Raw genomic sequence first — 72089 nt, forward strand, 5'->3', positions numbered from 1 at the left:
TACATACATACATACATACATACATCCATACATATGAATTTCTCCTTGTTGGCATTCGAAAAGCCACAGCATGGCAGCTTAAGCCACAGGTGAAGCTATTGCTATAAATCGTAAATACAGTTGTGCATACTTAGTTTTACTAACACTTATTCAGTTTACGAGTGTCCTGCCATATGTGAAGCTGCCTATTGTGAATAAATATATGGCAGTGCTTGCGCAAAGGGCGGTGCAGAAACAATCTTCTCTTCCAAGTTTTCTTAAATATTTCATGGCTAATTTTATAACAAGAAGGACCCTTTTGACTCCCTACGCAACAAAATTGTATTACTGGCTCAATAGGCTTCTTAACAGCGCGTGGTCTCAACCCATTTTTTCGAAAATCTTATTAGGTATTATAATTCTGGCCCTATATCTCGAAGAGCACAGAAAATATGTCCAGAATTGTTTCTGTTTTTCAAGCATATAGATCGATATAGACTTTAATATACAGTCTTAATTATCCACGAGAACGGAATGGGATTTGGATTCAGTAGTGAAAGAAAATACAACTGCACTTTACACTGACGGATCCAAGATGGATTGTGGCGTCGGTGACGGTGGTTATTCGAAGGAACTTGAAACTTCCAAGTCATTTTGCCTAGGTAATTGGAATATCATCTTTCAAGCAGAAAATCTTTTCTTGGACCTTTCTCTGCCCGATAGTTAAGAATAAATGAAATTTCGCCCAATAATCTCAGTCTCTTTAAAAGCTGCTGCGCTTATATTAAAAATAGGTAAAGGTTACATGTGAGAACGGAGACAAACGACACAGTTCAACCACAATTCGACCTTCGAGTTTTACAGGCCTATATGGCGTATATGGCTTTACTTAGAGTATCTGCTATGAACTCGCGTATGGGCAAGACGCCAATTATTTGACCCTATAGCAGCATCCAAGCACTGTGGCCCAAGAATGACGTTACAGAAGTTATAGTGGGTGATTTTTGGAAAGCTGTACTAAGTAAGAGCTCAGAACTGATTCAAATTCAATGTTTCAAAACGAAACTTCATTAGAACCACCCTGTATATATATATATATATTTACTTGCAAATGAGTTTATACGCAAATCTGTAAATACACTCAACATTCAACGATAACTTTAAATTCCATTCTTTACTTTATTTACATGTCTATATATTTCATTTGTCCATACGGACATCTCCATCTTCTGAATTCAATTTTAACAGCAAGCAGAAAAAGCTTCATAAGTTATTTACTTTGTCGGTTAAAAGATGCTTATTAGTACATTGAGGAGAGAAAAATAAATATCATAGATAGGATAAGAATAGCCAATTATGGCTGGCCACACAAATTTGTAATAAATATTTGAGTTGAGGTAGAGAAATATGAGTATTTGAGTGTGGGGAGCTCAAAGCCACCTGAACTGAACTACTCAGTCAGAATTTTTTTAATCTAATTGCCAGCTATTTTAAACTATGCAAAAGTGTTTAAAAGCTTTCAATTAAAGTCTTTGTGAACACATTTGAGGGTGATCAAAGCACGGACTAAATGCTAAGCCTACTAAGTGGATGAACCTACTAACTACTATAAATAGTAGTCCTACTAATTTGACATAGTTAGTATAAACTCTCCACAGACTGGACGAAGTTATTTTTTTTTTCGCCCCCTTGCTTACTCCTCTCCGGAGCATAGGGCCTCGACAACACATTTGCTTTGCGTTGGTTACGTTAATCTATTTGATTTCTGACTGGGTAGGTGATTAGCCTGCTGCTACCAGTCCTAAGTAGTGGGAATGCCCACCTGTTGTTGCTTAGCAAGAACGCCTTCTTACTGCTTGTAGCGCCATCTGTGTTTCACATTTCTCTGCCAGCAGGATCGTACAGATGGCTGACATAGTTAGTATAAACTCTCCACAGACTGGACGAAGTAGCCGAACTTTTATTTCCAGATTTGATTTAAACCTATTTTTACTCAATAACACTACGAATTTTATTAAAATTCTATTATTACAAATATTCTTTTAAACGAGCAAAATAAATGTGCCAGACGAACTGTCAAATGAACGATAGTGCGAAAAGAATAAAGAGATATCGATAAAACCCAGTCAACCAACAATGAGGTTCGATAGAACTTTTGTAGTTTTTAAAAGATTTAAATTAATCTTTGGACGTCGATACATAAATTTTCGATCTTCAAAAATAGTGAATCGCGAAAAAAGTAATATTTTCAAAAAAAAGTGAAAATTAGGTTAAAAAATCGCGATAAAATAATATTTTCATAAAAAGTGAAAATTTCGAAGAGAAAGTCGGGCGATGAATCAATAAAAATTAGTATTTTTATAAAAAGTGGAAATTTGGACTAAAAAATTGCAATAAAATAATATTTTCATAAAAAGTGAAAATTTTGACTAAAAAATCGCGATAAAATAATATTTTCATAAAAAGTGCAAATTTCGCAGAAAAAATCGCGCGATGAATCGATAAATCATTATTTTTATAAAAAGTGAAAATGTGCACTAAAAAATTGCAATCAAATAATATTTTCATAAAAAGTGAAAATTTTGACTAAAATATCGCGATAAAATAATATTTTTATAAAAAGTAAAAATTTCGAAGAAAAAATCGCGCGATGAATCGATAAATCATTATTTTTATTAAAGTGAAAATTTGAACTAAAAAATTGCAAAAAATAAATATTTTCATAAAAAGTGAAAATTTTAGTAAAAAATCGCGATAAAATAATATTTTCATAAAAAGTGAAAATTTCGAAGAAAAAATCGCGCGATGAATCGATGAATCATTATTTTTATAAAAAGTGAAATTTGGACTAAAAAATCACGATGAAACAATATTTTCATTAAATGTGAAAATTTTTAATAAAAAATCGCGTGATTTTAAGTACAAAGTTTCGCCGGCGGCCTTTTTTTGTTTTAAAATACAATACATATATATGTACATGTTACAAAAAAAAAAAAAGAGTTTATAAAAATAATAAATTTTTCGCCACTTATAAATTTAACGATAATACAACCTTTTCATATATAGTATGTATTATAAAACCTAAGCTAAATGCTTGCTGGGTTAAAAGTTTCTCCATACATTTCTCTTCGACGATATTTCAGTGAAAGATGCAAATACGAGCGTAAAATACCTAATTTTTAAGCTTCTCCTGGTGGTTCTATAGGGACCCTGTAAAGTTGAGACTTTCATCGCTATAATGGTGTGATCTTGCTCTTTCTATTAAGAGTGATGGGTCTTAAGTTATGGTGCGTCAAAGATGGAGTCCACCAAGCAAGAAACTCGTCATATTTTACGTTTTTACTACCTTAAAGGAAAAAATGCAACGAAGGTGGCGGCAAAAATTTGTGAAGTTTATGGGCCTGATACTGTAACGATTTGCACAGCACAGCGTTGGTTCGATCGATTTCGTTGTGGTGTAGTAGATGTCGAAGATGCACCCCGTACTGGTAGGCCAATCGTCATAGAGACTGATAAAATCGTTGAAATTATCAAAAGACACCGGCATGTGAGCATTCGCTCGATTAGTCAGGAACTAGGTGTAGACCAGAAAACCATTTGGAACCATTTGTAGAAGATTGAATTCCAAAAAAAGCTGGATGTTTGAGGGTCACACGTGTTGACGCAAAAAAATCTCTTGGACCGAATCAACGCTTGCGATTCTCTGCTAAAACGGAACGAACTTGACCCATTTTTGAAGCGGATGGTGACTGACGATGAAAAGTAGATCACGTACGACAACGCCAAGCGAAAAGATCGTGGTCGAGAAGCGGCGAGCCGGCCCAAACCATCGCCAAGCCCGGATTGACCGCTAGGAAGGTTTTGCTGTGTGTTTGGTGGGATTGGAAGGGAATTATGCATTATGAGCTGCTCAACTATGGCCAGACCCTTAATTCGGTCCTCTACTGTGAGCAACTTGACCGTTTGAAGCAGGCGATTGACCAGAAGCGGCCAGAATTGGACAATAGGAATGGTGTTGGACAACGCTCGTCCTCACACATCTTTGATGACCCGCCGAAAGCTACGAAAGCTCGGAAGGGATGTCCTATTACATCCACCATATAGTCCGGACTAGGCACTAAGTGATTATCATCTCTTCCGGTCCATACAAAACGCTCTTGGTGGTACCAAGTTGGCCTCAAGAGGCTTGCGAAAACTGGTTGGTTGTTGTTTTCGCAAATAAGGAGGGGGGGTTTTATAAAGGGCGGATAATGAAGTTGCCTTCTAAATGGCAACAAGTTTGCGAACAAAACGGGGCATATTTGACTTGAATCGGATAATTCTAAGTACGTTAAATAAAGCGTCAAATTTCGATAACAAATACGACATTTCTTTTTCCCCAACCTATTTATTTTAGAAGCTTACAAAAAATTTCATGTCACTTCACCCATCTGTTTGGGCGCTACAGAAAGTTGCTTGTAAGCAAATTTCAGTGCACCTTGCAATACATTACAATTACAAGGGTGGCTAGACGGAAATTCATAACCTTCTACCATATAAGTAGATCTGATTTCATGCCTGTCATTTGCACCACACTGAGTGCACTGGAAAAGGTGTTAATTTATATTTAGTATAGACACTTCGAAAACGACATCATCACGCCACACCGCATTCATGTCTTATCTGCTATACGTTACTTAAATGCTTTGGCGGACTACATATTTACATACACACTTCTATATACATATATACATACTTGTGCTGGTGCAGTGCTAGAAACTAATTAATGGTGCGCTTTTCTTCCTATTTCAGTCTGACAAGTCGCCTACTAAAATTTTTCCGGGAATATTTTTGTGAAACATTATCACCCTCCATCGACCCTACAAATTTTATATTTTTCAGATTTTTAAAAATGAGGGTGAAAATGACCAACAAGGGTACGTAAAATTAGAAATGTTCTAATTACAAAAATTTGCGCTATTGAATTTTACTATAGAGCCTTAAAAATAATATTAATGGTAAATATATTTTTATACGTTTTTTTTTTCAAATGATTTATATCAATTTGAGCAAAAATTAGGAAAACTTCAGTGATCTCTAAAATAAATTACGAAGTTTGGGCGTAAAACGCAAGTGGTCCAACAGTCTGCAGCTCTGCTCTCTTTTATAAATGCTATGACTGATTCTTGTCTCTCATTTTGAGGCATAGAGTAATGTACTCGTTTACAACTATGCCCCGAATGGTAAAAACAAAACTATTGTTATTCTGCTCGCATTACAACAATAACAGTAAAAACAAGCCTGTTTAAGTTCTGCTGCATCTCAATTATTGAGGCTTCGAGTTGTAACTACCGAACTATCAACTCGAATGGTGTGCACGTTGATTCACTAACACAGCGGCAGATCAGAGTAAAAGCAGAATTGTTTTTGGAGAACGAAAAAAAAGCAAATAATAAATAACATAAATATTTCACAATTTTTGACGTCATTGTCATTCACCTTCCAATGACAACGATTGCTAATCACAGAATGTGTTGGAATAACTACCAAATAACATAGAGGTTATGATGACACAGCGTTTTTGTTGTTAGATCTATCCCTTATTAAAATCTTAATTGCTTATGTTGGTATCGCAAAATCAAACAAAATCGCTCTCCAATCGATGCTCACACTCAACGCACCTGTACTCGTAAATTAGCACGAGTTCAAAAGTGTGTTTCCTTTCAAGTGTGTGTTTGCTTATCTGCCACTACAATTAACTACTCCCGAATTAAAATTTACTATTTCGGCGAAGTGAGAGTGAGAGAACGGGAGAGTGTGGGTGTCAAATTGTTTGAGGTAGATAACAATATTCTGTTATCGAGTCGCCACGGTACGAGTATAAGTCGACTTATGTAGTATATCACCAAATTCGAATATTTGCGGTATTAAATTGTTGTTTTATTGCTAATTAAGCAATTATATTTTTGCAGTTTATGTATGTACTATAAACAATTTATCTCTCCCATGGAATATTATACGTTATAAATAAGATGGCGTAAATAGGGAGCCATAAACCTGGGGGCATAAGCAATTAACACCTGGAGAGATTTTAAAAATAACTGAGATATACAGGGTGACGGCAAAATCATGCTAAATAATCAAATGAAATTTGAAAAATAAATTTAAAAATTTAAAATTAAAATTTTAAAAATTTAAAAATAAATGTAAAAACTTAATATATTAATAAATAATAAATAAATAAATTTTTAAAATTTGATTTGAAAATTAGTATCTCTTTTTAGCTATCCGAAAAGGTAAACGAATTTTAAAAATAATTTAATTCGATAAACTAAACAGGTAGTCCCACATAACGAAATATGTTTTAAGAAATTGGAAAAAAATGGAAAGAAAATTTACGGGAAAAAATGAGAATTTATATCAAGAATAGGGACGGTCGAGAACAAGTTATAATGAATAAAAGGTGCCGCCATTGAGATGCCGTTGAGCCGGCATTTTCCTTCGGGTTACCTCTTTAATTCTCGTATTATAACTTTTTGGATAACCAGAAAGATATAAATACTAGTTTTCAAAATAACTTGCAGATCAGTTTCCATATAAAAAAAAATTTCTTTTATGATGAGAAATAGGAAGCACTTAGTGAAAAGCCGTGAATTCAAAACTTTATCAGGCAGCCATTTTTAACTGCCACGGCTTTGTTCTAATTTCATTGATGAATTTTATTAACTGGCGTTCGCTTAAGCTAAAAAGAGAAAAAAATCAGAGCCTTAGGTAACATTAAAAAAGTGAATGCACAGCAAAAAAAAATTCTTTTATAAATAATATTTTTTATAAATATAAAATAATTTTTTATGAATAAAAATAAATAAATATAAAATATTTATTATAAATATTTATAAAATTATCACTTTAGAAAAGTGAACAGCAAAAAATTATAAATATTTTTTTAAAACACTTTTTATAAATATTTTTTTTTAACAACCGTTTTTTAATAATCATGGCCTTTTTCAAATTTTATTTATTAATTATTGATATTAATTCACACTCGTTTTAACTAATAACAGTAAAAAATCAGAGCCTTTAACTAACATTAAAAAAAAATGCACAGCAAAAATTTGTTTATTTTACAAAAATTTTTTATAAATATTTTTTTATTATTTGAAAATATTTTTATTATTTTTAATCTTTTTTTATATCTCCAAATTAAACAGAAGTTGCCAAAATATTAGTTTGTGGAAAAGGAAATCCCACTCATTTTAACTAAAAACAGACAAAAATTGGGTTCCTTTAACTAACGTTAAAAAAGTGGACACACAAACTTTTTTTTATAAATAGTTTTTTATTAGTTTAAAATACAATATTTTGAATATATTTAATCTTGTACCAGAAATTGGCAAAATATTAGTTTTAGGAAAAAGAAATCCCACTCGCTTTATATAAAAATAGAAAAAAACGGAGCCCTTAATAATGTTAAAAAGTAAACGCACGCCCAGTAAAAAAAAAATTTTATGAATAATATTTGCTTTAAATATAAAATGTTTTTTATAAATAGAAATGCATAAATGACACATTTTTTTATAAATGTTTAAAAATGAATATTTTTGTTTTTAATATTTTTTTAAATATTTTTTTAGTATTCTTTAAAATATAATATATATATATATATTTTTAAAACCTTTTTTGTAACTATTTCTTAAAAATATGTTTTTCTAAAAGCCAGTTTTTAATATTCATTGTTTTTTCCAAATTCTGTTAACGATATTTATTCATTCGCACTTGCTGTAACTAACAGAAAAAAATCAGAGCTTTTAACTGAAATTAAAAAAAGTGAACGCATAGCAAAAAATATTGTTAAATATAAATACTTTTTTATAAATAAAAATAAACAAAAAAAAATGTTTATAAAAAAATATTATATTATTCAAAAATATTTTATATACTTTTGCCCTGAAAAACCTTTCGTTTGATACCCATGCTGTAATATTTCAGTTACGAGAGCTTCCTTTTATATTTTTGTGAAATAATAATGAAAATGGCTTTATAGTTTTTAAAAATATTCTATTTGGATGCCAATGAAAGTCTGCATTTCAAAGCTCTTTTCCCACTCAGATGCGGATACCGTCAGAACGAGCTGTTTAAAAGCTTCAACACCTCCGTCATGCATCGACCGTCCCTATTCTTGATATAAATTCTCATTTTTTCCCTTAAATTTTCTTTCCATTTTTTTTCGATTTCTTAAACCATATTTCGTTATGAGGGACTACCTGTGGAGTTTAGCCAATTAAATTATTTTTAAAATTCTTTTACCTTTTTGGATAGCTAAAAAGACATACTAGTTCTTAAATTAAAGTTTAAAAATTTATTTTTTAGTTTTTAAATTTATTTTTAAATATTTAAAATTTTATTTCTAAGCTTCTAAATTTATTTTTAAAATTTAATTTGATTATTTAGCATAACTTTGCCGTAACCCTGTACATCTCAGTTATTTTTAAAATCTCCGCAGGTGGTTATTGCTTATGCCCCCAGGTTTATGGCTCCCTATTTACACCATCTTATTTAAAACGCAAATACTTCATTGAAAAAGATAAGTTGTTTATACTACACACATAAACTGCAAAAATACAAACTTAACTACATTTGGCATTAATTGCTTAATTAGCAATAAAACAACAATTTAATACCGCAAATATTCGAATTTGGTGATATACTAAGTCGACTTATACTCGTACCGCGGTGACTCGATAACAGAATATTGTTATCTACCTCAAACAATTTCACACCCACAGTCTCTCGTTCTCTCGCTGTCACTTCGCCGAAATAGTAAATTATAAATTTGGGAGTAGTTAATTGTAGTGGCAAATAAGCAAACAGATGATGGAAAGAATAATGAGGTGGCGCCTATCGTGGTCCCGTTACTTTGCGCTCAGCGAATTTGACAACTAGTTACGTGATTTTAGCTCCAGTATGGCTAGATTACGATTCTCGTAACTTGATTTATAATTTTTTTTTGTTATTTTTATTATTTTGTGTCTCGGAGTTTTAGTTCTTTCTTCATGACATTTTTCTAGTTGTTCTAATTAAAATGTCATGTTTATAATTTTGTAAAATATACATTTTTTAATAATTATTTAAATAATTAACTCAGTTTTATTTAGCTTTACTTTTTTTTAACGCGAGTGCAGGTGTTGTTGGTGTTCTTCTGCTTTCGGAAGTCAAATCTCTCTCTCGCTACTGCAGTGTTGCCTAGCTTTGGATATAAAAACGCACTAAAATGCCCATTCAAAGAAAATAACCCAACAAATTTTTATTGAATCACTTAAAGAACTTTGTATGCGTGACAAATTGTCTTTAAAATGTGCGTTTTCTTAAATAAATGTGTTATGCTTATCTATAATTTATAATAATTTATGAGTTTTTTTTTAAGCGAGACTCTTTTGTTAAGGGAACGACTTTTTTGCTATATTTGAAGTTATGTAACTAGATAAGGTACTCTTTTTGTAAAAATGTCAGTGTGGTTTCTTTAGTATTTTCTGTATAGTATAACTCTTAATGTTCTATGTCTAACTAAGGATTGATGACCGGAAGAAACGATTACACCTCTATGGTTTTAATTCGCATTCAATAAATTCAAAGGCTTTTTAAAATGTGTAAAAAGGTTTTCAATCTTAAGAAGAGTTGAGAGAGGGGCATTTAATATTTTTGCATAACCTTAAATGGAGCCAAAAATTAAATTCACACTTTCAAAATATCAAATTTTATAAAAACCAACTAATTTTCATTAGCACTAAAATTTTCTCAGAGTGACCTTTTTTAACCTTTTTTTGTTTAATAATATAGTTTGTTTTTTAACCTAAAGTTGCGGTAGTTTTAAATAAAAAAAAGAAACAAACACGAAACTTCAAAATTTTCGCATTTTCGGTATAAAAAAGCGCTAAATTTATTACGAAAAGCAAGTGGTTGGCAATACTGCACAACTCAGCAAACGTGACGTCACGTACGCTCTGATGGGCGCAATCTTCTTTCTATCATTCTTGAAGCAAGTACACACTTGAAAGGAAACACACTCTTGAGCTCGTGCTAATTTGCGAGTACAGGTGCGTATGTGTGTGAGCATCGATTGGAGAGCGATTTGGTTTGATTTTGAGATACCAACATAAGCAATTAAGATTTTAGTAAGGGATAGATCTAACAATAAAAACGCTGTGTCATCATAACTTCTATGTTATTTGGAAGTTATTGCATCGCATTCTGTGATTAGCAATCGTTGTCATTGGAAGGTGAATGACGATGACGTCAAAAATTGTGAAATAAATATTTAATTTATTTATTATTTGCTTTTTTTCAGTTCTCCAAAAACAATTCTGCTTCTACTTTTACTCCGCCCTACCGTTGTGTTAGTGAGGGTGACACAACTTAAACAGGCTTGTTTTTACTGTTATTGTTGTAATGCGAGCAGAATAGCAATATGTTTGTTATTACCATTCGAAGCATAGTTGTAAACGAGTATATTGGACAAGCCCGACAAGAGGTCACAGCGGTCGAATTACTATGTGGTAAAATGCGACGAAAAAAGACAATAATGAGTCATAGCATAAAAGAGAGAAAAGCTGCATAATAATGGACCACTTGCGTTTTACGCCCAAACTTCTCAATTTATTTTAGAGTTCACTGAAGTTTTCCTAATTTTTGCTCAAATTGATATATGTAAATTATTTGAACAAAAAAACTCGTATAAAATCCTATTTATCTCTAATATTATTTTTAAGAGTCTATAGTAAAATTGAATGCCGCAAATTTTTGTAGGTAATTTCTAATTTTACGTACCCATGTGGGTCATTTTCATCCTGATTTTTAAATATCTCTTTGTTTTTTTTTTGGTTTTATTTATTTTTAAGACAACAACTAGTCATGACTGACCAACGAGCCGTTTACATCGAGTAACATAAGATTTTAAAATCAATACATTCTATTGAATATTATTGCGCATGAGCTACCAGTTCAAAAGGTTTCATCTTTTTTCATCTTGATGTGCTCCTTCCATTTAAGTTTCGCGTCCAGTGTCATACCGAGGTATTTTTCTGTATTTGAGTACGGTACTTGATTGCCGAATAGGCTTATTGGGGGACATGTAATTTTTTTGGTTGTAAAGTTAATATGTGTAGATTTTGAGTTATTCAGCGCAATTTTCCATTTAGTCGTCCAAGCCGCTATTTCATCAACAGCGTTTTGAAGTTTCCTTGTTGATTTTATGTGTCTCTAGGTGATGGCATGTCGTATGTGTAGCGTAAGTATAGAACAGGTCCAAGTATGCTGCCTTGTGGAACCCCTGCTTTGATTGGCTTTAGTTCAGAAAATTCATTTTTATATTTTACTTGAAAAAATCTGTCTTGTAGGTATGACTCTATAATGCCACAGAAGTCAGGTGGAAGAATGCTTCTTAATTTTTTAACTAGACCTGCGTGCCAAACTTTGTCGAAAGCCTGAGCTACGTCAAGAAATATAGCAGAACAAACTTACCTTCAACTATATATTGTTTTTAAAAATCTGAAAAATATTAAATTTGTAGAGTCGATGGAGGGTGATAATGTTTCACAAAAATATTCCCGTACACATTTTAGTAGGCGTCTTGTCAGACGAAAATAGTGTACGATAACGGACAAATAAATATATTCTTTTTTCAATAGGAAATAATTTTTTTAAATATTGTATATATTTACAAAAAAAAAAAAAAAAAAGAAAAAATTTGTATAAAAAAATGTTATAAATATAAAAGGCAGTGTTTAAACATATATGTATATATATATATTTTTTTGTAATTTTTATATAAATATTTTCTTTTAGTACTTTGTTTTAAATTTTATTTAAAGATTTTGTTAGTTATTTTTTTATTTTATGTAAATAGTTTTTTTTTATTTAAATATTTTTTTTGTGTTGGTTTGATTTATTGAAATAGAATAAAAACATAAGCAATTGCGTATATGAATTCTTACAGGAATAGAAAGAGATGAGGATAATAAAATAGTGATGGGAAGTAGTGCCACATTTATATATTTCCAACATTTTTAATTTTGAAATGTATTTTCTTTAAATGACCAAATTAAACTTAATTAAATCCATTATTTTCTCGGTAGATGGCTGTAGTGATCGATATTTCATAAGGTATAGATCAAACAATTTAAAGTTTGTGCTCGTTATACCCATACTATCCATACAAAAAAAAATTCTTTTACACGAAATTAATGGATTTATTTTTCCCCAAAACTCATAATATTGGCTTTAAGTACCTACTGCGACTTTTCCGGTAACCCTGTATAAGGGAAGACATATATTCTACTACAGTCATATCCCTACCTGTCAGAAGTTATGGATCAAAACGATGCTTTTTCTCGAATTTAGGAATTTCGGCTCAGAAACTTATTGCTGTGGGCCTCAAAAATATGGCTATTTTGATTGTTGAATTGTACAAGATTTAATCAAAAGCAAGATAAATGTATTTAGGTTAGGTCTGGCAGCCGCATCGCACATGGAGACAGCGATGCCACTTAGACCACGAAATGGCTCCGTTGTGAGCTATTAAAACAGCAGAGAAATGATTTTACACTTTTAATTTTTTTCTTGGAAGTATGTTTTCGAAGTCGTTGAGCGGTGACATTCAAGAAACGTTCGACAGATTTTGAGTGCTATTTATTTTTATTCAGGTTATTGAAGGTGTACGAAACTACTATGAAGAATTATTATTATTTTTGTTTTTGTTTTTTGATAACTTCCATTTTTTTAGCCAATAAATTATGGTTTTAAGGTAGTAGTCTGGTAACTTACACGTTTTTTGAAGCCATGTTTGGGACATTTTTTGGAAGCGAAAACAAAATTCAATCGGTTTGATTTTCTGATATGTTATTAAAGGTATCAAAAGGTGTACAAAAAAAGTTTTTTTTTTTAATGTTTTGATACTATTTTTGTACACTGCAGCAAGCGGCAAAAAAAAAGAGGTACAGTGGCTAGCCGGCGTGATTTCATCACTTGTGGTCATCTGAAACAGAAAAAAACAAATTGCTTATTAATCAGTGTGCTTGTCGTTCTGGCGGATAGTAAGATCAAATGATTTTGACAAAAAATAACAAAATGGCGGACTTCGTAAGAAAATTGCCTTGTTTTAAAGTGGAAATCGGACTTAAGAAAGGAAAGTTAGGGACGAAATAAATTAAATCTACTACCCGCCAGAATTATTGATGTGTAGAAAAACATATCTAAATATCAGCTCAATCTGTTAGATAGAAAATTTGTTTTCACGACGGCCATCTGGAAAAACGTTGTTTTGAGAAAAACGCGTTTAAAGTCTTAGCAATTGAGCCGCGCAAGTACGAGCCGCTCTCATGTATGTGCTATAATTTCGTCAATATTTCGAATTCCGGTCTAAAATTTGTACAGTATATTACCAATATATCGCACTTTCAAAATATGTAAAAAACCGAAATTCGAAATTTTCAAAATAAGTTACCAGACTTCTACCTTAATAGCGAACAGAGGCCTCCATTTTCGTTAATTTCCGAAGTAAAGCACTTTAAGTACTGGAATTTTTGTAAATTTGAAACTTTAAATCTTGCATCTCAAAACTACTTTGAATCCAAACTCGTCATCTGCACTAGAAAATTTGAATGCCAAATACAATCACGCCTTTCCCCTTGACGACCCAAAACGACGCATTCTAAACAAAATCATGCAGCAAACACGTGCGAAAGTGAAATATTTTTTCGAAGACACCATAAAACCAAAAGCTGTCGAAAGCTTTTATTTATGCTTGACATTTCAACTGTTTGCCCAACAAAAATTTGTTTCTTCCAAAATATTTATGCAAGCTTTTGGTTTGGCGAGTCGCGGTTTTTACTCACTTTAAAGGTTATTGGCAATTTTGTTTTATTCTTTCTTTCTTATTTAATTACCCTGTTTCAAAAAGAGATCAACCTAAAATATTTTTATTATGACACTGTTTTACTAGGGTTGTCGATAATGCTTGTTTTTTTTTTTTTGGTTTTTGCGAATATTATTTAATGAACTAATTTTACAAGCTTCGTTGACAATAGTTTTTCGAAAATTTGGCGAAATCAACTTAAAGTATATTTTAATAACCCTAGTTTACTAGTTTGTTAAAAAAATTTTTTTTTATGAAATTTTTTTATATGTTTTTTTTTATTAACCCTACTTTATTAGCTTTGTCAACTAGCTTTGTTTAAAAAAATTTTTTTTTTTATGAAATTTAACAAAAATTTAATTTTTTTTTTTTTTAATAACCCTACTTTACTAGCTTTGTCAACAATTTTTTGTTAATTTTTTATTTTTTATTATTACTTTTTTTTAGATTGGTGAAATCTACCTGAAATATTTATAATAACCTTGTCTTACTAGGGTAATCGATTTTTATCGGGTTATCGATAACTCTTGTTTATTTGTTTTTGTAAATATTATTTAAAGAACCTTTTTTATCAGTTTCGTCGACAATATATTTTCGTTTTCGAAAGTTTGGCGAAGTCAACTTGAAATATTTTTTAATAACTTGGTTTTACTAGTTTTTTATTAAATTTTCTTTCATTAACACTAGCTTTGTCAACAAAGCAAATCTACCTAAAATATTTATAACAAACCTGTTTTACTAGATTGGTAAAAAAGATTTTATTTTATTTTTTTTATTAACCCTACTTTACTAGCTTTGTCAGCAACTTTCTGTTAGTTTTTAATTAATTCATTTTTTTTTAATGGGATAAATCTACCTAAAATATTTATAATAACCATGTTTTACTAGGGTTATCGATTTTTATCAGATTATCGATAACTTTTTTTGTGCACATATAATTTAAAAAAAACTATTTGATTAGTTTCGTCGACAAATTTGGTGAAGCCAAAGGGAAATATGTTTTAATAACATGGTTTTACCAGCCTAGTCAAAAAAAAATTAATTTTAACTAAAATATATTATTTATAATAACCCTGTTTGGAAGACAACATTTTTTTTTGTTTTTGAAAAATTTCTGACGTCTACTGAAAATATTTATGTAAACCATGTCTTTTAGGGTTATCGATAGTTTTTTCTTTGTTTTCGCAATTAATAACCCTATTTTACCAGCTACGGAAAATATATTTGTTTTTCTAAAAGACAAATTGAAATATTTTTAATAATCCTGTTCACTAGCTTTGCCCACACAATTAGTTTTTTTTATCAATTGGTGGAATCTACTGAAAATATTTGTAATAACCCTGTAGTATTATCGATTTTTATAAGGTTATCGATATTTTTCTTTTGTTTTTGCAAATATTATTTAAAGAACCTATTTTACTAGCTTCGTCGATAATATATATATACATTTTTTTTAAGTCTTGTTGAAAAATGTTTGGTCAACAATTTTTATTTTGTTTTATTTGTTTTTTGAACGATTACAATTAGTGAAGTCTACTGAAAATATTTATAATAACCCTGTTTCACTAGCGTTGTCGACAATTTTTTTTTTTTTGTTTTAAATAATTGACGTGTACTGACTAAATATGGCTTTGCCTTACTAGGGTTGTCGAGCATTTTTGTTTTCTTTTTTAGTATTTTTGAACGACCCAATTCTGTTTTCGAAAAAATGGCGAAGTCCAGTTGAGATATTTTTTAATAATCCTTTTACTTTGTTTAGTTTGGCAAACTTTTTTTTTATTATATTAAATTTTTTTTTATTGTGTTTTCTTTCTTTTTTGAACAATTGGTGAAACCTACTCAAAATATTTGTAATAACCCTGCCCAAACTAGGGTTGTCGAGAATTTTTTTTTTGTTTTGTGTTTTCTCAAATAACCATATTTTACTAGCTTCGCCAACAATATCTGTATATATGTTTTTTTTTTGAGAAATTGGCGAAGTGAAGTTGAACAATTTTATTTTATTTTATAAAAAGTGGGTGGTAAGACGGATAAATTAGTTTAAGGTCACTTTTCCGCAAATCTCTTGGATTAATTGAAGAGTCTTAAGAGACCCGTAAGAGAAAACGTCGGACGGCTCCAAAAAAAAAATACTCTACAGTGTCGTCATCCTCAAGACAGGATAGGCATATCGGGCTGTCTACGACCCCCATGGTAGCCATATACTGACCACAGACGTTGTGCCCTGTGATTACACCCAGCAGCATTCTTAGGGCCTTTCTACTTTACTGTTTGGTTCTTTCCCAAAAGCACTTGGCTACTCTGCACGAGTTCAACCCAGACCAATATCCTATATGGGTACACCTCATGAAGTCGTCAATCCATAGTGGAATCGATGGAGAATTGATACCTAGAAAGGGCCAGGGCCATACTTGCAGATCCTTCATTAGCCTGTTTCTCAGCTAACTCGTTCCCCGTAAAGCCACAATATCCAGGCACCTAAATAAGACAATATTTGTTGTGTTTTGCAACACTGTTCAGTTTTGTCTTACATTCACCGACTAACTTCGAAGAGCAGCGTGGGTTAGCAAGGGTCTCTTCCCCTAACTCTTTATCGAGAAATAAACTTTTAATACAAATAAAATAAAAACTTCTTCATATTAACTTCTGATAGTCAGTTAAAAAATGACTCCGCATTTCTATATTTCTAAAATAAAAAAAGTTGTAGCTAATAAAAAATTGTGATTTACTTTGCTTCTCCATTTACAGCCAAAATCAAAAAGACGATTGCTACATTTAGACAAATTTCTTCACCAATTGAAAGCTTTCGTACTTATTTGAAAATGAAAAACAACATAGCAAACACTGTACTCGCTTTTCTTAGTGCATTAAGAATTTTTGTTGAAGAGGAAAAATGCAAAAATGTTGTTCAAAACAAAATAATTGATTACTTCAAATAAAAATAAAAATAAAAATAAAATTTTTTTTTGTAATTTTCTTTTTTTTTGGAGATGAAAAATGTATAAATATTCTTTAATAAAAAAAATTGATTACCTCAAATAAAAATAAAAAAAAAAACATTTTTTATTTCTGATAATTCTCGGTTTTTTTGGGATTTATTATAAAGACGCTTTACTGTAGATAATATAATTAAGTTCACTTTGACAAATTCAATGACTATTCGTATCTGCGTATCTGATATGCCTCAGTATAAAGTGACAAACGCTTATCTATGGAACCGATTAGCTTATCTAAACTTACTGTAGCGCACTGAAGGTTGTTTTGCCTGACATTCGCCTATAAATATAGAATGCCAACTCAATTGTGTTCAGTCGCTGGTGATTTACAAAAGCATACGATTTCCTAGTGCTAATAAAAATTCTCCGCAAGGTACGAAAATTAATAACAAAAGTTGCAAAAGTGTAAACCAATTAAGAGTTAAACTGCTGATTCTAGCCATACATTTGTGCATACCTATGTACATACATACATACATATATACATATATAGTTTAAATATATTATTTTTAAATATATTACATACGAGTGTTGTTATCAGTGCTTTTTAGTGCAAAGTAAGCGAAAAATCAATCTGCTTTGAAAACGAGCATCCCACCTAATTAAGTCAAACTTAATTTTACTAAACAAATTGCTTTATTTACAAACAAATTATAGTTGATGTGCTTACGAAATACTCGTATTTTACTATTTTTTATGGTGCTTAATTATTAGTGGGGAATTACCGACGCGCGTTTAAATAGCGAGTAGATATATTTCGACTGCTCATTGTGCTTTGAAGAGACATTAAAAAAAACGTGCATCGCATAAATTTCTTGTTGCTTTCCGTTTGAACGGCTAAGCTTCGCAAAACGCGCAGGCAAGTGTAAAGCTCTTTGTGAGCCGAAAAAGCAAATTAAATACCTGCTGTGGAGTGTAACTTAAGTGGGGTCACTCTAAGGCAAAAGTCACTCTGAGCCTCTTGCAGTGGGTAGATTTCGAATAAAAGACTTGACAGTTTGTTTATAAGAATTTGAGATCAGATTGATAAATAAGGGTAACAGCGAATTCTTGGAAGTGAAAAGGAATAATTCATTGTCAGGCGTACAAAAAACAAATAACAGCTGAAGCATCATAGGCAGTCGGAGCAAAACACGTCAAGTAGACGTTAAGATGGTGCATTATCATGCATTAAACGTCAGCTTCCTCCTGAATACCGTGAACCGGTAGCGGTCTAAAAACTTTATCGCTTCGATTTTATTGAAATTTGGTTAATTTGCGCTAATATAAAGTGGTATAAATGGAGCAAATGGAAGTAAGAAAATATTGATTGATTGCCGCGACATAAAAGTTCAAAATGTTGAGTATTTTAGTACTTTTTTTAATTTTATTAAAATAATTGTCAGCATAAGAGAAAACAAAATAAAAGGTTTCCATAAGATTTGTTTTTTGGAATTTCCGTTCCAAATTTAAATAAAAATAATATTAACAATTTTTTTGGTAAGCAACATTTTTCAAATTTCGAGATTATTGATTTCTATAGAACTTTTTCGTGTATTTTTCCCACCCAAAATAAAAAAAAAAAATAATTTTAATTTTTAAATAAAAATAAAATAATTAACAATGTAAAAAAAATTATAATTTAATTTTTAATTTTGAATTTTATTTTAACTTCCATATTTTTAATTTCGTATTTTCCGACAAAAATTACAAAAAAAGATTCATAATTTTTTTGGTAAGCAAAATTTTTTCAAATTTCGATATTTTTGATTTATTTATTTTCCGATTAAAAATTAAAAAAATTATAATCTTAACAATTTTTTGGTAAATAATTTTTTTTTTTTCAAATTTCAGCATATCTGATTCAATACAATTTTTTTTCGTATTTTCCGACACAAATTTTAAAATAAAAAAAAATAAGATTTTTAAAATTTTTTTTTTAATATTAATTTTGACACTTTTGATTTCTATAGAACTTGTTTTCGTATTTTCCAATAAAAAATTAAAATAATATATTAATAATTTAGAATTGTTTTGGAAAATAATAATTTTTTCAAATTTCGACATTTTTGGTTTTGGTAGGACTTCTTTTCGTATTTGCCGATAAAAAATTAAAAAAAAAAAATTAAAATGGTTTTTGGAAAACTCTTTTTTTTCAAATTTCGGCATTTTTTGATTTCTATAGAAATTCTTTTCGAATTTTTCGATAAAAATTAAAAAGAAAATTAAACAATTTTTTTGAAATTTCGACATTTTTGGTTTTGATAGAACGCTTTTCGTATTTGCCGATAAAAAATTACAAAACAAAAGTTTTAAAATTTTTTTGGAACACAACTTCTATGAAATGTTTGATTCCTATAGAATTTCTTTTCGTATTTGCCGACAGAAAATTAAAAAAAAAGAATTTAAATTTTTTTTGGAAAAGATTTGTTTTCAAATTTTACACTTTTGGTTTTGGTTTCTATGGAACATTTTTCCTATACCAATTAAAAACATATAGCTTTAACAATTTTTTAGAAAACTTCAAATTTCGACATTTTTGTTTTCTATAGAAATTCTTTTAGTATTTTTCGATAAAAATTAAAAAAAGAAAATTAACAATTTTTTTTTTAAATTTCGACATTTTTGATTTCTACAGCACTTGTTTTCGTATTTTCCAATACAAAATTAAACAAATAGTAATGTTAATAATTTTTCTAGAAAACATTTTTTTTTTCAAATTTCGTTGCTTTTGGTTTAGATAGAACGTTTTTCGTATTTTCCAAAAAAATTAAAAAAATGGAATTTAAAATTTTTTTAGAAAAAAATTAGTTTTTTCCAATTTAGACATTTTTTATTCGAATTTTCCGAAATAAATGAGCAATTTTTTTTAATTTTCGAAATTTTTTGATTTCTATAGAATTTCAAAAAACATTTTTCTTTAAAATTTCGACATTTTTGGTTTGGATAGAACGCTTTTCGTATTTTCCGATAAAAATTAAAGAAAAATAATTTTACCACTTCCATTTTCAACACCCTGTAACACACACCTTAATGGCATAAACAAAAAACCGCAAAAGAATTTATTTTACTATGAAATGTCACCTTGACAACGAGCATAAACTTTAAATTGTTTGAGCGATATTTAACGAGATATCGATCACTAAAGCCGTCTACCAAGAAAATAATAGATTTATTTTGCCCCAAACAATATTTCCATCAAAAGTGTAACAATACTTTTTAATTCGAATTTTTAGAGAAATTTCAGGTATGCAGTTTTATAGAACATTAAATTTTGGTCCAACGAAGTGCAAGTTTAAAGTTACTTGAAAATCCCCTTGATTTTTCAAAATTTTGTTTTGCGGTGTTGGGTTTTTCTTCCATATGAACAAAAAACATTTGTAGATTTTTGTCGCCACAACGTTAGAATGCTAAAGAGAAGGTATAAAACAATAAACGTTTGAAGCCCTTAAGTGAGCTTTAAACATTTTATATGTATTCCCAAGAGTAACTAACTCCATGTGCGCTAAGTCGCTTTTTCTATTTTCAATCTGCAATTTTTCGAACTTTATTCCGGCAGACGACCGTTAGGGTCATTACAATATAATCTTTATTTATTTGTTTAATATAATAAAATAATATAAATGAAAAGCTATTCTATACAGATTTCTATAAATTCATACTATACATTGGCATAAAAATATATAATATAAGCGCATGTGTATGGCACACCATCAAGCAACCCGAAGTCTTTGTTTGTTTCGTTTTTTTTTTCTTTACTATGAAAAGGCTTCTCACTCACTCAATAAAACTGTGTTGTTTATCACTATCACCCCCGTAATGAGTAGCCAGAAAGTTTCTTTTGGAAGTCAGTAAAAAATTGCAAGTCACTTTGGCACTTACGGGCATTGGACATTTTTATAGATAAGTTTGATGCTCAGTTTGAATGATAACCGCAGGTGGTGTGCCTTCGATTGCCTAAGGAAAAAATTAGGTACTTAACTTTGGGATTTCAAATAGCTGTGGAATTTTATTAGTAATTAGGTACAACAAACAACAACAACATATTGCATTTGATAACGAAAAGTGATAAGAACAATTGGCAATTGGCAACTGAATTGTGAAGGGTGAATGTTTTTGTTTTCGCTCTATGCTTTTTTTTTGAATATTTCTTTTTTTTGTTATTTTATTTTTAGATTATTTTTTCACTTCAATCAGTTTCATACAATAAATATTAAGAGCAAAATAAACTAGATTAACTAAGTAACTAATTGGAAAAAACCTCTTCACAGTGGAAATTTTATTGCATTGTGGCGGTGCGCAAGCACTCGTATGATGCACAGGTCTAAGTGGCTAAGTAATAGATAGCGCATGAATGTGCTCGTATGTGTGCGGTGAATGCATTGACACCTCCTGGGTATGCACTTTCATGTGTACATATATAAATGGCATTTTATTGTGTAATTAAGTTGTAATATGATTTTCATTGGTGACAATCTCCACCACATACGATAATAAACCGAATTGCGATATGTTGGAGTCGCGCTGCTGGAAGCTAAGACGTATTCGGTGTAGAATTGTCACCAGTACAAATCAAATTGGTAACAAATTTTTAATAAGAGAAGGTGGAAAAGAATGATGGGAACGTTTTTGAGATGCTTGGTGACTAAAAAAGATATTTGCCCAAGCCTCGTTAGCGAATTTCTGTCAGCTAATTTCTGATAAAATTTGACGGAGATACGATGCCGGATTAGCCGTCAACCAAAAAACCAGCAAAAACCAGCAAAAACCAAAAACCAAAACTAAAACTCCCAGCTAAACTGCCGCAGAAAACACAAATGTCTTGGTTTGAATCGTTTGGAAGTTTGCACAGAGTTTGTCCATATAATTGCGCATTTGAGGCTCATTCACCTGCCACCGGACCCTACGAGATGTATTAAAAAAATAAACTGGAATTTAATTTTTCTCAAAAAATATGTATGTACATATTTACTCATCAAATTCCATTTTATCTCCTTCAAAGTAGTCTCCCTCAGATGTAATACACTTGTGCCGGCATTTTTTCCAATTCTCAAATCAGTTTGATATGCACTTTTTGGTATGTCCTTCAGCTTTCTCAGCGATTCGGTTTTTATCTCCTCAATCGTCGCAAAACGCCGTCCTTTCATGAGTCTCTTCAATCTTGGGAGCAAGAAAAAGTCGCAGGGTGACAAATTTGGTGACTGACGCATGATAAACGCTGCTGTTTTTGACCAAATAATCTCTCACAAGTAGAGATGAGTGAGCAGATCCAAAAGCCACGAATTTTTTTTCCACAATTCCGGACGTTTTTTCGTACTCTTAGTGCAAACGGCACATACCTCCAAGACACTACTCCTTATTTATCGTACAACCTTGTGGTAAGTAGTTCTGATGCACTACGCCATGGTAATTGAAGAAAACAGTGAGAAAAACCTTGACATTTGATCGAACTTGGCATACTGTTTTTAGTCTTGGCTCTCCTGGACTCTTCCATTGAAACGATTGGACTTTGGTTTCGATGTCATAACCAAATACCCATAATTCGTCACCAGTTATGACCCTTTTAATAAAATCTGAATAATCGTTGACGTCATTCAACAATTCCTGCGCGATGCTCATGCGACGTTGTTTTTGATGAAAATTCAGCAATTTTGGAACGAACTTCGCTGCCACACGCTGCACGCTCAAAATTTCCAAAAGGATTTCATGGCATGGGCCAACCGACATGCGGATATCCTCAGCAACTTCTCTAATTGTGATTCGACGTTTCTCCATAACAATTTTCTGCACTTTCTCAACATTTTCATCGGTTGTTCGGATGTGCTGGGGCATCCAGAGCAAGCATCGTCATTCACAACTTCTGTGAAAAGCTTGTGCGAGTTGTAAGCATTTTTTTGACCCACTGTGACATTTCAAATGTTTTTGAGCACTTAATTCTATTTTTTACACAAAATTTGATGCAACTTCTTTGATCCATTTTTTTCCATAGCAGAAAATCGCCGAGCAAGCCCAGCACTTGACTTTTTTATACCTCTCGCAAGCAAACTAAACTAAAACTATAGCGCTAAACCGAGACGAGTGTACGAGGGGTGCCTTTTATATGTCGGGATTAGAGAACAAAAACAAATTTTAATAATCGAAAATCACTTTATTGTTTTTCAAAATATTCTCCATGAAGATCTATACACTTTTGCATGCGTTTGAACCAATTGTCGAAGCACTTTTGCCACTCTGAGTGAGGTACCTCCAAAACATGCATTCTGAATGCCGCAACCGCTTCTTCAGGTGTCGAAAAACGTTGACCTCTCAGTTTGTTTTTTACGTACGGGAATAAAAAGAAGTCATTCGGTGCCAAGTCAGGACTATACGGCGGATGACCCATTAATTCGATGTTTTGGGTGCTCAAAAATGCAGTTGTTTGAGCCGATGTGTGAGAGCTCGCATTGTCCTGGTGAAGAGTGATCCGTCTTTGGCGATTGGTTTTCCTAATTTCTTGGAAGACAACTGGCAAACAAATGGTTGTGTACCACTCAGAATTTACTGTTCTGCGTTGTTCTAGTGGCACGGTTGCGACATGTCCAGTTTTTCCGAAGAAACAGGCGACCATTTGCTTGGAAGTGCTTCGTGCGTGAACAACTTTTGTTGGATTTGGCTCATCTTGAAACACCCATACAGTCGACTGCTGTTTACTTTCGGGCTCATACGCGTAAATATAATATATGATTCATCACCTGTCACGATGTCATAGACGTGTTTCGAAGCCCCGCGATCGTATTTTTTGAGCATTTCCTTCGACCAATCGACACGAGCCTTTTTTTGAGCGATTGACAAATTGTGTGGGATCCAACGCGAACAAATTTTTTTGACAGTCAAATGTTTATGCAATATTGTCTCAATCTCCCGATAGGTCACATGACGATCTTGCAATATCAGTTCGCGCACAGCATCAATGGTTTTCGGAACAACAACTGATTTTGGACGACCTTCACGAAATTCGTCTTGGAGTGAACTACGACCACGATTGAATTCACCATACCATCGATAAACACTGGTCCTTGATGGAGCTTCATCGCCAAAAAATGAATTAAGTTCATCCATGCAATGTTGCTGAGTTAATCCACGTCGAAAGTTGTAAAAAATAATCGCACGAAAATGTTCACGATTTAATTCCATTTTTGGACCTAGATGAATCTTTTAAGTTACTGTAAACAACACAAATAGCGCTGGTATTTCAAAACGTTCTGAGCACGTAAAAGCCAAAAAATGTCAAACTTTGCGATACAGCTGTCAGTTGCCAGATTGCAACACCAGGGTTGCCAAATCCCGACATATACAAGGCACCCCTCGTATCTAGTAGCAGTTTATCTGCTATTCCTCGTTAAACCATTTTGTTTCAAATGCAAATGCATTGATCTGGCTGACCCTCATACCACTAAGGTCGTCAGTATCCTCCAAGAATGCTGAGCTAAAGTTTCTAAACCTAGTGGCATGCCACGCGGGTTAGTAACAGAGAAGATGTCTCTTCACACTCCTAGACTCCTTCTTCTCCTTTTCTACTAACCACCTTTTCACATTCCTCATCAAACCTGCTCATCTGATACTTACTGTTAGATGAGCTAGACGAAGACGACCGGTAACTATATTATATTGCGCTGACATGGTTTAGGAAGCTGTTACCGCAACAACAACACATTCGCAGGCATTAATTTTTACTAATCCAGGAGCTTCCTTAGCCTTTATATCGGGGAAAGAGCGAATGAACCTGCATATTTTTGACTATCACAGAAAACAAATACACCCGAAATTCAATTAATGTTGACTGATCTGATGATGGCTCCTTCACGGAGCGGCAAAGTAAGACACTCAGCTTGCTAATGGAATCTCACTTTCCAGATAATCAGATAAGCGTCAGCCGGCATGACTGGTACATTACCAGATCTGCGGTGAATGATGCCGCCATTCGATTTGCCATCATGGCCTTAGACAGCGCCCCAACCACTTCAAGGGTAGTCGCGAGTCCTGTAAATCTAGGCTGAACTATGTCGGTTGACATAATAGTCTGGTGCTAACATGGGTCCCGGGACACGTGGGTATTGTGGGTAACGAGATCTCTCACTCCTTAGCTAGAATGGGCTCTGAGGCCAACCACTTTCTGTACGTCTGCCTAGCCTGCGCTCGAATCAGGCTTGAGGTCTTTGGCACTGATGTGTTAAGAAGCGACCACCTTGGCTCCTTGGTACCACAAGATCTACTCAGATTTCGTCGGAGGTTGAGTAGATTTAAAGAACAGCTTTAAAGCACTTGCTAGTTGTCTGGACAAAAAAAAAAAAAAAAAAACAAAATGATGTTGACTTGAAGAAGCTGACAAGGGCAAGAATAAAAGACTTGAAAATGTTAATAAATTTACGTATAGAAGAAAAACATTGTACAGTAATTTTTTTTTTCGGAAGAAAACCAATATTGATACTCGTAGATTTTGTATTGAAGTGTGCAATTACTGCTATTTCAAATGCAAGCTAATCATTTACCGATTTTCATCTTCATTTTAGATGTCCTACAAAATCGAAGCTCTACCTGGTGCAGGCACCTTGATCGGTGAAGGTCCCCACTGGGATGTTGAAACACAAAGTCTATACATGGTCGATATCGATGTGGCCCGCCTGCTGCGCTATGATTACAAAGAAAATAAAACCTATACCGCCGTACTTGAGGGCGAACAATACGCCTCCTTCATTGTACCCGTTGAAGGCGAAAGCGGCAAATTCGCTGTGGGTTGCGATCGTCGTGTGGCTATTGTCGCCTGGGATGGCGTATCGCCCACTGCTAAGGTGGAACGTGTTGCCTACGAAGTCCAACCGGGTGAAGAGTTTACGCTCAATCGCTTGAACGATGGTAAAGCTGATCCACGTGGCCGCCTTTTCGCCGGAACTATGTACAATGATCAAAAAGATATCTTGAAATATCGTAAGGGTGAATTGTATAACTTTGAGAAGGGCAAGCCAATTGCGTTGATTAAATCCGATGTTGGCATTTCAAATGGCTTGACATGGAATGAGAAGAAAAGTAAATTTTATTTCATTGATTCAGCCGATTTCGATGCCAAGGAATACGACTACAATTTGGACACCGGCGTAGCAAGTAAGTAGACCTAGAATATGATTGAATGCAAGTGTGTTGAAATAAATTTATTTATAAAGATGTTCTAGATGGTCTTCTGGCGCGGCCAGCAGTGCCCGAGTATGAACTTTTTATACAGTTTTCTTTGTGTGTTGAGTGTTGAGTCAGAATGCGTGCCTTATAAAATCAATTTTTTCCTATATTCTACTAAAAATTTGTATTTCATTTATTAGGCAACCCTAGAGTCTTCTTCAAGCACGCCACACATTTGCCTGACGGTATGACTATTGATGCTGACGGCAATGTTTACATCGCCACATTTACCGGACATACTGTCTACAAAGTCAATCCCAGGTGAGTGAGTGAATGTCGAGTAGTAAACAGACCTGTTTAGCATTTCTACACCCAAAACTTGCTCGTAATCGAAATCAAATAAGACTCGTTTTTTCAATTCCGCTCCAATTGTTTGTTTTCAAAAGTGTTAACACTAAGTTTTTGGAATGAAAAAGACAACTAATCGGTCTCACTCGAAATTGATAAAGAAAAAAAAAGTACAAAAACGAGCAGGAACTGCCTAGAAATGCTTAGCAGAACTTTCACTTATTTGTCGTTGTATTAACTGAAAACCATTACATAAAACTACTTTTTACTCTTTTATGAATTCATGAATAAAAATTGTACGCTTTCAGCACCTCTGAGATTCTGTTGGAAATCAAGTTCCCCTGCAAGCAAATCACATCGGCGGCGTTCGGTGGCCCCAATTTGGATATTTTGTATGTGACCAGCTCGCGACTAAACGATCAGCCAGCACCAGCGGGTGAGACTTTCAAAGTGACTGGTTTGGGTGTGAAAGGTCTACCGATGACAAAGACGCGTATTTAAATGTGTCATCTCAATCAAAACGCTTAAAATTGTAGTACAGTAGGTACTCTATTATGTGAACTGACTATAAAATTACAATTCAGATAAGAAGATGTCCAAAAAATCTCATATAATTGAGAGATAAATTAAGTTTAAAAAAAAAAACAATTAAAGTTGCATACATAATTCGTATATTAATTTTTGTTTTTTATGCATTAATTGTGACGTCATTGGGTTCGTTGTTTGGGGGATATTTGATAGTTTTTTGGATTACAGAGCCCATAAGAGAGTTGTTGCTCGTACACCCCGCGACAAATCAAATTTTTTTTGCTACATATCTAAGAAAATTTTCACAAGTTATGAGACTACAGATTTTATATACAAGGTGGCGCAAAATTAATCATCCTATCGGAAGATTTATAATTAAAAAAAAAATTTTCAAAAAAGCAGAAAAAATCTCAAACTGCACTAAAAATATTGCGGATACAAAAAAAAAAAAAGTTTCATTAAAAAATTATCAGCTAATGGGTCTCACTGGAGTTCACTGTGGAAGACGTACAAAAATAGCCACCGAAACTTCCATTCAGATTCCTCCTCAATCGACGCCAATTTTGTGTGCATTAAATTAAATGATGCGCTATGATTTGTTTTTGCTTCGCCTTCACAATCTTTTGGTATAATGAATGGACGAAAGATGCTGATTGTAACAGGCGGAGTAGAATTGTGGGGCCTGTCGGTTGCGATTCGAACTGCCTGGTATTCCCGGTGTTGGCGCTAATGAACCGACAGGCTACAGATTCGTTGATGGTGCTGACGATTTAGTTTTCACGACGTGACCAAAAGTACTTGAATCAACTTCATCAGATGACTGGAATGTGCTTGCTTCGACGTCTTCAATTGACAATATTTCGCAGTCGGAATCTTCTGATGCCACACGACTACAAACCAGGTGCTGATGTCATTTGAAGACGCTTGAGTTGTTCAACCGAACCTAATAAGATACAGGCCCAGTCTGATTTTTCACGAGGCCCTCGAACCATCTCGGTCCAATCGTATGATTACAAACCCATACTTGACTGCCTGAAATGAGAGGTTTAGCACTAACAGGGTCGGTGACCTTACGGTACACTATTTCGTGAAATAAAATTTTGTCAAAATAAGTTTTTAGCTCACGATTGGGCAGTAGCTCCGCAGGCGAGCGGTTCGTTGTTTAGTGCGGGGTGGTGTGTTGGTTGAACAAATATCTAGTCAGGCTGAGATCGATATTTGTGTCTGCTTTCTTCAAATACCTTGAAGCATTCGCTCCGCCTGTCCATTTGCAGAAGCATGCAATGGCGCCGAACGGATGTGTCGAATTAGATTGTTCTCCATAAAGTTCTTGAACTCCTCAGATGTGAAAGCTGTTCCGTTGTACGACACGAGCTCATCAGATAGTCCATGCGTGGTCAACTCGGTGGGCAAGAGAAATAACCTCGTTACGAAAATCGAATAGGAATCTATTCAATTTGGCCAAGGTCACGAGAGGGTCCGTAGACTGGTTAGCTTATGTACAAAAAAGCAGTTAGAAATGCGCAACGCGAATTCTAGAAAAAATATTGTAAGGAAATTGAAGAAACAACAGAAGCGGCCAGATTGAGAAGAATTATTACAATGACATAATTGAGCCTAGGCTATATCGAGGGTCGGAAAATACATGGAGCACGTCAAATAAGGAATTTTTAGGTCTCCTAGATGCACGCTTCCTCAGCAACAAGCATTAAGGGTAGCATAATAGGGAGACAATCAAATCTCTAATTAAATGGTTTCAAATGAGAAACATTAATGAGCTATTAGAACTTTAGCATTAACATTGATAATAATCTCAGCTTGGAAATCCAACGTAGAATCTATCTTGCCAACAAGTTCTACTTTGGACTAAGTATCCAAATCAGTAGTAAAGTCCTCCCTCGACGAACAAAACTAACACTCTACAAGGCTCTCATCATGCCAGTTCCTAACGAATGGCGCAGAAGCGTGGACGATGGTAACATCCGATGAAGCGACGTTTGGAGTGCTTGAGAGAAAGATTCTGCGTAAGTTTTTTGGCCCTTTGCACGTAGGCAACGACGAAAATCGCAGACGATGGAACGATGAGCTGTATGAGCTTTACGACGGCATTGACATAGCGTAGCGAATAAAGATCCAGCGGCTACGCTGGCGGGGTCATGTCGTCCGAATGGATACAAACGCTCCGGCTCTGAAAGTATTCGATGCGGTACCAGCTGCTGGTAGAAGAGGAAGAGGAAGGCCTCCTCAGGTGGAGACGGACTTGGCTTCACTTGGTGTTTCCAACGCGCTTTGTTAAACTCGGCCAAAATCACGTAAGCGGTTACCGCGCCAATTAAGAAGAAGAGAAGAGGGAGATTAGCACTTTTGGTCTATATAAATGACCGGCACCATATGGTATTCAACCGGCAGAATTACAGCAATCACGGATTGTAATCTCTCCGTTCATTACTGTCATTGTTGGAAGCTACTTGAATAGGGGCTACATTCGGGTAAATTAGAGGGTGACGAAAGTCTCCTTCATAGCTAAGGCTGGCAGGTCCTCACACACTAGTCATAAATACTTCAGATTTATCAGTCTCACGTCTTTCTTCCTCAAAATTCCAGAAAGGATTGTCGATGAGTATCTACGGGGCGTCATACCAATCAGCAGGTACTCCCCGGCACAACACGCCTACATAAAAGTCAAACTGCTTTACACTCGCAAGAGTTTGCTGTGGTAACTTTTGTAAACATGGAAGTAGCCTTTAACAATATTAATAGAAGCGTCATAACGGGTGCTCTAGATGTCTAATCTTCCTACTCTGATCGAGGCTATACTTGTCAGAAGAAAGGTAGCTGCAAGATTAGGCAACACAATAATAAGCAGACAGATCTACAGAGAAGGCAGTGAACTTCTTACTGCTGACACTAAAGAGAGGGTACTTTCGCTGACGATTTGACAATCGCGGTTAAAGGGAAGTATCGCAACAAGCTCGTGTATATTCTACGCTTTAACATCATCACGCTTAGTAACTGGACACAGAATAGGGGACCCGGAATAAACCCCTATAAGACAGAACTAATTCTTTTTACAAGCAAACATGGACTGATCACAGTATCCCCGCTAATTTTCAAGGGTGTGGAGATTCCTTTGAAAGAGAATGTTAAATACTTCGGACTCGTTTTTCTTCCTTGTTCACTCTCTCGAGAGCATAGGGCCTTGACAAGACTCTTCCATCGTACACGATTCTGTGCTGTTGTTTTCGCACCGTCCCATGAGGTGTCGGCATCGGCTAGTTCCCGCGGCATCAACCTTCTCCAAATGTTTTTTGGTCGACCGCGACCTTTGCTGTCTTGCAGATTCCAGTCCAGTGCCGGTTTCGTGATGCTGTCTGGTTGTTTTCTCCCCTTTCTACATTTGATTTGCCTAAGAATGGGTTCATCGTTCGTTAATCTTCACAGTGCGTCGTTACTGATGGTGTTTTGCCAGAATATTCTGCAGATGGTGCGGAAACATTTATTTATGAAGGATTGTAACCTTTGAGTGATGGTGTTAGAGACCATCCATGTTTCGCTTCCGTACAACAATACGGACTTTACGCATGCGCCGAATATTCGTAGTTTAGTTCGGCTGCAGATTTGTGAAGCACTGTCAGTTCGGACTTCTCGTAGAGGTTATTGATGAGGCGGATTACCTTGGCGGGAACTGTCATTCTACTCAGTGCAAGCCATATTGCATCTCGTTTGATAGTGTCCAACGCCTTCTTGAAGCCTACGAACAGCATGTAGAGCGCCACTCAACAGATTGTTCTACTATAATCCGAAGTGTGTTGGCTTGGTCAACAAAGTCTCGGTGAGAACGAAAATCTGCTTGCTCGTCTCCTAAGGAGCGTTCGATTAGGACTCATATTAGATAGCAAAATTAAAATAATATTCTCCAGGAGGCCAATAGGTCATGCAGAGAAGAAAATACCTATGTTACCGGGCTAATTTGGCCACAATTAGGTAGGAAAGGTCAGGAGAATCGTTCAACCTCTGAAGAGAGAGCATCTCGAAGGTAGGTAAGCACGCATCTAGGCTGGGAATATTTTCGCATAAATACTACAAAAGTTGTAGAGACGAGGAAGAGGACGAAACAGTAGAACACTTCCTCTGCAATCGTCCAGCCTTAGCTAAGAGTAGAGGACTTTTTTAACTTTTTTACGGAATCACCAGCTGTTGGGATTAAACCTATCCTACGCTTCATAAGAGAGTCTAACTGGTTCCATGGTGAATAAATACTGAGGTTCCCGTATTACACAGTGGTACCACAACGGGCCTACAAAGTGAGTTGGCTATTTTTAAAGCTGACTGCCACAAAAACCTCACCCAACCTTATATTTTAATTATTGGGGAAAAGAGACTTTATGCTAATACTTTTTTGATTCACTTGTAGTACTTGATTCTACTTAACATTCCAACAATCAGACTATTACTAATAGCCATAGTAAAAAAATAAAATAAGCAACTCAAAATAACACTTTTTTCCACTGGTACGCTAATCTGTTGCCGGCCATAAGTCGAGTGTGGTTATATGTGATAAACCGTCTCCCCCGCCAAATTTCCGTCATGACAAAAACTTCTGATAAAGTCGCATGGTATAAAAGGCAAGAGCTCTCGATAATAATTTCACAATATTTGTTTAAAGGTCACAACCTTCCCTGAAGAGTAGCGGAGACCTCTCTGCCTTTGAAGGGCAAAATCAGTAGGGCACTTCTGCACATTTTCATACATAAATTCAAGAGTTATATGAGTAAATAAATTGGTATAATATATCTAAAAGTACGTGATAGCCATCGCGGCGCATTTTCGATTGCACTCGAAATAAGTTGACCACTAAATGTTTGCTTATAAACTCCGTTCAATTAGGCACAAATAAATATTGCAACAAGCAATAGGAATCTTAATCTAATTCTAATTTATAAAACAGTTTAAATTTCAGAACAATTTTTGTTTCTAGTGTTGCTACGGAGGTATCTCGAATAGAAATAGTTAGTATTTACCGTTTGTGGGCATATTTTCCATACTAGTTGATTAAAGCTTTCATTATTATTTTGATTGAATCCACCTACACATCTTGAAAGTAAATTTTCATTACTGAGATCTTCGTAAGTAAGCTTTTAAAAGATCAGAAGGTAAGGGAGAATAATCGTGAGTATAAGTAGCAAGCTCTATTTTTGCTTGCTTGTATATACTTATATAAAGGGTGGTTAAATTTGAAGGGCCGAAGTTGAATGTGAACCACACCCAAACGTCAATGACACCGTTGGACTTCTTTCTTTGGAATTATTTGAAAGGTGAAGGTGTGCGTCGATAAGCCAGCAGCAATTCAAGAGATAAAGGATGAGATAATTCGGCACATTAACGGCATAGAACCTCAATTATGCCTCAGTGTCATCGAAAATTTGGACCATCGGATGGAGGTGTTCCACCGAGGTCGCGGCGGTTATTTGGCCAATATTTTATGACATACGTAATTGAACTATATAAATATTATCACAATGAAGAGAAATGACAATAATTTCCTAAAAAAATTGTATTTTATTGAAAATCAACATCGGCCCTTAAACTTAACCACACTTTATATTAAAATGTGACTAGAAAAGCTCACATTAAAATAGCTAAAATCTCGTAAAAAATTTTTGGATGCGACGATTTTGGGACTTTTGGATGTGACGAATCATTGACAATTGCAGCAATTTTATTAGAGTTAATTTGTTAGAAAATAAGGAATATCTAAATCCTCGAACTAAACGCGAAATATCGGTATTTCAATCCCGATATCATAAAAATCAAAAAAATTTACAACCACAACTTATATTTGGAACTCGACAAATTACTTGAGAAAATTATCTCTTATCACCACCGATAATAAAAATCAAAAATGCGCCCATTGAAAACCCTGTTACTTACTTAGTCTACATGTACGTATGTATGTACTCGTATACAAGTTTTGCGAATATTCTTAAAAGAGCACAAAAGCTAAGCTCAAGTTTCGTTATCGCAGAGCGTTATAAGCTGCTCTTTCAAGCTGTCTATAAATAAACGATACAGGCAGAAAGCAGCTCAGACGAGCCGGTGATTGGAAGCGCGCATTTAAGCAGAGTAGTGGACAATTGACCTAAAGGTGCATAAAATAAAAAAAGGTAATCGAGTTTCTTAAAAGAATTTTGAATAATTATTGCTTCAAAGAAATGTTGTTGTTGATGAACAAAAAAAAAAAAATTAAATAAATAAAGCTAAAAAATGCATGCACTTTAGCTACTAAATCAATTATTTATAATAGAAACACGAACCACTTGATTTTGAGTTGAAGCGAAAAATATGTGAAAAAGTGCTTTCAGTTGCTACTTTTGGTTGCCTAGCAACAAAAAAAAGTGTATTTTCAATTAATATCAAACTGGCGGTGGGGTGCCAGTAATTTTTGTCTTACATTAAACTAAGAAAAAATATATGTTGGCGGTGATGCACTAGGAGTGTTCACAAAAAGCCTAAGTACTGAATATTTATTATAATTTCCCACCTAATTCTTCCTCATTGAGAAACACCCAAAATTGCATTTTTATGCACAAAGGCATTGTAATTTTGTTGACCTAAAAGTTATATGGAGCAGCATAAAGGATCGAGATAGATGTAGTCTTATATATGTCCACATAACAACAGTGCAAGAGCCCTGAGTCTTTATGGCCCACCTCTGTGGCTTAAGCTCGTTGAAAGGGGCCACGTTACAATATATGACAGGAGTTCGAGTAGATCTGGGATCGGTCTTATCGTATCATCCCAACTCACTGTGACGGGGTGCACTGAGGCCCACTAGTCTCGTGTGATTCTCTGAGCGCCAACTTCCTTGGCCTGGTGCCCGTTCTGTCACTCCTTTCTGCAGCCATCAAAGCTACGGTTAGAGCAAACGGGTTACTCTAACACCCAAGCGAGCTTGGCAGGCTGAGAGAGGCTGCAGATGGACAAAACTGATGCTACCTGTTATGTCCGATCGACTGTCGCAGTAGTTTCTCCTGTCTCCCTAAACAGAGGGGACTGTAGGCGGCAGGTTGGACTGACGACCACTTTCAATGGGTAAAGCACATGGAAAAGGTGGGCATCTCAGTCAGTGGACTCTGCCCAGCATGTGGAGAGGAGAATGAGACGGCGGGGACCACTTTCTGTGTGTCTGCGCAATCTTCGCTCGAATCAGGCTTGAGGTGTTTGGCACTGTTGTGTGAAGAAGCGACCACCTTGGCTCCTTGACTCCATAAGATCTAGTCAGATTTCTTCGGACGTCGAGTAAATTTAAAGAAGGGTTTTAACAATGGACGTCAACACAGAGAAATTTTGGTAGATTTAACAGTTTTTCTTTGATAAAGGGGAAATGCAAGCTCGCCCGCTGAAATTGTGAATGGTGTTTACGGTGCCGATACTGTACCAGTGCCAATACGTGCAATTTTGGTTTCGCCGATTCCATTCAAGCATTTTTGATGTTAAAGAAAATGCCGATAAAATCACAGAACTACTCGAAGTTGACCGGTCTGTTAGTAGTCGTAGCACCACCCAGAAGCTAAAGATCGGCCACAAAACAATTTTAAACCATTTACACAAAGCTGGATTCAAGAAGAAGTTCGTTGTTTGGATTTCTCACCAATTAATACCAAAAAATATGACAGATCAAAGCCATCTGCGGAGCCCCGGCCAAACGGCACATACGGCAATATTGTGCGAAAACGATCGTGGACAAAGCATCGTGATGAAGCAAGTCAACGGCTGGGAAGATTCTACTATGTATTTGGTAGGACTCGAAAAGGAATCATTTATTATGATTTAAATTTAGATTTCCTGTGTCAACAATTGGACCGTTTGAAGCTAGCGAATGGTCAGAATTGATCAACAGAAGAGGTCGGACGAAGAGGTCCGGGAGCTTGGTTGGGAAGTTTTAATGCATCCACCATATAGTCTGGACCTGGTACCACGCGATTGGCCCTTTTTTCTCTCATTGCAAAGCTTCTTGAGTGATAAGATGTTGGTATCAGGAGAAGATTGTGAGAATCGATTACTAGAGCTTTTCGACAATAAGCACCAAGACTTCTCTGAGAGGCTCATCAGAGTCTGTACCGCTTGCTCACTACGAGTAGTAGGTGGGTAGCTAGAAGTGGCTGTCGGTCTTTAAACCTACTCATTAGTAAGTTTAGCCCCACTTGTGTATACTTGGAGACAATAGCTCATTAAAAAAACACTAACAAAGCTGCCAATCAAGATGATGAGGTGATATAGAAACAAGTCAAACCAGATCGTAAATGCACTTTGTTCAAATATCTCTAGCGGGTCCATGCATTTGTAATAGAGCTTCTTATTATTATAATTACATTTATTTTAGTTTATTTAGTTTTAATTGCACTTTCCCCCATAGGCAAATGCATATTTCGGTTCGTAAACAATGGACTTGTTTGCTTTTTTTGTTTATTCACCTAATGATCCAGCGAAAATAAATTAATTAAAAATATGCATATTAATAAATATTTGCTTTGAAATTTACACATTAATACGAAGATGTGTGCTTATCTCATACCCACGACACCGAAGTCAACTAAATTAAAATTTAGTGCATTTATTTGGTCTGCACAAAACGAATTTATTCGAATTAACCTAATCACTTTTTTGAAGTCCATCTAAGTTAAGCTTAACTTCAAGCCTACCTGACTAAGTGAAGGCAAGTCAATTTAAGTTAAGTCATGTTAAGTTAAGTTACGCCCGTTTTAGAGTTGATTTTTTTCTGTTTTGTTTTTTCTATGTCACCCCAATTCCTAAAATAAGTCATTTCAGAAAAGTTTAATGCCACACTTCAATTGCGTATCTCAGTCTAATAAATTTTTGTTTCGGAGAGCTTCCAGAAAGTGTGATCTCTTAGACCAAGAAAGGTTGACAAAGTTGAAACAAGATATGCAACCAAATAATCAATATCAAAGAAACAAAGTTGCGGAAAGGCTTACGGCAAACATATTTTTTAGTAGAGTTGCCACCTCTCCCGGAAACTAGAATTAATTATTATCTAAGTTAAATCAAATATTATAAAGCTGCTATCAATTGAAAAGAATTTTTTACTTTTTAATTCAGATTTATTCTTAAGTAGGGCTGCCACGAGTTTCAAATTTATTATTTAATTGTGTCGAGTAACTACAAAAAAAGATTAAGAAAGATTTACAATATTGGCTGTAAAGAAACAAAGTTGTAGAAAGCTTTTTCGCAAACATATTTTTTAATAGAGTTGCCACCTATCCCGGAAAATAGACTTAATTATTATCTAAATTAAATCAAATATTACAAAACTGCTATCAATTAAAAAATATTTTTTACTTTTTAATTCAGATTTATTCTTAAGTAGCGCTGCCATGCGTTTCAAATTTATTATTTAATTGTGTCGAGTAACTACAAAAAAAGATTAAGAAAGATTTACAATAATGGCTTCAAAGAAACAAAGTTGAAGAAAGCCTTACGGAAAACATATTTTTTAATAGAGTTGCCAACTATCCCGAAAAATAAAATTGCTTATTATCTAAATTAAATCAAATGTTACAAAACCGGTATCAACTAAAAAATATTTCTTATTTTTTTACCTTTTAATTCAGAATTATTCGAAAGCAGGGTTGCCACATTTGTCAAATTTATTATTTAATAATCTCTATCAACTAAACAAAACGATTAAGAAGCAAAGCTTGAAAAAGCAAGCTTGCAGAAAACTTTAAAATATACTTATTTTTGAGTAGAGTTGCCATCTATAGCCACCGCGAGTCTTAGGTTAGACATTTTCTGTTGCATTCTTCTGAAAGGTTGCAAACTTTATAAAATATATGGGTAAGCCATCTCAATGCCGGTGTCTGGGATGCTTTGATTTAAGCGAATTTGATAGTAGAGTTGCCAACCCTTACAAAATGCTTCTATAAATGCTATATACCTATTTCAAAAGAAAGATTAAAAAAAAAAATTTAACTAGTACAGGTTGTCATCTTTTTTCTAAATCGAGATGTCCTACAAAATCGAACAGTTACCCAACTCCTATGGCTTTCTTGGTGAAGGACCTCATTGGGATATTGAAACACAGAGTCTATACTTTGTAGACATCGAAAATGCCAAACTCTTTCGCTATGATCACCAACAGAATAAAACCTACAGTGCAATAGTTGAGGGTGAAAAATTAGCCTCCTTCATTATACCCGTCGAAGGAGAAAGTGGTAAATTCGCTGTGGGTTGTGAGCGCCGTGTTGTGGTTGTTTCTTGGGATGGTGTATCACCCATTGCCACGGTGGCACGTGTTGCCTATGAAGTGCAACCGGGAGAACAGTTTTCTAAGAATCGTATAAATGATGGAAAAGCTGATCCACGTGGACGCCTCTTTGCTGGTACTCTGTGTGTTGAGGAAGTGATGTCGAGGCGTGATGGTGAGCTTTATAGATTTGAGAAGGGCAAGCCCATTGCAGTGGTTAAGTCGAACATTGGCCTTTCAAATGGCTTGGCATGGAATGAGAAAACAAAGAAGTTCTATTACATTGATACCAGCGATCTCGAGGTCAAAGAATATGACTACGATTTTGAGACGGGCGCGGCAAGTGAGTATTAATACTATTCCATGTATTGGTAATACATTTGTAATATGCTTGTATTTGTAATACTTATATGTATAGGTAATCCGATTGTGGTCTTCAAGCATTCCGAACATTGGCCTGACGGCATGACAATTGACTCTGAGGGCAACATTTATATTGCCACATTTACGGGACAGACTGTGTATAAGGTCAATCCAAGGTGAGTGAGTAGTATTTAAGCAAGTAAGGCAGTTAATGAAGAAACGTATAACTAAGGCAAGAAGTACCACGAAAAGCACTAGCCCAGTTTCCGATAAACTTGGTTACCAAAAACTCAGGTGCTGGAACTAACGATAAGAAGACAACGATACAATAACCAACTTTAAGAATGGGCTATTTGTGCTAAAGAGTAAGACAGATAGAGGAAAAGGCTGAAATTCAGTCGCAGGGGATGCCTTTGTATTGCAAACAAGCTCAGGGATTACTGTCGCTTTATTCTAGCCGTGATTTATGCAAATACTCCATAAAAGGATGCCTCTTGCCAACAAGTGGTGTACAAGTGGTGTACAGGACTGCGTAGGCAATTGAGCTTTAAATTTATCTCACGATGAACAAACACTTAATTATTTCTTCCCCTATTGTATGACACAAAAGCAAGAAAAACCCGTGAAGCTCGTCAGAGCTAGATTCTGATAAATATTTAGAGATCTTTTCGCGGTGCGGAAGGCGAATGATGAGCTTTACAGTGACACAGAAACAGTCTTGCTCTGACAGTATGCATCCACATCCAGACATCCACTGCGAAGATTCCTCTTACCGTTTTTATTATACTTCGAACCAATTAGTACGGGAAAGAATATACTGGTCTTTTTTGCTGAACTCAGTCTTCAAAGTACTCCCCATCAACTGCAATGCACTTATGCCTGCTCTTAATCCAGATGGTATAGCCATCAGCGCCGTCAACGAATTTTCCATTAGTTGCTTTCGGCTGTTTAAACGCATTCCCCGTAGAGTTTTTCTGACTTTGATCGAGTCAGGAAAGAATCGCAGAAATTTTCATGTCATTTCCATGTCAGCTGAATTCGTTGGCTGTGGATGGTATTTTTGTCGCTCTTGGTCAAAAATTGACGAATAATGACGGCTATGCGACGTTGCGTTATCAGGGTGCAAAATCCACGAGTTGTTGTTCCACAAATCCTTTCGTTTTTGGCGAATTGCTTCACCTAAACGCCAATATTGCATTGGATTATTGTTAACAATTAGTGCTTTAATAATTTAATGACTGCAAGCAGCAGATGCCAACTATGACTCCAAAAATGTTCTAAAACTATCTAATTAACTATAAACTTAAACTTTTAAAGAATTTTTAAATAAAATGTGTGTAGCTTTTCCAAAGATATTCGTATGTATGTAAAAATGTGTTTTTTTGAAGTGAAAACTTCTTTAGAATCGTTGGGAGTGATTTGAGACTCGATGAAACGAAAAAGCGACACTACGAAGCGTTATATGTTGATATACGTATATGTGTGTGGATGCGTACTGCTGAGCCACGCTAGTATAGTGAGTATTGTAGTATGTATACTACACTGTCTATTACTTGCTTTGGTGTTTAGTTCAAGCGTCATACGTATGTATGTTTGGATGTATGCTAGTACGTATGTGTGCGCGCCTGCGTATTACGGAGCCACGGTGAGCGAGAAGGCATTATGTATACCTATACTACACTACCTAATACTTGCTTAGACCAAGCGTCCTACGAATGTTTGTGTGTATGTTAGTACGTCTGTGTAATATACACGTTACGACGCTCATAATAGCAACCGCGTGTGCTGTATTGCGTCTGTATTTTTATATTCGTAAATATTTTCATTTTTAAATATTTACCGCAATTGCAGACGGTGTTGCAATACACCACAATCAAAATGACGGTGCTCGTATTGTAACAGATAGATCTGAACTTAGAAAAGATTACGATAAAGTTCCAATGATTTTAAGTGGCGATTTTAACGTAAATTTTGCATTGGACACAGCAGTTCCTTTAATTGAATTTCTCAATACAATATTCAATTTAAAAATGTGTAACAATCGCACTGAATCGACAACACGATCAAAAACAACAATTGACGCGGTATTTCAAAGATATGTTGACAACATCGAAACCAAAGCATTTGTATCAAATTTTAGCTATCATAAGCCACTCGTATCATTTGTTGAAATTGAAAACATTGAGGATGAATAATGATAAAATGAAGAAAATAAAATATGAACTTTATAGCAATATTATAATGAACCTATAATTATCCCGCTTCTAATGCTGCTTTCGTCTCATTCTCCCTCAGTTTGTTTTACGGAAGGTTTCACTTCTATCGCGTCTAACCGTTAGACTGGTATTTTTTTTTTTTGTGAGTTAGGCAACAATTTTGTTTTTTTTTCGTGTTCCTTGTTGACTCCACTCGGGAGCATAGGGCCTCGACAAGGCTCAGTCTTGCGTTAACAAAACCAACCAACTAAACCTATTTTGATTTCTGACAGGGTGATCACCTACCGTCTACCGCTACCAGTGCTAAGTAGTGGGAATGCCCATCTGTTGTTGCTTAGGAACAACGCCTTCTTACTGCTTGGAGCGCCATCTGTGTTTCACATTTTTCTGGCAGAAGGATCGCACAGATGGTTGTGGACTTCGCTAAACTTTGTTTTAAAAAGAGGAAAGGTAGGTAGGTTTGGAAAAGTGCGAGGTCCGTGCTTTACGTGGGATTCGGACCCACCACCTCTTGGAATGGCAGGCTAGTGCATTTGCGCTAGATTATCGAGGCCGCTAGCAACAATATCTGATCGATTTATTTTCAAATATTTTACTTGTTTTTGGTACTAATTTCTTACTAGTTTTAAGTTATTTTTCCTTTCATTTCGTAATAAATTTTTTAATAATTTTAAGATTTTCTATTCATTTTTTTATTTATTTCCTTATTTGTCTTCAGCACTCGTGAAATTCTTTTGGAAATTAAGTTGCCCACTAAGCAAGTCACTTCCGTGGCCTTTGGCGGACCTAATTTGGACATTTTATTTGTGACTTCTTCGGCATATTTTGATGAACCAGCGCCAGCCGGAGTTACCTTCATGGTGACTGGCTTGGGAGTTAAGGGGCTGCCAATGTCGAAAGTGCGAATTTAAAACGAGCCGCATTCATATTTATGAGAAGGTGCATACCAAAACCTAATTTCAATAATGGAATGGTTGCTCTGAAGGCGATTATAATTTCAATCCAAATTTGTAATTTTTAATTAGAAATTTCTGTTTTCTCTTGCCTTAAGCACATATTTTTATTAGTAGTTGCAGAATTTTAAGAATAAAAGAGAAGAGAATTTATTTTAAATTAATAATTAAACAACAAATAAAAGTAAATTTGAAACAAAAGGAAAATATTTTTTAAAATTTTTTATTCGTTTTACCTTAATAACTCAGCTATGTAAAACTATGTAAACAAATTATCCAAATAAGGCGCATTTGTCTGCTAAATACAAACTAAGAACATTTAAAAAATAATGCCAAATTGCAGTGCTAAGTTATGAGTGACCGCCAAAGTATGTAGATATTTCGCTGCTGTTGTTTGGTTTGGTTAAATAAAAGTTTGCGCCCTGATTCAATTTAGATGAAATGTAGAGGTCGCCATTAAAAGTAATGCAGTTTGCTTGGTTTATATGGCGAATAAAATATTCAAGTTTTTTTTAACTTTATTTTCAGGATTGGTTGGTTTGGAGTGGTGATTCATCTAGCATCCAACTAGCGCATCTGCACCATTTTGTTGCCACATCCTCGTTACCAACTTGAAGAGTGTGGAAAGAAATGGCTTTTGAACGGCAATTTGGTCTCACTTAAACATTCTCTGTAGAGAAGAGTATTGAATATAGAAGATTAGACTAGCTATTCTTAGTGAGTAGTCCGATTTGTTTGCTATTTGCAATTAATAATCCGGCACATGCCCGAACGGCCGCGCTTGTAACCAAAATTCCATGACACTGATGTTACTTCTTGTCATTTTTTTAAGACTAAGGTTTCGCAGCTGTGTTATTTATCATAAGAAAGTACATAAGACACCTGGCATACTAAACGGCTTAGGCATCTAAAGAGTCTAAACAACAAATTATCCAAACTGTATGAAAGGTCTGGAGACCCAATGCATTACTCAAAATTTCAATGCCATTTGAAGGAATTTAACAATTTGAACAAGTTCTTATATAGAAATTACATCAAGAATTTCGAAAGCAATATTATTTCGAATTCGAAGGCTTTTTGGCAATTCATCAAATCAAAAAAGTTTTGCTCAACGGTGCCAAACAATGTTTTTTATAACACTGCGTTACAAAAACGAACTTTTTTTCTGTCCTATGAACCAAAAATACTTTTTCGGAAAGGGGAGAAAAAATAAAAATACACGTGTAACTTTATTTTTTTAATGATGTGTATAATTTAAGGTGTTTTCAGTGGTCCGCAGATAAAAAAAATAGTTGCAAGTTATGAATTTTCATCAAAATTGAATGCTATCGAACAACGTGCATGGAAAGGCACAGTTGCCGTTATTGAGCAGTTTCTTGGCAACAAACGAGCTGACAATTATAAAAATATTGTTGCAGAAATGATTTCGGCATATGGCGAAATGGGCATATGGCGAAATCGGCATATTAATGTCGCTAAAGATCCATTTCCTTCACAATCATTTAGATTGTTTCCCTGGTGATTTAGGAGCTTGTAGCGATGAACATGGCGAAAGGTTCCATCAGGACATTGCGGCTATTGAAAAGCGCTTTAAAGGACAAGACATTACGCATATGCTTGGCGAATACTGTTGGTCTATTTGTCGCGATACTGACACAAATGCTTACAAACGCAAAAATAAAAGGCCTAAGTTTCTTTAAAAGCATTAAAATTTATAATGTAACCATTTTTAATTTTAATATAATAAAATTAATAAAAAAATTCGAACAGGTGGCAACCCTGTGAAACATTGTCAGTGGCAACACCTGGGTGAAAAGTCTAAAAATGTGATACACTATCTGTGTGCCCAATTTCATTCAAATCCGTTAAGCTAATCCTGAGATCGTGTGGCTATACAGATATGCAAACAAGAATTGCTCGTTTAAAGTTATAAAATACAAAAAAAAAAAAACAAATTGTGACGTGTACATGAAAATCGCCGATACACGTGTATTTTTAATTTTTATCCCCTCTCCGAAAAAGTATATTTGGTTCATAGTACAGAATGTGTGTAACGCGGTGTTATTAACGACTGATGCACAATCGAAATTGAAATCTTTCATGAATTTGATAAATGTTTCGTCATTTTCGCATTTGTGTAAATGTTACTTGATCTATTCCATTACGATTCCATTTACCTCCTTCTCTATATCCATACAAATATCTATCAAACAAATAAAATTAAAATTTTGTTTCGAAAATTGCAACCAATACATCATTATTTTCTTATGACTTTGTCACATTAAACTATTGTCAGTACACCGACTTTACAGACAACCTCTTTTTTATTTAAGGTTTACCCATGCCAACTGCGCTTCTAAAAGAACTATGTAATTTACTTAGTAAAAAAAATTTTTTTTTGAAAAATTTGGTGTAAAATAATTACAGATCGAAATTATTTAAACTCTTTTTTCGATTTCCGTGCAAAAATGTTCAAAAAGTGAGACCAGGAGTAAAAAAGAGGAAATAAATACTTTTGTTTTATTTTCATTTTGGAGAGTTTTCAGGGTGACTATAAAAAGTGGTTATTATTTTTTGTTCTTTTAATAAAGTTTACTTTATGATATTTTGGACGTTTCTGAAGGGAAATCAAAGGAGGAGAGCACGTAATTTCGTTCTTTGAGCAGTTTACATATACCAAACTTAGGGAACGTGCGTTTTTTCCTTTGCAAATTCGATGGAAATTATAATAACATAAATATTGAATAAAATAAAAAGTTAAAATTGACAAATTTTGTGCTCATAGAGCAAATTTAGGTAGTAGCAATGGTGAAAAGATTTCTTTAGGTGTACTCTTTAGCAGACCGTTATTCGGCTCTTAGCGAGTGTCATAATCAGCTGTTGGCCTGATGTCGCTTGAGATGTGTTCGATGTTATACGAAAGAAATCAACCAATGACACTTCGTTGCCATCGAAACAACGATTGATTGAACGAGTGTGTGAATGTATGTGAAATGATTCCAACAAGACAGTGCTGAGCACTTTCGACAAAAATTCCAACACATTTACAAGTATTTTATTATTCTCTAATCCATGCGCATTATCAGAATGGTTTATACAACATTTTTTAATGGAGAAATCAAATATTTCATTTGATATTTCTCTCCCCTTGTCGGTGTGAATTCTATCTCTCTTTTACTAATAGCAATTTCATATAAGTGAGAAATATATCTACTATACTTTAAACGACCAGGCAACTCATTTGTATGCTTATAATTTGGCTGCTTTGAAAAAGTTTTAGTGTGAAATTTGGCTGTGTTTGCTGTATGGTCGCCATTGCCGAATGAATAGATGCTTGGCTAAAATTTAAAAATTCGTGAGTTCGAATCTCCGTGGATGAAACACCGAATTGGTATGTAAAAGTTTTCTAATGAAAACAAAAAAATATAAATTTTCTATGATAACGAAATTGAGGAGTTTTTGACATCAGTGTTGATTAATTTTAACGATTTTAACGAAAATAAGGAGTTTTTGTCATAAGTGCTGATTACTTTTTGATATCCAAAATGAGTAGTTTGGCCCATCAAAGCTGATTACTCTTTGATAAAAAATGAGAAGTATGATTATTAGTGCTGAGAAGTTGGTGATGACGACAATAAGGAGATTAGTTGTCAGCAGTTATTCCATTGTAAGAATAAAAATTATTAGTTGCCTTGCCTTTAGAGCATAGTAGATTTTTTTTTTTTCAGTTATAAGAAATTGCTATTGGTAAGAGAGAGCTAGAATATCATACCGACAAGGGGAAACTATCAGAACTTTCCCATGGCTAGAACGAGAATATATAGCTTAATGAGGATAGTGCTGATGATAATATGAGTTCTTATATGATAGTCATCTGTCTTGTAGGGATTGAGCGGAATTCGGCTGATGATAAGATTGTGTTAGTCAACTACGAAAAAAAACCAAAAGTCTTTGCTCGTTTTGCCTTGTTGTTATCTGAACAACGACTGATTGAACGAGTGTGTCAATGAATGTGAGATGAGCGAGCAAAATTCGGCTGAATCTCCCACGTGACGTTGCAGAAGAAGCATCCCCCACAATTCTCTTTTCCACCATAGTTAAAGAGTAAAATCTCTAATCCTTGCTAGTAGCAGAAATAAAAACAAAATTGTCCTAATCATCCTAATGTATAGGGTGACTCGATACGTGTGCCCTCACTTTAGCCTCTAATGAAATGAGTAGGAGAGGAGCGGTTTATTTTTATTGAAAGTTAGACTCATTAAGATGGTATATTACTTCTTCTCAAAGCTTTTCGAGACCCTACTTGTGAGAGAGCATTCAATGAAACTGATTTGGTCACTTTTTCTGAAATTTGTGGCCTTATTTCGTGAATAAAATTAATAATATTGCATTGAAATGCTTCAGTTAAGGCTGACTTGTATTAAATAATGAGACTAACGTTGCTACAGAAGACCTATGCGTTCGCCAAACGGTGAAAAAGAAGAAAAAATAAACAAAAAAAAAGAAAAAATATAGAACTAGCTTCTGTTAGGTGTTTGGCCGAGCTCCTCCTTCTATTCTATTTGTGGCGTACATCTTGATGTGGTTTCAGAAATGGAGGAACCTACAGTTTTGAGGGGACAGATACCAGTAAAATTTCGAAAAAAAACGTTAATATAATACTTTAAGACTATGTCAAAAAAATTTTATAACCTAAATTTAAGTATTTCTTATATTATAGATCGGATACCGTAACGACTCTATTCTTTGCGTTCGAGCGCTGGGAGAGGAATTTTCATGTATTCAAACTTTAGACGCGTTTTTCTCAAAACTATATTTTTCGAATTGGCGTACACGTTGACTCGAAAAGTTATTGACCGGTCTCCCTGAAATTTTGCACACGTCGTTTTTACGATATTATTTTCTATGTGAATTTACAAGTTTTCGAAAATTTGTCGAAAAAAATATTTTTTTCGAAACCAAAAATAGTAGGAAAATTCGCCCCAAAATTCATTGTTGTTTTTTAAGCATTTTTTAAGCATTTTTTTCCATATTTTTTTAATTCATATAGAAATTATGACATTAATAAACAAGAAAATATTTGGTTTTTTGTATTCAGGTCACTGACGCCGATGCTTCAATGCCCGCCGATTGAGAAGCCCCGCTGCGACCTTCGTCGAAGAATTGAGTGTACATTCGCCCTTTTAAATGATTAAAATAAAAAATAAATTTTTATATTATTTTAATGCATAAATTAACTGTATGCCAATTTTGAAAAAAATATATTGACTTCTTCATTGTAAATAATGTTAATGAAAATCAGGGAATATATGCCCGTATACAGGTATCTGTCCCCTTAAGCTGACTAAGAACAGCTATTTTTTATGAGCTACATTTTCATAGTACGACAATACACTCGGAGGTTTGCCACTGCCTGCCGTGGGGCGATCGCTATTAAAAAAAACGTTTCCTATCATTTTGGTTCTTCCCAGCTACGGTGGCTGCCAATAAATATGAGGGTGGTTAAATTTCAAAGGCCAATGTTGAATGTGAACTACACCTAAACGTCAACGTCACCGTTGGACTTCTTTCTTTGTGGTTATTTGAAAGAAAAGGTGTACGTCGATAAGCCAGCAACAATTCAAGAGCTAAACGATGAGATAATTTGGCACATTAACGGCATAGAACCTCAATTATGCCTCAGCGTCATCGAAAATTTGGACCATCGGATGGAGGTGTGCCGCCGAGGTCGCGGCGGTTATTTGGCCAATATTTTATGCCATACGTAATTGAGCTATACCAATATTATCATAATAAAAAAAAATGATAATAGTTTCCTAAAAAAATTCTAATTTATTCAAAATCAACACGGGCCCTTAAAATTTAACCACACTTTATATTAAAATGTGACTAAAAAAGCTCACATTAAAATAATTGAAATCTCGTAAAAAATTTTGAATGCGACGATCTTTTGACTTTTGGATGTGACGAATCATTGGACATTTGAAGCAATCATTGACAATTCAAGTAATTTTATTAGAGTTAATTTGTTAGCAAATAACGAATATCTAAATCCTTTAACTAATTGCGAAATCTGGGTATTTCAATCGCGATATCAAAAAAATCAAAAAAATTTTCAACCACAACTTATATTTGTGACTCGACAAATGACTTTAGAAAATTATCCCTTATCACCACCAAAAATTCCTAGATTTCATGATCAAAATATCTACATGCCAGTGCAAAAATAAAAATGAGAAATGCGCCCATTGAAAACCCCGTTACTTATTTAATAGACACGTTTGTATGTACTCATATACAACTTTTGCGAATATTCTTATAAGAGCATAAAAGCTGAGCTCAAGTTTCGCTATCGCAGAGAGCGATAAGCTGTTCTTTCAAGCTGTCTATAAATAAACGATACAGCAGCAGAAAGCAGATCAGACAAGCCGGTGATTTGAAGCGCGAATTTAAGCAGAGTAGTGGGCAATTGAATTAAAGGCGCATAAAATAAAAAAAGGTAATCGAGTTTCTTAAAAGAATTTTGAATAATTATTGCTTGAAAAAATGTTGTTGTAAATGAACAAAAAGCTAAAAAATTCATGCACCTTAGAGGTTGCATTCCAAAACTACTAAACCAATTATTTATAGTAAAAACACGAAAGACTTGATTTTGAGTTGAAGCGAAAAAATATGTGAAAAAGTGCTTTCAGTTGCTACTTTTGGTTGCCTAACAAAAAAAAGTGTATTTTCAATTAATATTAAACTGGCGGTGGGGTGGCAATAATTTTTGTGTTACATTAAACTAAAAAAAAAAAGTATGTTGGCAGGATGTATTAGAAATGTTCACTAAAAGTCTAAGTGCTGAATATTTATTGTAATTCTTCCACCTACGAAATTACGTAAATTTTCAAAAAAACTAAAAATATGATATTTCGGTTAAAACGAATGCATTTCTGATTGATATTATTATTAGTTGCGTCGGCTTCGGGCGCATAGTGTCGAAGCAAATGTTTGCCGCCAATGTTATCTACTTCTCACTTTCGTCGTAATTTGAGCCCATGCGAGATATTAGTCAGTTTCTTAAATTTCTTCATTAAGGCGACGTCGCCAAGATTCTCTAGGGTGTCCCCTGCGGCACATTTCTAGTGGGTTCCAGTTCGGCGCCATTATACTAATGTCGGTCGCTGGTTTGCGCAGTGTATGGCCAATCCATTTCCATTTTCGTTGTCGAACTTTAATGTTTACTGGTTTTTGTATGCTTCGATCAAGAAGTTTTTCGTTTGCGGAGTCACCAGATAAGACATCGGTTCACAAATATTTGCAACTTTCGCGTCGCAAGGTATAAACATCAACTACATTTCACATTCACACAGTAGGACGGATAAAAAATTCGTAGCTTCGTGTGCCTTGTCAGCGGTTTGGAAAACCAGATCTTTTTAAGGTAGTTCTTTTGAGTGAAGTTGTTCACGTTTATATATACATATATATTTTGCTGTAGTTCCTAGATGAAACATAGGGACTCAATAAACAAGTTATAATTTCGTTTGCTTAGAGCTAAATGTTTAATTTGGCTCCAGGAGCGACCTGCTCTGGTCTCCCGCACCTACGGCTTTCTTGGGGATTCCAGTCTAGCGCTGTCCTTGCGATGTCATCCCGTGGTTTGCACAATGTGTGTCCGATCCATTTCCACTTGCGACGCATAATTTCTATGTGAACTGGTGTTTGCCCGGTAGAAGCCCAAAGTTCATTGTTGCCAGAATATCCGCATTATCTTTTGTAGGCAACGGTTTAGGAAGGATTGCAATGATTGTGATATGCTTATTGTTAAGTTCCATGTTTCACATCCATATAGAATTACCGACACTTCACATTGGCATCAAATATTTTCAGTTTTGTATGCCTGGAGATGTGGGTTGATCTCCATACCTTGTCTAGCATGCCAAATGCAACGCGTCCCTTAGATACTCGGTTGCGTATGCCAGTTGTTGAAATTAGCTCCCAAGACAGCAAGGCATGTACATCTTCAAGCGGAGGGTCGGCAATTTGAAGGGCTTGCGTTTCGTTGGTGTTAATTCGCATTACTTTGGTCTTAGCTATGTTAATTTTTAGACCTATTTGTGCTACGGCATGGCATACCGCTTGTAGTTTAGCTGATGCATCTGAGTATTTGTGCGATAGTAAACAAATGTCGTCCGCATAGTCTAGGTCTTCTAGCCGGCCGCATACACTCCAGGAAATGCCCCTGCTGATCGCACACGTTTGTCGCATTGCTAGGTTCAGGACTAGGTTGAACAAGATTGGAGATAATGGCAGGGATGTGGCCTAACACCGGTTTGAATTTCGATACTACTACTTAGGTCATTTTCGTATTTCACGCAGCATGAAGCGCCCGAGTACAATTCTTTTATGATGGTGACAATTTTCTCTGGCACTCCTTTGCATTCCAGAGGTTTCCAGTTTGCTTCATGGTTGAGAGTGTCGAATGCTTTCTCGAAGTCGATGAAGCAGAGGTAAATAGGCGTGCGCCACTCAACCGACTGCTCCACGATTACTCTCAAGGAGTTTAGACGTTCGACGCAAAAGCGGTGGGGACGAAAGCCTGCTTGTTCTTTGCGTAGTAACTGACAGCCCTGACAGCAATGAGTTGGACAGCTTTTTGTGAATTACTTTGTTCACCATGCTTAGCAACGTGATTCCTTGTCAATTTTTGCACTCACATAGGTTGCCTTTCTTCGGGAGAAGGGTGATAACACCCTCTTTTAACTCAGAAGGTATTCTTTCACAGTTCCTGATGTTTTTCAATAAGGGCAGAAGGATCCGAGCTTTTAGTATATTAGTTCCGGGTTGATGTTATCGGACCCGCGAGCTTTGCAGTTTTTTAGAGGCTTTATCGCATTTATTATCTTGCTCTCATCCGGGCATGTTGACGCTTCGGGTTCTCCATAAATTGTGCTGTTTTGGAGCACGATATTGATTTTCATGGACTAAGTTTTCCCGATATTGATCCGCAGTTCTGCATTTTTGGCTTTGAAGCTTAAGTCGTTAAGTTTGCTCTGCGTGTGACCGCCATGCCGTGATTGGATAGCGATGGCATCGGTGTATTCAAGAACGTCTAGATAAGATACTAATGGTAAACCCAAGAAAGGAAATACGACGGAAAAAGTAGGCGGTGCCACGATAGCTTTTGAGGGTATCTCGAAAACGACTTAATAAAACTCGCCTGAACTTATTGCGAGTATTGCCCCTCACCGCACTCAGATCCGATTTAAACATTATTGAGATGAGATAAAACTCCGCACAAAAGCAGCCTTAGTTGCGGGCATGACTTCCAGCACAACAGGCCAAAAAAAGAAATGTTTTTTCTAAGAAGGAACGACGCCATCTGTGTTTTTCTTCACTGCCATTAAATTTCGCATAAGCCAGTAATTTTTTACCAATTTTAATTTACGCATAAGAAAACTATTTCTAAGCGCTTGCTGCCTACTCTCCTGATCCAATAACATCGTGAAATTTTTGTAAAAAGTTCAGCCATTTTCAGCTGCTTTTTAAACTTTTTTGTTTGTTTGAAGTATTTTTAGAGGGAGATACTTTGAAAAGGGAAAAGATTTTGATATTGTTGTTGTTCTTTATGAAAAGGCTTATCAAATCTCTGTCTAGTTCGATGCATGATGGCGGTTGATCCAAGAAACGAACTGTTTCGACGCCATTGCACCAAAGATTAAAGATATTTAGCTGAGTTGGTTTAAGGGGTCAAATTAGAGAATGATTAGTGTAGTAATGCAAGATGCCTTCACAAGCTCAACATTGAGTATTTCGAGTATATCGATTGGTCTGCGGTTCTGGCATTAATCGAAAGAGAGTTGGTGAAGATGGTTCTGGGCTCTCGATGATCGAGATCTGATGATGATCTGTCTAGTCTTTTTACTTCTTTAATCTATGAAGTTTTGAGTTGCTCGATTGGCTATTGTAAAGTATCTCCCTATTCAGGCCAGCAGACCAAAGTGCCTCATAATTCATCGTAGCTTTCGCCAAAGATCTTTAATCAATCATCCTTTTGCCAATGTAAAAACGGCCCGTTAAATTAAGACCCATGAACTCGTCAGCCATGAGAATCGTCGTATAAGTACGTTAGCCGACTGAAAGCTGGGTCCTCATATATACAATTAAACACAGCTGCATCATCTTCTCGGCACATTTGGTTTAACCTCTTACCCAAATTCTGTTGAGGTGCTCGTTGTAGCGAATGAACGCAGCGAATCAAGTTTGTCCAATACCAGCAGCCAAGTTTAGATCGGCGACTGTGTGGACATCCAGAAACTAGTTAGAGTAGTGTGATAAAAATTAGCGTGCCTAACCCGTCCGTATACAAAAGAATGTCATCAAATCGAAACTTGACTCAACCATCAGAGTGTCATTCCGCATGGCGATAGATGACGCACCGAAATCCCAGCTTTCCGAAGGTTGGGTATCAATATTTGAGCATCAGATTTTTGGAGTGGAAATAATGCAAGAAAGTGAGTTCTACGAGTATTGGATATACAAAATTCCTATTTGGCTTATGAAATCATCGGAGTCTGTAGCGTTTGCTCACTAGTAGGTGGGTAGCTAAAAGTGGCAGTCGGTCTTTAAACCTACTCATTAGTAAATGGGGCTAATTTGTGTATACTTGGAGAAAACAGCTCATTAAAAAAACACTAACAAAGCTGCCAATCAAGATGATGAGGTGATATAGAAGCAAGTCAAATCAGATCATAAAGGCATTTTGTTCAAACATATCTAGCGGGCCCTTTCATTTTTAATAGAGCTTCTTTTTAATTACATTTATTTTGAATAGCAGTCTAATCAATTAATGAAAATGAAAAGATCATCTAAGTGGTAGCTGTCAAATTTAATTATTTCAAATTGTTAATACAAATTTTGAATATAAACAAAATCAGGTTTTAATTGCACTTTCCCCCATAGGCAAATGCATATTTCGGTTCGTAATCAATGGGCTTGTTTGCTTTTTTGTTTATTCACCTAATGACCCTGCGAAAATGAATAATTAAAAAAATGCATATTAATAAATATTTGCTTTGAAATTTACACATTCATACACAGATGTGTGCTTATCTCATACCCACGACACCGAAGTCAACTAAATTAAAATTTAGTGCATTTATTTGGTCTGCAAAAAACGAATTTATTCGAATTAACCTAATCACTTTTTTGAAGTCCATCTAAGTTAAGCTTAACTTCAAGCCTACCTGACTAAGTGAAGGCAAGTCAATTTATGTAAAGTCATGTTGTCATGATTGTTTTTTCTATGTCACCTCAATTCCAAAAATAAGTAATTTCAGAAAACTTTAAGGCTTCAATTGCGTATCTCAGTTTATCTCTTAGAGCAAGAAAGGTTGACAAAGTTGAAACAAGATATGCAATCAAATAATAAATATCAAAGAAACAAAGTTGCAAAAAACTTTATGGCAAACATATTTTTAATAGAGTTGCCACCTATCCTGGAAACTAAATTCAATTCTTATCTAAATTAAATCAAATATTACAAAATCGGTATCAATTAAAAAATATTTTTTCCTTTTTAATTCAGAATTATTCGAAAGTAGGGTTGCCATGCGTTTCAAATTTATTATTTAATTATGTTGAGTAACTAAACAAAGAGATTAAAAAAGATTTATAATAATGGCTTCAAAGAAACAAAGTTGTATATTTTTTAATAGAGTTGCCACCTCTACCGGAAAATAAAATTGATTATTATCTAAATTAAATCAAATATTACAAAACCAGTATTAGTTAAAAAGTAGTTTTTACTTTTTAATTCAGAATTATTCGTTAGTAGGGTTGCCACGCGTTTAAAATTTATTATTTAATTATGTCAAGTAACTAAACAAAAAGATTAAGAAAGATTTACAATAATGGCTTCAAAGAAACAAAGTTGCAGAAAGTTTTATGGCAAACATATTTTTAGTAGAGTTGCCACCTATCCCGGAAAATAAAATTGATTATTATCTAAATTAAATTAAATATTACAAAACCGATATCAATTAAAAAATATTTTTTACTTTTTAATTCAGAATTATTCCTAAGTAGGGTTGCCACGCTTTTAAAATTTACCATTTAATTATGTCTATCAACTAAACAAAAATATTAAGAAAGATGTACAATAATGTTAACAAAGAAGCAAGCTTGCAGAAAATTTTAGTAGAAACAATATTTTGGAATAGAGTTGCCACCTACTCCAGAAACGAAATTCAATTAATATGTAAGTTAAATTAGATAAAACAAAACTTTATCAACCGAGATGTATTTCAGAATTTTCAATTCAGAATTGTTTGTAAATAGGGTTGCCATATTTTTTAAATGTATTACTTAATTATCTCTATTAACTCAACAAAAAGATTAAGAAAGAAGCAAAGCTTGAAAACACAAGCTTACAGAAAACTTTAATATATACCTATTTTTGAATAGAGTTGCATATATAGCCATCGCGAGTTTTAGGTTAGACATTTTCTGCTGCATTCTTCTAAAATGTTGCAACCTTTATAAAATATATGGGTAAGCCATCTCAATGCCGTTGTCTGGGATGCTTTGATTTAAGCGAATTTGATAGTAGAGTTGCCAACTCTTACAAAATGCTTCTATAGTCTGCACAAAATACAAAAGCTATTTCAAAAGAAAGATTAAAAAAAAAACTTTAACTGAAACAGGTTGCCATCTTTTCCTAAATCGAGATGTCCTACAAAATCGAACAGTTACCCAACTCCTATGGCTTGCTTGGTGAAGGACCTCATTGGGATATTGAAACACAGAGTCTATACTTTGTAGACATCGACAATGCCAAACTCTTTCGCTATGATCACCAACAGAATAAAACCTACAGTGCAATAGTTGAGGGTGAAAAATACGCCTCCTTCATTATACCCGTCGAAGGAGAAAGTGGTAAATTCGCTGTGGGTTGTGCGCGCCGTGTCGTGGTTGTTGCTTGGGATGGTGTATCACCCATTGCCACGGTGGCACGTGTTGTCTATGAAGTGCAACCGGGTGAAGAGTTTTCTAAGAATCGTATAAATGATGGAAAAGCTGATCCACGTGGACGCCTCTTTGCTGGTACTATGTATGCTGAGGAGTTGATGACGAAGCGTACTGGTGAGCTTTATAGATTTGAGAAGGGCAAGCCCATTGCAGTGGTTAAGTCGAACATTGGCATTTCAAATGGTTTGGCATGGAATGAGAAAACAAAGAAGATGTATTATATTGATACCAGCGATTTCGAGGTCAAAGAATATGACTACGATTTTGAGACGGGCGCGGCAAGTGAGTATTAATACTATTCCATGTATTCGTAATACATTTGTAATATGCTTGTATTTGTAATACTTATATGTATAGGTAATCCGATTGTGGTCTTCAAGCATCCCGAACATTGGCCTGACGGCATGACAATTGACTCTGAGGGCAACATTTATATTGCCACATTTACGGGACACACTGTGTATAAGGTGAATCCAAGGTGAGTGAGTAGCAGTTAAGCAAGTAAGACAGTTAATGAAGAAACGTATAACTAAGGCAAGAAGTACCACGAAAATTACTAGATCAGTTTCCGATAAACTTAGTCACCAAAAACTCAGGACCTGGAACTAACGATAATAAGAGAATGGATACAACGATCATCCCGGTATTATATGAGGAAGGAATGGAAGTTCGAAGCTGTAGCCAACTTTAAGAATGGGCTATTTGTGATAAAGAATAAGAAAGATAGAGGAAAAGACTGCAACTCAGTCGAAGGGGATGCCTTTCTATTATATTCGAAGGTTGATCTTCTGGGGTCATACAAGCTCAGGGATTACTGTTGCTTTATTCTAGCCGTGATTTATGCAAATCCTCCATAAGAGGATGCCTTTTGCCAACTAGTGTTACACATAGGACTAGGTGTAGGCAATTTACCATTATATTTATCTCACGATGCGTAAAAACTTAATTATATCTACCCTGTTGTATGGCACAAAAGGAAGAAAAAACCGTGAAGTTCTTCAGAACTAGATTCTGATAAATATTTAGAGATCTTCTCACGGTTTGCAAGGCGAATGATGAGTTTTACAGTGAAACAGAAACACTCTTACTCTGAAAGTATTCAGTGCAATATTCGCTGGACACCGAGTACATCCACTGCGAAGATTTCACTTACTGTTTTTACTTCGAACCAATTAGAGGGCTAGGAAGAATATACTGGTCTTTTTTGCTTTTCAGTCTTCAAAGTACTCCCCATCAACTGCAATACGCTTATGCCGCTCTTAATCAAGCTCTCGAATCTTTACTGGAACACTATTATGGTATAGCCAACATTTGTTGTTTTGTTTTGTTAACAATTAGAGCCTTAATATTTTAATGACTGCAAGTACCAGATACCAGCTATGACACAAAAAATGTTTTAAAACTACCTAACTAACTAAAAAACTTAAACTTTTAAAGAATTTCTGAACAAAATGTGTTAGTAGCTTTTTCAAAGATATTCGCTTTATTGGTACATAAAATAATAAAAAAGTGCGTGTAGCGTAGTTCACATAACAGAAGTGAAACTTTCAAGGCAGACAAAGGAAGAGGGATAGACCCGAGAGAGAATGAGAGAGAGAGAGAGAGAGAGGGAAAGAATATATATCTAAATAAATTCACAACATTTGCAGAGAATAAAAATAGACAAAATTTACAAAACACGGAGAAGGGTCGACCTGTGTTAGTAAACGCCGGTCACAAACCGTAGCAACAACGCGCACTACTCCGAGCATTTATCACCCGCACAAACGCAGCGATTACAGGACCCAAATTTCCGGAAGGCAATACCAGCACTTTATTACGCACAAGAATTAGCCAGGAACCGGAAATAAGGACCAAAAAGTAGGCACAAAAAAAAACGCCAAAAAACGCCCCAAACTATATGTACCAAGTAAATATAACGCCGAAAAGTAGGCACCAAAAATATATTTCCTACAAGTTTGCACCAACAAACAAGTGCCAAAAAGGAGGCAGTGTTATTTCTCACTAGAAATTAGCAACCACAAGGAAAAACTTAGGAAAAATAGCCTAAAGTGTATCTAAGATGTATATAAGGTATAGCTCTATAGTTTTACTTCAAAAATTAGTATTTTTTTGTGAGTTAGGCAACAATATTTGATCGATTTATTTTTTAATATTTTACTAGTTTTTGGTACTAATTTCTTATATTACTATTACTTTAGTTTTAAGCTATTTTTCCTTTCATTTCGTAATTAATTTTTTAATAATTTAAGGATTTTCTATTATTTACTTATTTATTTATTTCTTAATTGTTCTTCAGCACTCGTGAAATTCTTTTGGAAATTAAGTTGCCCACCAAGCAAATAACTTCCGTGGCCTTTGGAGGACCTAATTTGGACATTTTATTTGTGACTTCTTCGGCATATTTCGATGAACCAGCGCCAGCCGGAGTTACCTTCATGGTGACTGGCTTGGGAGTTAAGGGGCTGCCAATGTCGAAAGTGCGAATTTAAAACGAGCCGCATTCATATTTATGAGAAGGTGCATACCAAAACCTAATTTCAATAATGGAATGGTTGCTCTGAAGGCGATTATAATTTGAAACAAAATTTGTGATTTTTAATTAGTTTCTTTTAATTAATTTCTTTTTTTCTTGCCCTAAGCACAAATTCTTATTAGTAGTTTCGGCCTTTTAATAATAAAAGAGAAGAGAATTTATTTTTAATTAATAATTAAACAACAAATAAAAGTAAATTTGAAACAAAAACAAAATATTTTTAAAATTTTCGAATCAAAACAAAATAAAATTTCGAATAAAATAATTATTTACTAAGTTTTTCCCTTTCGATAATAAAAAACTATGGAAAGAAATTATCCAAATAAGGCGCATTTATCTGCTAAATACAAACTAAGAACATTTAAAAAATAATGCCAAATTGCAGTGCTAAGCTTTGAGTGACCAACAAAGTAGATATTTTTCCCTGCTGTTGTTTGGTTTGGTTAAATAAAAGTTTGTGCCCTGATTCAATTTAGATGAAATGTAAAGGTCGCGATTAAAAGTAATCCAAATTGCGTGGTTTATATGGCGATTAAAATATTCAAGTTTATTTTTAACTTTATTTTCAGGAACTTCTTAAAAAAATTCCCAATAAAAGTTAAAAAATTAAAATAATCAGCTGCTGAGTGTTGCGTTGGTTGGTTGGAGTGGTGATTCATCTAGCATCCAACTAGCGCATCCGCACCATTTTGTCGCCACATCCTCGTTACCAACTTGAAGAGCTGAGCGTAGAAAGAAATGGCTTTTAATCGGCAATTTGGTCTCACTTAAACAAGAGTAGAGTATTGAATATAGAAGATTAGACTAGCTATTCTTAGTGAGTAGTCCGATTTGTTTGCTATTTGCAATTAATAATCCGACACATGCGCGAACGGCCGCGCTTGCAACTGTCCTGAGAAAATTTAGTTTTTTTAATTTAATTAATATAAACTTTTCAATGTAATTGAAATAGGTAGGTAGGTAGGGTGGCTGTCGAGAGTACACACTAGACCTTTCGTAGGTCCATTGAGATATCACTGGAACTTATCCTTACCCTATCAGTTCCTTTTCAAATCATCTGGTAGCTTTAATAAACGGGCAAACTTCGTTAGTTTTAGATACGCTATGTCTGCTACATCGGTTAAAAATGCCGTATCAAGAGTGCGGAGCCTCCTCATAGCTAAGCTTTCGCACTCACATAAAAGGTGTCTGACTGTTTCTTCTTCTTCTGTATTAAGACATCTTCTACCGAAATCGAAGTACGGGAGTCCTAACCTTCTAGCGTGGCTGCCTATTAGACCATGACCAGTTAATACCCATATCATTTTTCCTATAGTTTCTCTGTTAAATCTTAAGAAGCTGTTTGATCGACCGCTGTTCCTTTTCGGCCATGTCTCTAATAAGAATATTCTAGGAATAAAATGTTTGAGAATTTTATTTCAACTTTTTGGTATTTTTTTTAAATTTATTTGAAATTAACAATGAATTTAAAGTAATATATAAAAAGTAATTAAAAATTTACAAAAATTATTATATTATATATTACATCTTTACATATTCTTTTGTGAACCCATTGCTCTATTAAAAGATGTTCCCGTTGGAGGGCAAAAACTAAGTTTGTGCCTGCGAGGGAATCCATGCAGCCAAACTTTCCCTACAAATTGCTTAAGGACCGAAAATTTGTTTGGCACTTTGGCAATTCCGTCAATTGGGGATGCGTTACTCCTTGCCATTGTCTTTCAGAAACCCTATCTTACGTCGGTATAAACAATTTTTTTGTTCCAGAAAAAAGTTAATAAACTTTAATAATAGGACTATGAATAAGTTCGTGCGGTTTTTTTCGAAATTTGAAACTTTATTGACGTAAAATGATTACAAATTTAATATTCAAAGTATTGTCCATCGCTTACTACTACTTTTTCCCATCTTTCTGGCAATTCACGGATTCCCTTTGTGAAAAATTCGGTCGGTTTTGCCGCAATCCACGAATCGATCCATTTTTTGACTTCATCGTAATTACGGAAGTGCTGGTCAGCCAGGCCATGTTGCATCGATCGGAAGAGATAGTAATCGGATGGCGCAAGGTCTGGACTATACGGCGGGTGGGGTAGGACATCCCATTTGAGCGTTTCTAAGTATGTTTTGACCACTTGTGCAACATGTGGCCGAGCATTGTCATGTTGCAAAATAACTTTGTCGTGTCTATGGGCGTATTGCGGCCGTTTTTCTCGCAGTGCTCGGCTCAAACGCATCAATTGTCGTCGGTAGACATCCCCCGTAATCGTTTCATTCGGTTTCAGTAGCTCATAATACACAACACCCAGCTGGTCCCACCAGATACACAGCATAACCTTCAGGCCATGAATATTCTGCGCCGACGTCGATGTTGAAGCATGGCCAGGGTATCCATACGTTGCCCGACGTTTTGGATTGTCGTAATGGACCCACTTTTCATCGCCAGTCACAATTCGATGCAAAAAACCCTTTCTTTTGTGCCGTTGAAGCAGTTGTTCGCATGCCATAAAACGGCGTTCAACGTCTCTTGGCTTCAATTCATACGGCACCCAATGGCCTACCTTTCGGATCATTCCCATGGCTTTTAAACGTTTGAAAATGGTTGATTGATCAACTCCCAAAGTTTTTGCAACCTCTTCTTGCGTTTGAGCCGGATCTTGATCGAGCAATTCCTCCAATTCGGTATCCATGAACTTTGGCGGCGCACCCTCGCGTTCTTCGTCTTCCAAGCCAAAATCACCACTTTTAAAGCGTGCAAACCACTTCTGGCACGTTCGCTCAGCTAGAGCATGCTCACCATAAACTTCCACCAAGATACGATGACTTTCGGCTGCTTTTTTCTTCATATTAAAATAATGAAGAAGAATTCCCCGCAAAAACACATTATTTGGCACGAAATTCGACATTTTCAAGTGTGGTAAAAATATTGTTGTTTACGCTTCAAATAAAAAACTTATACCGACGTTTGTGCCTTACGACAGTAGCTCTCCAATGAATGTTTGGAAATGTGGATCGATGGAATAATAATCAAGTTACGCCATCTGTTGTAAAACCGCACGAACTTATTCATAGTCCTATTAATTTAGTAAAAAACTTCAAAAATGCCTTTTTTTTGTACTTTCAACAGCTGTTTTGCGAAAACTGCGACTTCCATTGACACGAATTATGTCATGTAGGTTATACATAGGTATGTGGGCCTTTCGAAATTTATGCACTTCAAAGAAATGGCACGCACTGTTTAAGAGATTGCAGGTAATAACTGCACTATTGCACAGAAAACAAGTTTTTTGGGAATATCTCGGAAACCGTTCTTTGAAAAAAAAAAATTTAAGTCATTTTTGGTTTCAGTGACCTCAAATTAATCTAAAAAACGCTTTTTGATCGAAGACCATTTTTGAAACTGAAAATTTGTAAACTAGTGTATTCGTTAAATTGCATTATAATTTTTTTAAATTAATAATTAAACTAAAGAAAAACAAGATTTAAAATAAAAAACTTGTTCTCCAAAATATATTTTTTTTCGTTTTCCTTATTTTTTTTTTTTCTTCAAATTCCAATCACCTAAGCGCTTTGTAAACTAATAAACTTTTAACACTATTTCCTCTTAGCCAAATGGCGTGAAAATCTGAAGTATTGTGATGCCACAATGACTCACTTGACAAGGGCCAGTATTGTACGTAAATGAAAAAACGCGCGTCATTACACTAAAATGTTAACTTTTCAACTTGCGCTTACAGCCTCGGCATAATAAATTAGCAAGCGAATATTTCTTTTACGCTCACCAAAGCATAATTCTATGCACCTTGAAATTGCCTGTAACCCCTTACATTTGACCTGAACGCGAAAATACTTTGAGTGCACGATTGGCACGTTCGCCCTTTTATCGATATTCGGTTAATTAAAAGTTTGACTTAACGTAGCAAATTCAAAGACATGATTGGCAGCGCAAGTTTAAAGTAAATGGCACAAAGTGGGCGAAGAAGGAAAATACAAAAGGCAGCAGCGAAATGTAAGCAAAATAAAAAGAGTGAACTTAGGTATTGGGCATAAGAAGAAGGTGGAAAATATTCTGTATAGAAAAGTATATTTTTAAAGTTGTATTCCGACGCACCAACCTACACCTTCCAGCCACTCTTAGCGTTGAACTTGCAACGTAAGTGTCGAATGTAGAATTTCCCCAGGCAATCCACTTTCTGCGTCATTAAAATTCTAATGATCCACAATTAAGTATCATTTAATGAGTGTTTCTGTTTGATGGTTTCAATGCTGATGGAATACCAAAGCATTAAAGTACAGGGTGAGGCAAATACCAGTACATTTTTGTTTAACTAAATAAAATTAACTAAACATAGCTCCGTTTGGTAAATTGGAGATTTACTGGAAAACAGTAGTAGAAATTATTTCGAGGCACTTCGGTGGATTATTTGACAACTTTTTTAAAAATTTTTGCATTCTGAGATTTTTTATTATTTTCTGCTTAATTCTAAAATACTAAAAACATTAACTTAAATTTTTGAGCTAAGATTTTCTCACCTAATTCCACTACACATGAAAATTTAAGAAAATTCACCCAGCCTACTATATTACTGAAGAAACAAATTTTCATGCGAATTGAATTCATTGCGATATTGAATTCATGTGAGTAAACCTAATTCCCAACCAATCAATCTCATGGCATACCATATGATGGTCTTGCAATATCTGTTATTTATTTTTAAATTTTAATTATTATTTATTTAATACCTTAAAAATCGAGGTTTCAAACTTTGAGCAAAATTTATAAAAATTCGACAAATTTTAATCAAAATTTAAAAAATTTTAAGCCGCTCTATGAAAAACACAGGATCAAGGATCACAACCAGTTACCTGATTAAGGCCCACTGTAACAAGGCTCGCCAAGCGTCTCTGCTTTGCGCGTGCCTTCTCCAATTTATTACACCAAGCGATGATAGGGTTCCCTCAGCTTGAACCTTCCATCGGAGGCATGGTCTTCCCCTACATCGCTGTCCTCTAACTTGCCATCCGAACACCTTCTCCATCAGCCATACGCTCGACGTGGCCCAGCCAGCGCAAGCGCTGAATATTGATCATACAGCTCGTGGTTCATTCGGCGGTAGTAGTTATCGCCAGCATGAAGAGGACCGACGATTTTCCGAAGAATCTTTCTCTCGAATACCCTACGACCTGCTGCATCAGTTTGTGACACGCGACCCATGCTTCAGCGCCATAGAGTAGAACGGGCAAGATGAGCGTCTTGTAGAGTGTTAGTTTTGTCGGGCGAGAGAGGTCTCTGCTATGCATCTGCTTACTAAGACACCTATTAGCAAGCGTGGTTGGTCGCTGAAATGCTGGATTGAAATCCTGCATTATCTCCACATAGAAAAACAGCTGCATTCCTTATATGCGTCATAAATAATAAGAAGCGCACTATGCCAAAAAATACCTTCATAAAACCTTGGCCCGGAAAAGTTGTTTTTCATACATGGCAAATAAAGCTTTGAGAGCAATACATGGGGTCTGTAGGCAAAGATGATGGCGTGGTCTTATAGACAATAATAGTGCCAATGATCACGTGCGCCTCTTTGATATGGTGGCCAAAAGTAGGCCAAATTAAGACTCAGATTACACTTAACAAGGTATACAGAATGGCCTGTCTGAACGTAACGGGAGCAATGCAAACTTGTCCCACAATAGCTTTAGGAATGGTCACTGGACTCATTCCACTCCACCTTGTAACCAAACTGTCGGCAGTTAGTGCAGTACTAACGCTTTCTAATCTATCTCATCTCAAATAAGACAATCTTACAAGACATGTAAGCATTCAGGGTGCAATTATGAACTCTCCGTGCCTGAGGGTCTGCGACAAGATAGAAAGAAAACTAGAATGCTCCAAGAATTTCAAGATGTTCATCAGTGGTCGCTCAGCATGGAGAAACAATGAAATATCTTTAAAACAGGGCGCACAGTTATGGTTTACTGATGGCTCCAAATTGGAAGAGGGCAGTGTCGGGGCTGGAGTTGTCGGACTACATGTCAAAAAAGCCATGACAATGGCATAAACTACTTTCATTTTTCAGGCGGACATCTGCGCCTTAGAACTGTGTGGCAGAGAATGTCTACGGAGAGGCACACGCCGTGCCAATATTAACATTCTCTCTGACAGTCAAGCAACTCTAAAATCGCTAGATAGCTTCTCAATTCAATCACGGTTGGTATGAAAATGTTTTAAGAGTCTCGTAACTCTAACCTTTAAACTTTAACAAAGTGGGTACCGGAACATGTGGGTACCGGAACATGAGGCGCACGAAGGAAATGAAATTGTGGATACTTTAGCGAATCCTCCCTTCTTTGTTGTGGACACTGGTAATGAATCAATTGTTAAAGAATCTAGAGGAAAGGGGGATATACGTAGAAGCCTGCGCAGATGATGTTGCAATATTAATAAGAGGAAAATTCGCAGAGTTAGGGTAAATCCCAACGAAACAGAACTAATCTTGTTCACCAGAAAATATAGGATACCTGTTCTAAGCCACCCTACCCTTGGAGGAATCACAATATCGGTTGGGGAAGAAGTAAGCGAGATAGGACTAGTATTAGATAGGAGGCTCTCGTGGGAACTTACGATTAATGATAGATGCAAAGAAAGGGGCCTAACCCCAAAAATAGTACACTGGCTATATACAGCAGTGATACGGCCTATCATGACATACGGTGTCTTAGTTTGGTGACCAACATTCGACAAAAGAACAACAGTAAAACGCCTAGAAAGTATTCAAAGGGTTGCTAGTCTCTGCATAAGCGGGACACTAAAGACTACACCCACGCCAGCGATGAATGTCATGCTGCACCTATTACCGATTGAGGCCTACAGCAAACAGCTGGCGGCGAAATCGGCACTTAGATTAAGATAATCTTCTAACTTAGCCACTAACAGAAGGGGTCATGAAAGAATACTAGACGAATACCTCTCCTTACATCAAATGACAGACTTTTGTAACTCAGTAGAGTTGGTTTTAAACACATCCTTTACCATAAATTTCTCAACGAGAGAAGATTGGGACAATGGGGTACTGGATAATAGAAGCGGAATCAGTATCTGTACTGATGGTTCCAAGCTAAATGAACAAGTAGGCGGAGACCTTCAGTCTGAGGAAATGAGTGCCAACACTTCAATCCGGCTACCAGACCACTGTAGTGTATTTCAAGTTGAAATTCTGGCTATCAGGGAAGGCCTCTTAGCCCTAAAGAAAAGTGTCCTCAGCACAAGATAAATAAATATATATTCAGATAGCCAATAGACCCTGAAAGCATTACAATCACCGAACATTAACTCAAAGACAGTAAAAGAATATATCGATGTTTTGACAGAACTATCCGAGTACTTTACAATAAACCTGCTCTGGGTGCCGGGGCACAGTGACATAGCAAGCAACTGCAAAGCAGATGAACTTACGAGATTGGGTACCACATTACCGAGCCAACCAGATAAAGCGAACATACCCATACCTTTAGCAACTTGTAAGATGCTTATAAGCGAACACACCATCAGAGCTGCCGACGGGCTATGCGCGCAGTCCCTGACCTTTTTGGGGTTCTACCAGGGCACTGTCTGATTAGCAGGCATGCCAATAGATTGGGAGCACCCTATAACGACTTAGCAGAAGCTGTAACGACATTGAAGAAGAAGAGACTATAAAACACTTTCTATGCGGGTGCCTGGCGATGGATAGAAGAAGGTTCAATATTTTAGGAAAAAGTTCCTTCAACAACTTGGCAGAAGTAGCCAATTTGAAAATAACAAGTCTTGTTAGATAAATTAAAGCCAGAGGTTGGTTCAATGAGGACAATGTAGAGTAGAGAGGAGAGGGGACAGCCCTGGTGGTATCACAATGGGCCTACAGCGGACCTAGGTGTATCAACCGACAATCACTATACCTACCTACCTACTTCCCTTCATTGGTCCTGAACCTTTCTGCGAGGTAAGCAACAGCTTCAAAAGTGCCGCTATGCGTGAACGGGAACAACAAGGCCTAATCGTGTACTGGAGAGCTGAAACGGACATGCGGCAATCGAAAAGACTCGTTGATCATGAGAGAAGAGACATAAAGCTCTACACTAAGCTGCTAACAGGACATTAATTATCACATAAAAAAAATTGGTGTCGCAGAAAATGATTCTTGTAGACTTTGTACAGGGGCACAAGAAAAACGAAAACTCTACAATTTATTTCGAAAAAATGTTCAAAAGAATAAATTGAATCACCCTGCACTATGAAGTACTAATACGTACAAAATGTAGTTTAACTTGATTTGGCTACCGAAAGATTAATGAGTGGTTAAGTGAAATTTGCATTTGAAGTCAACTTCAATAAAAATACGATTACATACAGACAAAAATATGTACAGGCGAGTAGTTTATGCTATCCGGAGAAGCAGAAAGCATGAATCAAACTAATAAGGAAGTGCAAAAGCATTACAGTGCGGAAATAGTTATGCAATAGCCTGCCTGGAGAGCAAGTGAATGAATGCAATTTTTTTTTGTTTACTCCAACAGCGTTACTCGTTAGGTGGAGGAGAAGAGCAAATTGCGAATTGAGAACTAATTAAGGTGTTTCATTTGCATGTATTTGTGTACGTACCAATAAAATATAGAATTTACAAAACGAGTTTCTGGGCATCAAAACAAGAGTGAGATAGATCCGTTAATTTAACTCATGCCTCGCAAATGCTTGATTTTTCTTTTGTGCGCAAAAAATGATTTTAGACTAATTTTTGGTTAAAGTGAATGAATTTGAAGTGCGTTTTTTCATTAGACTCTTACGGAAGTCTACCCCACCTTTTGGCGTTTAAATTTTTCTAATGAATAATTCTTTTGTATTTGATATTAATTCTCATTTTATTCTTTATTTTTGGTTGTGAATTTGATGGAAAATAGGTTTTCTTCGACACCGATCGCTGTGCCGTAGGAGATGTCGAAAGTGATGATGAACGACCACGACCATGGGACTGAAGACCACCAAACAAACACACTGATTCACCGGCTTCACAACGAAAGTTGGGCAGTTGACAGAGTGTGTCTCCCTTATATAGGCGGTGATATAAAATATACGCATTTACCATTGCCATATTCAATATTAGATAAAATATGTGACTGAAGCTTTCAAACAAGTGAAGGATTACTAAACCCGTACATTTAAAAAATCCTCTGCCAAGGGATATTTCAAGTCATCAAAAGGCCTCCTCCATACCTCGAAATCTGCTAGCATTTCCTTGTGGCCTTGAAACACGAGGTCAATCGCATAAAAGCCCAAATGCTTCTTCTTGTAAGTAGTTGATTTGAGGGTAACAAAAACATCACCCGTTGGGACAGCAGGCCCGCCATCCTAAAGTCTAAGTTCAGGAGCAGGTTCACGTCGGCGTTTGCTTCATTCAGACCAAAGAGCAACAGAACCACCGGACGAAGTTGGGCCAATTAGAGCGAAAGCGGTTGCAGTTATTTCCTCTGTTGAAAGAGTTGCAGTTGAAGTTGCAGCATAGTCAAATTTATTGCATCAATTAATGTATCTATCGAGTTGAGACATTCCAGCTTTAGCCATTGGCAGCCCCCAATATTATAAAAAATATGTTTTTTGTTTTTCTAGAAGCGATAAGAGTTTTTATTTAGTATTTGTTAAATTAAATTAAAAACACAAATGATTGGCGCGTACACATCTGTTAGGTGTTTGCCCGAGCTCCTGCTCTTATTGGTAGTGTGCGTCTTGATGCTGATCCATGACTCCGAACGGCATATGCTTTTATGAAAATTTTGCTAATAGTGGTCGCCCTTCGGTAGGCAATGGCGAATCTCCGAGTGAATTTCTGCCATGAAAAATTCGACATAAAAATATCTTCCATTCGGAGTCGGCTTGAAACACAAATACGAGAAGGAGCTCGGCCACAAACCCCCAGAAGGTGAACCTGTCCACGATTGGCTCGAAGTAGTGAGTACCACTCCGAGAACGAAACGTCAATTACGGTTCTGCGCTCGAGCTGGTCGACGAATATATGTCATCGCTGACTTTATTAATATTTAGAATCATCTGGGTCATAGTGACATTGTAGGAAACTGTGGGGTGGATGAGCGAGCTAACGACCCAGGACCTGTGAGGTAGTTTCCACGCCTAATGTGAGAAATAGGCCCCTGGAAATAGGTTTGCTTCCGGAAAGGTGGTCTGCGCATTAACACAGCGAGCGCTAGGCAAGTACACAAACTGCTGAGGTCACGTGAAACAGCCGGCCACATGTAGATCGGTGGCGCACGAGGGAGCTTCTAAGGCTAGATCTCGAATTTCGTGGGTGTCCTCATAGGAAATCGTCCGCGAGGTATGCATGCTGTGACACTCGGTATTACTGCAAGTCCCTTTTTGCATCAGCTGTATAAAAGAGGAGGTGAAATCACTTCAGCATCTTCTTCTTAGCTGTTCTGCTATAGTAGGACTAAAATTTGGGCATCTTGGCTTTGGCTACCTGCTGAACAGCAGCACGAAGCGTTTAACACAACCGTAATTCTGTCATTGTTCGTCTTCATTCATCCCAGTTAGCCGGCATAGCTACTTTATTGGCATGCGCTACCACTACAAATTAGGTAATGATTATTCGAGTGAGTTGAGTGAGAAAAGATCAGATCTTTTTGAAGTGAAAACTTCTTTAGAATCGTTGGGAGTGATTTCAGACTCGATGAAATGAAAAAAGCGACACTCTTGGCTACGAAGCGTTATATTATATGTTGATATAAACGTAGCGACGAACTAAATAACTTTTAGGCCAGCGCCGACAGCATGGCGCGATAGCCGAGCGGCTAGCAATGTGAGCTTCCGATCCAAAATCCTTGGTTCGAATCACAAGAAAAAATTTTTTTTTATACAGTTATTTTATTTTATTTTATGATATGTTTATGAAAAGCTTTTTTTCATGGCAGAAATACACTCGGTGTTTTGCCATTGCCTGCTGAGGGGTGAGCGCTATTAGAAAAATAGTTTTCCTTAATTTTGGTGTTTTCACCGAGATTCGAACTGACGTTCTCTCTGTGAATTCTGAATAGTAGTCACGCACCAACCCATTCGGCTACGGCGTTTGTTTAATTTTACTGATGCAAAAATGAGGAAAAATATATGAATAAAGTTTTCTTACTGTTTACACATTTTCCAAAGGTGACGGAGAACCAAAAAAAAAGTCGATTTTCAAACAAATACGAGTGCATATGTGTAATTGTGTTAGAATTTCGGTCACGCCCCAGCAAAACCTGCGAGCATATGTGTTTGTAACATTCAAAAAAATGTAATTGTGTTAGAGTTTCGGCCACGCAGGTTTTGCTGGGGACGCTCATAATAGCAACCGCGTGTGTATTTTAATATTCGTAAATATTTTCATTTTTAAATATTTACCGCAATTATGCCGAAAAATAATGCAGAAAAGTGTCGTGAATATCGACAGAAAAAAAAATCAATAAATAGCATCACGGAATTCATACACAAAAATTTAATAAAGTATACACCAGAAGTATCGCGGATACTTAGAAAATATTACGATAAAGTTCCAATGATTTTAAGTGGCGATTTTAACGTAAATTTTGCATTGGACACAGCGGTTCCTTTAATTGACGTTCTCAATACAACATTCAATTTAAAAATGTGTAACAATCGCACTGAATCGACAACACGATCAAAAACAACCATTGACGCGGTATTTCAAAGATATGTTGACAACATCGAAACCAAAGCATTTGTATCATATTTTATCTATCATAAGCCACTCGTATCATTTGTTGAAATTGAAAACATTGAGGATGAATAATAATAAAATGAAGAAAATAAAATATGAACTTTATAGCAATATTATAATGAACCTATAATTATCCCGCTCCTAATGTTGCTTTCGTCTTATTCTCTCTCAGTTTGTTTTACGGAAGGTTTCACTTCTATCGCGTCTAACCGTTAGACTGGTATTTTTTTTGTTTCTTTTAGACCCGATTTGCCGGGCTGTTCTATTCATAAGCTCTGTCAAACAGTTTTCGTAGTCGGAATTATGAAAGCTACTGATGTCATATTTTAAGGCTTTTTTTCGAATTCATTCCTTCCCAAGGCTCTCATAATACTCCGTGTATTCCGTATAGTTCGCTTTAGATTCTGGAGTAGTTTGCTAGAGCCTTCAGCGCCAGTTCGTCAGTGTAGGCAATGGCCCAACTACCTACGGTGCGTGAAATAACTATAGTACAGTGACTTATTTACAAGTTTTGACAATTGATTTGTTTTTTATTTAATTCCAATAATAAATTTTATGAAAATTTAGTGTATTTTCCTACAGAACCTATATAAATCCAAGCTTCACACTTTATGCAAATTTTGTATCAGAATTTCGAGGAAAATGCTTGGTATTTACTCAAATCGAACCATCGAACGATATTTTTACTTATGTGCAAGAAATGCGCACACCGTCAGAAAAAAAAATTGTTTAAATTCATAGCTATTATTCTGTTACTTCAAACTTGCACTTATTTAAATTCAATATGCCAATTTAGCAAAATGGAATTTGCCATAAACCAACATACTCAAAATTTTTCGAAAAGCTTTGGAATTTCAATGAAAATTTGTTTAATTTGCTTTGAGTATTTTATTTTAAGATCTATTGTTAAAAAATAAAAATTCTGTTTTGGCCATACGAGGTTAGTTCAAAAAGGTGTTCGACTTCAAAAAATGGTCTTCCAAAAACAGGTATGTCGCTGGCGACACGGAAAAGTGTCTGAAATCAAGAAGATATAAAGGTTCATGCTCAGTATGAATGTCGCTATTGTGTGGACTTTGATCTCTAAAAAAATTAAATTTGGCAAAATGGCGGACGTTCAAAGATAAAGAAACGGTTTTTTGACCCTTTTTTTATTTTAAAAATCCGAAAAAAATACTAAATCTTTTTCCCCCTAAATGAACGTAATTCACACGATAACGGCATAAATTCTATGTCATTAAAATTGTATTTCATCAAAATCGGTTCAGTAGCACCGGCTATAGCTGTGACCGTTGTAGATGTGAATACGATTTTTTGAAGGCTGACAACTATTTGAACAAACCTCGTATGGTAAAAAAAATGTTTTGTTTTTAACAATGGATCAGAAAATAAAAAAAACTGAAAACAAAAATAAAAAATCGTATTTCGTTTCCGTTTTACACACTTTTAATGGGACAGATACTTGTAAAATTTCGAAAAAAAAAATTTTTTTTTCCATAAAATGTTAATATAATCTTTAATAATATTATATGTCAAAAAGTTTTTAGAACGTAAATTTAAGTATTTCTTATATTATAGATCGTCAACCGTGACGACTCTATTCTTTGCGTTCGAGCGCTGGAAGAGGTGTAGTTACGTTGCCGACTTTAGACGCGTTTTTCTCAAAACTATATTTTTCGAATTGGCGAACACGATAACTCGAAAAGTTATTGACCGATCACCCTGAAATTTTGCACACATATTTTTTTATCATATCAATTTCTCGAAAAGTTTTCGAAAAAATAATTTTTTCCAAGCAAAAATAGTAGGAAAATTCGCCCCCATGAAGCATTTTATTCCGCGTTTTTTTTCTTCCTTTTGGTTTAATTCATATAGAAATTATGAAATTAATAAACAAAAAAATTTTAGGTTTTTTGTATTCAGGTTACTGACGCCGATGCTACAATGCCCGCCGATTGAGAAGCCCCGCTGCGGCCTTCCTGGAAGAATTGAGTGTACATCCGCCATTTTAAATGATTAAAATAAAAAAAATGTTATGTTATTTTAATGTATAAAATAACTGTAAGCCAATTTGAAAAAAGATCTATGGATTTCTTCACTGTAAACAATTTTAATGAAAATCAGGGAAATATGGGCGTTTACAGCTGTCTGCCGCCTTAAAGAAACACTTAAAACACATCGTTTCAAAACAGCGAGGGCCCGTGACCGCAAGTGTGGAATATCCACTGTGGAATTCCCTAGGCGTAGACTGAGCGCTCTACATGGTGGGATACACACAATAATGTTGCATAAAAAAGGCAGCAGCTTGAAATGTCATTGGCTGCTTTTGCTTAAATCGCAGCTTACCCCTCAAATAAAATTGCCGCTTCATTTGATCCTCCACTTGGTTTTACTCTGAACTTTTCACATTCCAACCGTTGCCATTTTTTCTTACACTTTACTATTCGTACCAAGCAAAAAGCCATCTCTCATTCATAAGCTTACATTTTTGTTGAGTTTTTAAATTAATCCGCAACTAAATTTCGGTGAAACAAAATTGGGAATCTGAAATATGAACTTTAATCTTGGCATGCAAATCATCTGGGCACAACGGCGACCATTTTTCATATCCTTCCTTCCGTTGCATAAATACAAATTTGTTTTCATTATACCCATCACTGCAACAACAACAGCAAAATCTGGCACATAAGCGCATACACACACATAAATTCGTAGACATATTAACTTTCCAAGATTGTGTGTGTGTGTGTGTGTGGTATGAAAATGGTAGAGTTTAAAATTGTATACCAACCATTACCATGAAAACTTTATTCAAAGTAACTTGAAAGAAAACTCTAGACATACTTTTATAAACAAATTACCAAACAAGGCAGGAAGAACAAGCAAATGGCCAACAAATACCTACAAACAAAGTAGAGAACAGCGTGTGGTGAGGGGAAGAGGGGTGTTGTATGTAAATGATAGGGCATAGTAATGGCCAGTTGTTGGCAGTAGCAGCGTCAGTTGTTGGCAAAGTCAAAGAAGCTCTCAGCTACAGCTGAAGCCTTAAGTGCGAGCAAAGCAATGCAATAAGCGGAAATGCCTGCACTCTCGATTTTAAAGCAAAACAAAGAAGTGGGTAAAAGTAAAAAAAGGAAAATAAAACAAGAATAAAATTGTTGTGAAAACAGCAAACCAGCGAAGCCAAAAACAACAACCATCCATATAAAACAGCATTTTCACAAAAGTGCAATACTATAATCACTAAAGCCAACATTATGCCCATTCAAAGCCACAAAACAAGGTTTGTGCTTCCTTTACACCTGAGCGACTACACATCCTGCTACTGTTGTGAACGGAGGCGCATACCTGCATACCTACACACTTACATACATACAAAATGCATACTACAATCACATTTAGTTAGGAATAAACATAGTTACGGGAATGCATAGAGGTCGGTCGGTCGGCTTAGCTCACAAACAACCAGCTTTCCGCCTATCCACCTGCTTACCCGCTTTGCTGGACAATGAAAAAAATATTATGACTGCACTAGGAGCACTCGCTTTTTAGTAAGGATAAGCCATAAGAGCAAGCGAGGGCAAGAGAGAAAGAATATTGTGGTCGGTGGAAAAATGACCGAAACTGCGCTGAAACTGACATTAAAACCCCAAAAGGCCAACATAAAGGTATTAAAAAATCAGAATTTCCACAAGAAAAATTGTGCATGCAGCTACGGCATTGTTGTTGCTCCTTCTTCCTGCACAATATTCAAAAGGAAGTATGAAGCCATGGTTTGTTGGTTGGTTGGTTGGCCGGCTGGTTGGCTGGTTGGTCGGACGGCAGGTATGCTACTCAATTGCAGGCGCTGTTGCAACGCTTAAAGCGGAAACAAGGCAGAAAATTCAAAGAAAGCGAAAAACAGGAAGAGAAAAGTTTGTTCAATTGCAAGAGTTGTTATGCGCGCGCTACGTTTGTATGTATAAGTGTATGTATAAATATATGTATGTGTGTACGATTATTTAAAACAAATTCCCTGCAGGGAAATCGAACTGATGCTCAACTTACTGCTCTGCTTCATACAGGAAATTGAAGATTTTCGCACGATGATTTACAAAAATGAAATAAAATAAAATAAAATAA

General features: G+C 35.4%; 3 protein-coding genes across 6 annotated transcripts; all 3 read left to right on the plus strand.

Annotated features, from left to right (window-relative positions):
- The first annotated feature begins 17170 nt into the window (after positions 1–17170).
- On the plus strand, positions 17171–26847 carry LOC129245722 (regucalcin-like). Its single transcript, XM_054884062.1, has 4 exons — positions 17171–17236; positions 25392–25980; positions 26193–26313; positions 26649–26847. Exons 2-4 carry the CDS (start codon positions 25392–25394, stop codon positions 26839–26841), a joined length of 903 nt encoding a protein of 300 aa, XP_054740037.1. The 5' UTR covers positions 17171–17236; the 3' UTR covers positions 26842–26847.
- Positions 26848–32947: 6100 nt separating this feature from the next.
- LOC129245007 (regucalcin-like) lies at positions 32948–40874 on the plus strand. 3 transcript variants are annotated; one of them, XM_054882947.1, is made up of 4 exons: positions 32948–33032; positions 36871–37478; positions 37548–37674; positions 40433–40874. In XM_054882947.1, the coding sequence occupies exons 2-4, from the start codon at positions 36896–36898 to the stop codon at positions 40623–40625; spliced, it is 903 nt and encodes a 300-aa protein (XP_054738922.1). In that variant the 5' UTR covers positions 32948–33032; positions 36871–36895; the 3' UTR covers positions 40626–40874. The 3 variants fall into 3 exon arrangements, with proteins under 3 accessions (XP_054738922.1, XP_054738923.1, XP_054738924.1); XM_054882948.1 differs by having other exon boundaries at positions 32964–33032; positions 36896–37478; XM_054882949.1 differs by lacking the exon at positions 32948–33032 and having other exon boundaries at positions 36872–37478; positions 37554–37674.
- Positions 40875–47073: 6199 nt separating this feature from the next.
- Positions 47074–56402, plus strand: LOC129245009 (regucalcin-like). Of its 2 annotated transcripts, none has more exons than XM_054882950.1 (4): positions 47074–47166; positions 53354–53960; positions 54036–54156; positions 55978–56402. In XM_054882950.1, the coding sequence occupies exons 2-4, from the start codon at positions 53378–53380 to the stop codon at positions 56168–56170; spliced, it is 897 nt and encodes a 298-aa protein (XP_054738925.1). In that variant the 5' UTR covers positions 47074–47166; positions 53354–53377; the 3' UTR covers positions 56171–56402. The 2 variants fall into 2 exon arrangements, with proteins under 2 accessions (XP_054738925.1, XP_054738926.1); XM_054882951.1 differs by having other exon boundaries at positions 47095–47166; positions 53378–53960.
- Positions 56403–72089: the final 15687 nt, after the last annotated feature.

Source organism: Anastrepha obliqua, chromosome 4, assembly GCF_027943255.1.
Source record: "Anastrepha obliqua isolate idAnaObli1 chromosome 4, idAnaObli1_1.0, whole genome shotgun sequence".
Classification (NCBI taxonomy): domain Eukaryota; kingdom Metazoa; phylum Arthropoda; class Insecta; order Diptera; family Tephritidae; genus Anastrepha; species Anastrepha obliqua.

Coding starts and splice junctions, on each gene's coding strand:
- LOC129245009 (XM_054882950.1), top strand. CDS start 53,378: ATGTCCTACAAAATCGAACAGTTACCCAACTCCTATGGCTTGCTTGGT. Junction 53,961..54,035: donor TTTTGAGACGGGCGCGGCAA/GTGAGTATTAAT, acceptor TTATATGTATAG/GTAATCCGATTGTGGTCTTC. Junction 54,157..55,977: donor GTGTATAAGGTGAATCCAAG/GTGAGTGAGTAG, acceptor ATTGTTCTTCAG/CACTCGTGAAATTCTTTTGG.
- LOC129245007 (XM_054882947.1), top strand. CDS start 36,896: ATGTCCTACAAAATCGAACAGTTACCCAACTCCTATGGCTTTCTTGGT. Junction 37,479..37,547: donor TTTTGAGACGGGCGCGGCAA/GTGAGTATTAAT, acceptor TAATACTTATAT/GTATAGGTAATCCGATTGTG. Junction 37,675..40,432: donor GTGTATAAGGTCAATCCAAG/GTGAGTGAGTAG, acceptor ATTTGTCTTCAG/CACTCGTGAAATTCTTTTGG.
- LOC129245722 (XM_054884062.1), top strand. CDS start 25,392: ATGTCCTACAAAATCGAAGCTCTACCTGGTGCAGGCACCTTGATCGGT. Junction 25,981..26,192: donor TTTGGACACCGGCGTAGCAA/GTAAGTAGACCT, acceptor TTCATTTATTAG/GCAACCCTAGAGTCTTCTTC. Junction 26,314..26,648: donor GTCTACAAAGTCAATCCCAG/GTGAGTGAGTGA, acceptor GTACGCTTTCAG/CACCTCTGAGATTCTGTTGG.